Raw genomic sequence first — 71,916 nt, 5'->3', positions numbered from 1 at the left:
CCTTCTCTTTACTCCCCGGTGACGGCCTCCACTCCTGTGGCATTAAATTCTATCCACATGGTGACCACTCCCAAACTGTGTCACCAGCCCAGGCATCTCAAACTTAACAAGTCCCCAACTGACCTCTTGTCTCTCTCCCACAACAGCTTCCCCCCCAATTCCATTTGGTGATTAGATGTCATCACCTCAGAGAGGCCTTCCCTGATCACGTGTTCTAAAATAGATCGCCGATCACTGTGGCTCCTTACCTGGCTTTCCCTTTTCTACAGCACTTGTCATGAACTGATTTTATTTATTTACTTACTTACTTACTTACTTACTTGCTTGTTTATTGGCTATCTCCTCCATTAGAATGTGAACTCCACCCAGGCAAGAACTTGACCCATTGTATTTATTTCTGGATTCCCCAAATCAGAGAGTAATAATTGGCGCACAGCCCGCACTCATTAAAAATTTGTCGAGTGAGGTACCTGCGTGGCTCAGTCTGTTAATCATCTGCCTTTGGCTCGGGTCCTGGTCTCAGGGTCCTGGGATCGAGTCCCATATCAGGCTCCCTGCTCAGCAGGGAGTCTGCTTCTCCCTTGGCCCCTGCTCACTCTCTCTCTCTCTCTCAAATAAATAAATAAAATCTTTATTTAAAAAAATTGAATTGAATTAAATTTTAAAAAGTTTGTTCCGCGAGTGAATGATGTCTTGGTATCTGGTCCCTGGCCAGGTCTCAAGTAGAGGTGTGCTAAACTTGTCTCTTTTTTTTTTTTTTTAAAGATTTTATTTATTCATTTGAGAGAGAATGAGATAGAGAGAGCATGAGAGGGGGGAGGGTCAGAGGGAGAAGCAGACCCCCTGCTGAGCAGGGAGCCCGATGCGGGACTCGATCCCGGGACTCCAGGATCATGACCTGAGCCGAAGGCAGTCGCTTAACCAACTGAGCCACCCAGGCGCCCAAACTTGTCTCTTACCAGTGATGAGGCCGATTATCAGCATGGCTTTCCAACTTTGCACTCAGTGACATCACACCGGTAGCTTAAAGCCCGCTGCCCTGGGAATATTTATGCCACAGAAATCGGCAAACACTACAAATGAGGACTTTGGTTTTCTTTTTTGGAAGGCAGCTTACCAGCACACCACTTCTAATCTCGGAAGAAGCTCTTCCCTCAAGGGGCTTTGGGTCACCTGGGAGCCCAGGCCATGCGGCCTCTGGGCCCTGGTGACAAAATCTGACCCTAAGCTAGAAACAGGGCCATTCTGCTTGGAACAAAGCATGGCTGGGGCCCCGCAAGACCTGAAGGGAAGACACTTCCAGCTGGCCCTTGAGGGTTTGCAGCTTTGAGAGGGCCAGGCCTTAGCCCCAAGGGCGAGAGCCACGAGATCGAGATCGAGCTGGGTAGTTAATTTCCAGGCACTCCTTCACGCATCTTATAGGAAGCAATTATTAAGGAGGTGGTAGGAGAAAGGGATTCACGAGAGTCTGTCAGAAATACTTTGGAAGACTTTTTAAGAAGATCTGAAGTGTAATAGGTGGGGATGACTAGACAGAAACATCTATTATTCATACTCACCTGACCTGGTCTGTACCCTGCCACAGGCAGGACTAGAGCTAGTCACTTTGGAAAGGGATGGGTGCCCAGTGGCTGGCTCTTGTACCAGAACTTCCCTGCTCTGGATATCAAGACTGGCGCTGTGGTTCTCAAACTCAGAGTAGAAGAACCGCTCAGGGGCTTATTAAGAATACAGGCTCACCCCGAGCTTCCTCCAGCTGATTTACCAGGTGAAGGTAAAGCCCAATAATCTGCATTGTTAGCAAATGTTCCAGGTGGTCATTTTGAGAAGCACTGTACTTCAGTACCACCCCAACAGGAACAGGACTAGGTTTTACTCCCTCAAGATCCCCTATAGGGTCTACTGTCTTCCGGGACCCACTTTAAATACCGAGTTGAATGAGCTGATTCCTCTCTCCCTAAGCCCTGATGGGGTGGTTTCCAGGCGTGGCATACCTGCCATCTGCCTTTAACCCAGGATGGCTCCCGAGAAAGTAAGCCTCTCATCTGACCCAGAAGTCCAAGATTGTTGACCTCCCCACCCCTGCCTCCTGGAGGCAAAAGGGCAGTGTTGTAAGAAGCTCCAGGAGCCCATTTCCAGAAATCAAACAGCAGTTGTTTTCATGCTTTAGTTTAAATCACGCTAAGAGGTTTCAGTGTCCTCCTTTTGCAGGCTCACAATAATATTTGGCATTAGGTTTCTGCGTTTTCTGCCACCGCCTAGAGCTCGGATCGCCGGGCCCCGGGCGGGGCGCAGTGCGCACCCAGGTGCGCGGGTGCCCTGCGCAGCACGTGGGCGCCCTGGCGTCTCCAGCCCCGCGCAGCAGAGGACGAAGCCTCCTGGGGCCGCTCCTCGCCGCCCTGAGCCAGGCGTCCTTCCTCCGTACGTGCAGAGACTGGGAAACAGCTCTTTAGACACTGCAGTGACCGAGACCGCTCCACGCTCCTTTCCCTGAGCAGGTGCTCCGAATGGGACAAGTTTGGCGTTGAGGCGGACCCCGGCGCCACCTGCTGTTGCCCGCGCCTAAGCGACGGAGCGTAAAAGAACGAAGTTGCTTTGCAATTCAGCTTGCACTGCTCTGCCCTCTTCCTCTGAGCCCCGCATTGGGTGTTTCAGCTAGCCAGACATTCTGGAAATCTGAGTTAGGACAGAAAGACGTTTGAAGATGCGGCGCAGCTGACTTCGAAGATGAGAGAAGGGGAGCCGGAAGACATTGGCGGCCTTTGGAAGCTGGACAGGACAAGGAAACAGTCTCCTCTGGAGCTTCCAGAAGGAACTGCTGACACCTTGACTTTAACCCAGTGTAACTAATTTCAGACTCCCAGCCTCCAGAAATGCCACTAAGTTTGTAGTGATTTGTTACAGCAATAATAGGAAACTAACTCACATCTTAGCAGGCATCACGCCCTAAAAGCGATTAGAGACTCCATACTCACAGCCCTTTACAATGCTGAGGGTCTCTGTATGACTGCTCCTTCCCCTCTCCAGCAGGAGACAAGTCAAAGAGGCAGAAAGTGCAAGTAACACTGATTTACTGCACTTCTGCGCTGTGCGGGAGAGGTAAGCCTACATCCAAGTCCCTTTCCTGGAGAGCTTGCGGACTGGGGAGGAGGCTAAAGCCCGGGCTGCTTTTTTCTACCTGGTCTATACAGAGATGTGCCAGGGTCTCCACACGGTGGGAGGATAAATGTGGGGCATCTCCTGGAGCAGCAATTTTACTGGATGAGACAAGATGTAAAACATTTGTAATATAAAACTAGAATTAGGGGCGCCTGGGTGGCTTAGTCGGTTAAGCATCTGCCTTTGGCTCAGGTCATGATCCCAGGGTCCTGGGATCGAGCCCCGCACTGGGCTCCCTGCTCAGCGGGGAGTCTGCTTCTCCCTCTGCCTGCCACTCCCCCTGCTTGGGCTCTCTCTCTGTCTCTGTGTATCAAATAAATAAATAAAATCTAAAAAAAAAAACAACAAAAACAAAAACTAAAATTGTAAGATAGAATGAGACTTCAAAGACATTTTCCTCTCCCTTAAGCTACTTACAATTGTGCTTCTCAGGTATACATTCACCCTGCTGTTAGGGATATTTTGGTGGGAAAATCCAAAAAGCTCCAGATTAAGCGATGTTGAACAAAGGATGGAACGCGCAGTTGGATAAACCTTGACCACAGAGGCCTCCAGGCAGAGGCTGAGGCAGGAGCACCTGAGGAGGGGACCTGCAGCCCACCTCGAAGGATTTGAAAAGGCAAACAGAGGGGAGGGGAAGGCGTTCCTAGAGGGAGAGATGCCCAGAACACAACCTCGCTGGTTGGCTACTGTGTCATTAGAAAAATACACGCGCGGAGTGGCCTGGGTTCTGGAGGCCTCTGAAAGCACAGCAGGAAATATATTTTTTTCCATTGATCATCTATTGAGCGTGTAGAGACAGAGGCAACTGCATACAGAGCTAGGGGGGCAGAGGTGTGGGGTGGTGCAGATATTTTGGAGGGCAACTTGGCAATGTCTAAAACATTTTAAGTGAACATGCTTTCAGCAGAGCACGCATAGTCCTCTGACCCACAGACAGAGCCCTACAAGCGCACAAAGATGTACAGGGCGTTTACTGCAACATTGTCTGCGGTAGAGAAAAACTGAAGTGATAAACTGTCTATCCTCGTCTCCCCTCAGCTATGCGAGAAGGAAGTCGATCTTATTATGCCCTCCTGGTCCTAACTTTTTAAGATGCCATAACTGCTCAGGTGGTGTACTTTGTACTGGGTCCAGTTCATGACGATTTAAGCAAAACACTGAATGGGACATAATACTGAACCATAGAATGAGAAAGTACTCTCTTTTCAGCCTCTTTTACTTCTGATTACATCAAATTGAAAGTCTCACTTCGGTGCTCATAAATCCTTATCACCCCTCTCCCACTTGCCAGTCTCTCCCCCTCCACCCCTAATTTTTTTTAAAGTAAAGAGATAGCAGAGTTTTCGGCAGGCAACCTTAGAACTCCAATTTAATAATACTGTTTTGTTTTCTTTGTATTCAGTTTTACTGAAAACTTCTCTTTAGAGCAAACGTCACTAGTGTTTCAACTATGCAGATGACATAAAATTTTCCTTTTAAAACAAATTTTATTGAGTGATGAAATCATTTTTCAATTTACATAAATAATAGAGGACCTCAGAAATGGCAAAAATCATGATGGGATATGCTAATGACTGCAGTTTGGGAGATGGTAAGTACATTCTTCAATTACTGCTCTTAATTCTCAGGAACTAATGCCCATCAGACCTTGAGATATTATAGGCTATGGACAGAGTTCTGGTTTAGACTCAGATTGTAGCAGCCCCCATTCACCCCCACCCTGTCACTGTGTCACTGTAATGGAATGAGGAGAGTGAGCCAGGGAGGCCTGTGGTTTTGAAATTAAAGCTGAGCAGACAGAAGCTGGCTTCTGGTCCAAAGCTTTTTGAGCTGGCCCTGAAGGTAACGGGGAGCTGGGCTGTGACTCCATCACAGAAGTTCTCAGCAGGGGAAGGGATGGCAGTCAGCCAAATGGAACGCTTGGTCAATCTTGCTGCCTCCAAAATCCTACCTCCTCTTCCAGATGTGAAAGAATCTTCTAGAAAGAGGTCTTCATGAGTTGGGCGCACACTACTAGTGCCAGTTATCTTCCCAAGAGGATGCCACTGGCAGGATCAGTCTCCATGAGAGGTGAGGTCAAGATGACTCTGCAAGCACTCAAACTTTTTCTTGTCTTCCCTCCTATTCCAAGAACCCTCTGAGCAGTGATTACTAAGAAGCCCCCAAATGAATAGCATCTCTAAATCTAAGACCTAAAGGGCTGTTCATTTTAAGTTATAACAAAAACAACTGTCTGTGCTTTAGCCTTTAGAAAAATCTTCCTAGATAAGAGAAAACATTATGAGGGGTTCCCAATTCCTTCAGACTTATGCCTTGAAAGCCCTGGGATTTTTGAGTAGAAAGCTGGGTTCAGTAGCCGACCAGCTGTGTAGCTTCCTGGGGGCAAGGGGACTCTAGAAGGAATGCTAAAACATGCCTGGGATGAATTAGTATAAAAGCTAACTGGTCTCATTCCTGTTCCACAAGATGGTTCTTGGAGACTTAAAAAAAAAAAAAATCCACTCTTTGCTAACACAGACCTAACTCTGTACGTGTTTGGTCAGAGTCCACAAAATGTTGGTAATCACAGAATAGAGCATATTTCTTAAAGTTCTAGTTCTGCCTGTGTTTGGGAACCTTCTCATACAAATGCTTCTGCTCATTTTAAAAATAAAGTTAAAAAATAGGTCTTCAAACAGTGATTGTATTTTGGCTCAAAATATGTCACAAATCAAAATATAACTTTCGGCAACCCCCTAGCGGAACCCAGCTGAAAGAAAGCCCTCACTAAATGAACTCAGCTCCTAGGATAGAATAGTCCTATTTACAACTGTGGAAGAGATGGGTAGTTAGAAGCTGGCTCCAGTCTGAGGGCCAAGACGAGGAGTTCAGGCATGGGGGTCCTTGTCACATCCTTGTACTGCTCCTTTGTGTCATCATGGTCATCGGCACCATTCCTCACAACCAACCCGGTCCTCAGCTCTCCCAGACATGGGAGAGGGGAGATCCAAGATCTGAACACTGATCCAGCAGAAGCCACTAACTCTGGGTAAGAAAACTCCATCAAAAAAATAGCCCCTCCCCCCAAAAATGGACCCCAATCCCTCCGTATCTTCTGCCCTGAAGTCAGGAGACAGGAGATCGGAAGATAGACAGTTGATGCCATTTTTTGCTGTTCCTTTTTGTCCACACCAGAAAATAATGAATTTCTTTTCTTCCTAAGTGCCTGCTGGTAAACAGTGATTGATTCCCTTGAACCATGTGGGTGGGCTAGAACAAGAATATGCTGCAAATAATTGATGTTAGGCTCACAAAGTCAATGGGTACCTCGCTGTAGCTGAAATTCTGAAACCAAACAATGCATAGTGTGGGCCTGTTTCTGAGGAGTGGGGGCTTTGTTTCATTACCTTAAGTTTGCACACTTTAACCTGTGTCCCCAAAAGTTATCCAGTTCAGAACAACCACAAAAGAGACTGAAAGAGAGAATAAGTACGTGGAACAATGAGAGACGCTCTCCTGAATTGTTTTCTTGGAACATTAATTCCGCTTTACCAGTGCAAGGGGGCACTACTGGGTGATTTATCTGATTCTATGAATTTTTATTTAAAGAAAATCAGTTCTTCCTCATCCTCACTGAATAAAATCTACAGGGCAAAGTTTGACAATTTGCTTTTGGGGCAAATGTGGGCAAACAAGTATTTTCGTGCAGTATTCATGGGAATGGAAACAAAACTTCTTAAGAGAAGGTGCACATTACCCCCCTCACCCCAGCCAAGGAATTGCAAAAACTGATCGCCTACTTGATAAAAGGAGGAAGGGGAAAATATAGAGATCAAGCACATATTTCATATTTTGATGAATTGTCCTGCTCGTGTATATATATTATTAAGTCAGTGTATTAGTCAGCTCATGCTTCCATAACAAAATATCACAGAAAAATTTATTTTCTCACGGTTCTGGAGGCTCAAAGTTCAAGATCAAGACATCCGCACAGTTTCTACAAAGCCTCTCTCCTTGTCTTGCGGAGGGCTGCCTTTTCGCTGTGTCCTCACATGGCCTTTTCTCAGTGAGGATGCAACCCTTGTGTCTCTTCCTCTTCTTATTAAGGCCATCAGTCCTACTGGAGGGAGGCCACACCCTCACAATCTCATTTAAGCTTTATTACCTCCTTAGAGGTCCTATCTCCAAATACAGTCACACTGGGAGTTAGAGTTCGGCATATGAATTTGGGGAGGACATAATTCAGTCCATAACAGTGTATTGAAGTCTTCTGGAAGGATACAGAGCACACTGTTGTTAATGTCACTTCTGGGGAATGGCACTGGGATTCCAAGTTAGGCCGGTCCTCTACTGAATTTTTTAAATGGTGCTATTTTTTAAATTTTTTTTCATTTTAATTTTCTTAGGGAGAGAGAAAGAGAGAGGGGGAGCGTTGAGGGGAAGGGAGAGAGAATCTTAAGCAAGCTCCACGCCCGGCATGGAGCCCAATGTGGTGCTCAGTCTCACAATCCTGAGATCATGATCTGAGCCCAAATCCAGAGTTGGACGCTTAACCAACTGAGCCACCCAGGCTGCACTAAATGGTGTTATTTGAAAAGACAATGGTGATAAAGGGATATTAACTGGAAGGGGTGCCAAGTTTTAGCCTGCCCAGGACATCTACAGAGGCCCCACCAGCCCAGAGTGTGGAGAGCCACATGCCTCACTTCTAGGCCCCACGGAGAAGGAAGCCTGCTTTGGCAGCTTTAGCATCCCACTCAGCCCCAATGCCATCAGTGCAAAGGGAAGGAAAAGGACCCAGTGGGGAAACAGCACTGTCCTGTGACAAGTCTGTAGGCCAAGCGCATCTCTGGGAACCCCAACTGCATTTACGCATTGGCCCCTCCTAAGGCCCATGGGCTTCCGCATGCCCTGACTGCCCCCAGGCCCCCAGCTCTGGGAGCAGAAGGTACAGCACAGTGGCCACGGAGCAGGGCGGGGGTGGCGTTTGGTGTTGAAGGGTCTTTCTCAACCTTCCCACAACCTCTCCAATCGCTTCCCATGCCATGTTCTTCCCGTGAAGTCAGTACTGCTGGCCGAAACCATTCTCAGGGCTGATGCCAGAAACCTGAGGAATAGAGAGAAGTTGCCTTAGTCCCCGAATTTCTACAAACCACCTAATTGCCCCATGTCTGTGTTTGTTAGCCACTAATTATTAGGTGTTTTGTCTCTGTCGGCATTTTTCATCAAGTGAGACATGATAAGCATTAAGTCAAGGCTGACTTGGAGGCTTGTGTAGCAGAGCCACGGCGGGAGGGTAGGGTGGGCTGGTGAGGCTGCGCGTGGTTTGGAAGCTCAGAGCCAGTCTGGTGGAAAGCACACGGAACCGTGGGGCACTGAAACGGCAATGGTAACAACAGCTGTCTTTTTCTGTGCGCTTGAAATTGGGCCAGGCACTGCCTTGAGTCCTCTCAGCCTTGAACCCTCACCAAGCAACCTTGAATGGGGCTCTTCTAGAGGAGAGCTGGGAGAGGCTCCGACACCCAGCCAGAAAGAGGATTATGTCAGTGAGGGAGGAAGTTTGGCTGTACATAAAAGAACACAAGTAACAGAGGCTTGAATAGTCAGCAGATTTCATTTTTTCTCCCATGTGGGAAGTCTGGAGGTAGGCAGTCCAAGAATGGTGTGGCCGCCTCATACTGCTGGAAAAGACCCGTGTCCCTTCTAGTGTTTGCCTGCACCATCCTTCTAATGTGGCCATCATGTCCCTCTTTTACTCCCAAAGAGGAAAGGGACAAGGGCAAAGGCTGGTTCTGTTCCCCCTTTAAGGAGATTTCCAGAAAGTCCCATCTGTGTGCTTCTGCTGTGTCACATGGACGCTCTTTTCTGCAAGATGACTATTGTGAGTTTATCCTTCATAACAGCCCTGTAAGGAAGGTCTTTCCAACCCTTAGGTTCTAGTTTTTTTGTTTGTTTGTTTGTTTGTTTGTTTAAGTAGGTTCCACGGCCAATGTAGGGCTTGAACTCATGACCCTGAGATCAAACATTGCATGCTCTATGGACAGAGCAGCCAGGCGCCCTCACCCCGGGCTCTAGTTTAGTCCCTGCTAGTACATGCCTAAGTCATCCCAGATAAATCTCTTTCCCCCCCGGCCCTCAGTTTCCTCATCTGTTTATGAGGGATTGGACTAGAGTTAAGAGTTCTTACTTGAGGTCTACAGACCTCTATAGGGCCATGGGTAATATTCAGTGGGGAGGGGGAGGAATTTGAATGGGGAAAAATAGTACATTCTTATTTTCACTGACCTCTAGTTGAATTTTAGCATCTCCTTTTTTTTTTTTTTTAAGATTTTATTTATTTATTTGACAGAGACACAGCGAGAGAGGGAACACAGGCAGGGGGAGTGGGAGAGGGAGAAGCAGGCTTCCTGCCAAGCAGGGAGCCGGATGCGGGGCTCGATCCCAGGACCCCAGGATCATGACCTGAGCCGAAGGCAGACGCTTAACGACTGAGCCACCCAGGTGCCCCTAACATCTCCTTTTATTATGACTGTAGGCAACAGACCACAGTAATAGTAACAGAATCTGGGACTTCTTCACCAAAAGAAATCACAGACATTTTATAGCATATTACAGTTGTTTTAGATATGTTAAAATATTGTTTATGCTCGGGCGCCTGGGTGGCTCAGATGGTTAAGCGTCTGCCTTCAGCTCAGGTCATGATCCCGGGGTCCTGGGATCGAGCCCCGCATCGGGCTCCCTGCTCAGTGGGAAGCCTGCTTCTCCCTCTCCCACTCCCCCTGCTTGTGTTCCCTTTCTCGCTGTGTCTCTCTCTGTTAAATAAATAAATAAAATCTTTAAAAAAATAAATTAAAAAAAAATACTGTTTATGCTCATCACCACTGCAAAATTATGGTAGTTATTATACCTGCCATATTTAATGGGTTAATTATATACATATGTAACAAATATATATATCACAAAAGTGTATTTTTTAATATTTCAGTAACTGTATTTCAATATAATTTATTTTGTTCATAATCCTGTGTATTTTGTTTTATGCACTTAAAAACATTTTTCTGAAAGGGGCTCCATAGGATTCAGCAGGATGTCAAAAGAATCCATAGAACAAATGAGATGAAGAACCCCTGAACTATGATATTTCTGTGTCCTTCTGGCTGTAAATGAAACTCTGCCACTAGTTATCATGGCCACCCTGAACAAGTCCCCTCAGTTTTGTCTTCTGTAGAATGGGAATAATACATGCTTTGCCTAGCCCAGAGCTGCTAGGAGAACTGAAGTAATTACATTAGACAAACTCAAATACAAAGCTTATGCGTGTTCAAGACCCAGGGTCCCTTCTGAAATGCTAAGTAAATGCTAAGTGTTGTTAAATTATTCAACTTTAGAGCTATTTTCCAGAGATGCTGATGTTTTTCTATCACTTCTGGATAAGTGTCCTGCGCTAGCCATATATATTCTGGTGCCAGATTGGGATTGAACTAGTATAAAATTCAATAATAATGGGGGAAAGGCACCTTAAGTGCACTTGGTTGAAGCTACTGAAGACCACAAGGAGACAAAATGAGATTTCACCAATGGGTCATATAGCTGTAATTATCTTAGACTTTTTGAAAAATTTGAGCCACATACCATGGTTTAAAAACATCATGGATCAACCAGTCATTTCCTTTGTCATCTCTAAATATAGGGATAATTGGACAAATAACAGGGAAGTTGGGAAAGTTGGTTTCCTTCCTAATCTGTGCCATTAAAATATCTGTGAATACTTATTATGTATTTATTCATCCAAGAAGCCTTCCAAGGTGGCCATAATTAATGTTTTAAATAGCAAAGTAAAGCTCTACAAATATCTTATTTGTTAAATTATATCTTAGAAAGGACCTCAAATTATGTTTGGGGTAGTACTGAGGGCTTTCACAGTCTTGAACTCAAAAACACAGGGTACTGTGAGGTCGTCAGCTTGGCCAAGAAAGATGCTTCCTAAACAAGCTGGTATTTTGATCAATTTTCCCAAGGATGTATGGAAGTACATACTCTGGGATGTTTTTGTTGGGGAAAATATTTGGTTTGCACAAGGGAGGCTGCCTTTTCTTCTGGCTTTGAGAGAATTTTAGTCTGATGCTGGGGTCGGAGCTATGTAGAGAACCTAGCTAAAGGTTAGACTTGGGGAAAATTTTTATGCTACTAAAAAAGAAAAAGAAAAACCTACTTCCTATTTTTTAAAAAGATCAACAGAGTAAACCCTGTTTTTTCCCATCCTGAGGCTAATAGGAGATCATTCATTCATTCATTCACTTCTTGACAAGTGTTTCCTGGCTGCCTACTTTTTGGCCCTTGCCCCTGTGAAACATAAAGACTAATGTTGATAACATTGAACATTCTTAAAAGATAGGCTCTGTTCTAAGTACCTTACATAAGTTAATTTATGTATGCTTCCCAATCACCCTAGAAGGAAAATACTATTACTATCCCCATGTTACAGACAGAGAATCAGAACCTTATTGAGGTTAAGGAGCTTGTCCAAGTTTACAGGACTAGTCAGGGGCTGAGCTTGTTATTCAGTCTTGCCCAGTGTGATGCTACAATCTGTGTTCTAAAACACAGGTTGGCAAACTATAGCCCTCCAGCCAAGTCCAGCCTGATGTCTGCTTTTGTAAATAAAGTTTTATTGGAACACAGACATTCTCATTCATTTACATGGTGTCTATGGCTGCTTTCATGTAACAACAGCAGTCCAGCAGAGATTCTATGCCCCAGAGTCTAAAATATTTACTACTTGGTCATTTATAGAAAAAGTTTGCAAACTTCTGCTCTAAAACTCTGCTATACTTTCTCTCTAGAAAAAAAGAAAGAAAATACATAAGAGGTAAGTAAAATAATTGACAATAATTTTTTTAATGTGCCATGATTTGTGAAATGGAGTGCTGTCAGAGAGTCACTGGAGTGGTAAGGTAAGGTTAGAGGCGTCCTCTTTAGAGTGCGAGCCCCCAGAGCGGGGGCCTCCAAGCTAAAATCTGAATCCTGGGATTGAGCTTCTTGCTGAGGAATTTGTACTTTACTTAGCTTTCCAAATATCCACTGTCTTTGCCTTGATCTGAACAGAGGATGACAAAGGAACCGGTCTCCTATCCCCTTCAAAGGGAGCCTGGGAGGATCCAATGAGAGAAATGACAGATGAAAATGTTCAGCAAGTGCTTGACACTCAGTTGGCACTCAACAAACATCCCCTTCTTCCTTCTGACTCCTGTCCTTGCCACCTGCTGGACCAAAATTGGCCCTTTGGACTTGGAAAGATTTGTACATCATCAATACAATGCTTTATGTTTTAAGGTGGACATTGACATTTAATGTAGCAAAATGAGGTTGGAAGTATGGTTCCTAACTCAGAAAAAATTGTTTGATCCAGCTGATGAGTCCCAAGAGAAAAAATGTGTGAGGTCAGTCATTCCATTTGTGGTTGGGGCACAAATTCCCTCTCTCGGTCCAAACGACCAAGTTTGAGGGCAAAGGGGGGTTGGGCAGTCAGGCAAGTGGGTGCAGGATGCTTGCCTTGGCAGTTTTCTGGATGACTCACTCCAAGACAGTCAGTCTCCATTTTATATGGGACCTTCATCCATCCATCACAAGTACTAAAGGCCTCGTCTTTAACCAGGCTCAGAGCCATTTGCTTGACACTAAAACACTACTGAGTTTTCCTGCCAAGTATATATCCACATATATTTTTATAGAAATAAATCACCTTCAAAATCACTCCTTTTGCAGTTAAGTTTATTCTATCTGGCCACCCCTTTTGTTCTTTAGAAAAATACAGACTTTGTGGTTAGATCCAACTTTATGTTCTTGTTCTGTTGTATTAGCTGGGTGACCTTGGGGTAAACTTTTAACCTCTCTGAGCCTCAGTCTTATTTGTAATAATAATACCTACCAAATGTCATCCATTTATACAATATCTGATTGCCTATTGAGTGCCAGCCACTGTGCTAGGCTATAGGAATTACATAGCAAAAAAGACAGCCAAATCTCTTATAGTTCTGACGGTCTAGTAAAGGGAGTTATAATACTGGAGTAAATAAATACTCAAGGTTGTTACAGACATGATAAATAGTATAAAAGAGATATACAGGGTGATGTAATAGAGTGAGCTGCTTAAGTGATATTAAGGCAAGACCTGAAGAATGAAAATGAGCAAACCAGGGGAAGGGCTCTTAATGTCTTCAGGCGGAGGGAATATTGAGTATAAAGGTTTGGAGATGGGGCAAATACTGTTGTGTTTTAGGAGCAGAAAGTAGAATAGTATCCAAAAAGGGCAGTGGCACAAGATGAGGTCAGAGAGGTCGGTGGAGACCAGATTTCATGGGACTTAGAATCAAAATAAGGAATTTTGGATTTTATTCTAATCCAAAGTGGGAAGTCAATGCAAACAGTTAAGACTTGTACAGGATTCATGTTTGTTTGTTTGCTTGTTTTGAGAGAGAGAGAATCTCAAGCAGGCTCCACGCCCAGCACAGAGCAAGATGCCGGGCTGGATCTCATGACCCTCAGATCATGACCTGAGCCAAAATCAAGAGTTTGACTCTTAACTGATTGAGCCACCCAGGTGCCCCAGGATTCATGTTTTTGAAGATCAGTCTGGTTACTGCATGGTGAAGGGATTGTAAGAAACAACAGTGAAGGAGGCCAGAGTCATTGTAAGGATTACCTATAATTACAAATGTAAAATAATGAGCGCAGCCCCTGACACATATAAGTTCTCTCTGAATGTTAGTTAGCTAATGTTCTGGAAAGTCTGAGCCTAATACAGTAGACACTTGCTTCAAGTGGCTATTGAACATTTGAAATGTGGCTAGTGCAACCATGGACTTAAATTTCTCATTTTACTTAATTTTAATAAAATTTAAAGATTAATATTTGATTCAGTCATTGGGAATTATATTTGAAAAAACTTGGATTTGTGAATCTACATAACTGTAAATTTTATGAAATCTGAGTACAGATTCAAGCATTTTCAATGAAAGCCTAATGTCCAAATTGAGATGTGCTATGACAGTAAAATACTCACATGATCCCAAAGACTTAGTATGAAAAACAGAATATATTCTCTTATTTTTTATATTGACTACATCTTCAAATGAGAATATTTTAGACATATTGGGTTAAAGAAAATATTGTTTGAATTAATTTCCCTTCTTTTACTGTTTTTAATGCTGCTACTAGAAAATTGAAAGTTACATATGTGGCTCGCACTGTATTGCTATTAGACATGCTCATCTAAGGGAAAACAGGAACAAACCTAGGAATTTAAATGCACAGAACATTAGCTCTTGATTATGTCTCCTATAGGAAATGTCAATTTGAAGATTGGAACTGGGAAAAAATAAAAAGCAATAGCATCTTTTGGAAACATTATAGGAATACAGGATCTACATCTTAATTATGTATTTTATGTAATACCTCTCATCCTCCAGGAATTCTTTTGGCATCCCTGGCTATTCCTGGATGCTGGACCTTGCTTTGGCAAGTTCGTGCACCCCAACTCTGGGGGAACGTGGAGAATAGAATTCAGGACTCGGAGGATCCCAGAGCATAAAGCTTTATCTTTAAGCTAGGACTCAGTAAGCCCCATGGTATGAATATATCCACTTGGGGGACAGAAAAGACTGAGTCACTCTAGCATAGATTTAAATCTCTAGCTCCAGGGAGGGTAGATGCACAAAGCCTTCCAAAAGTTTAACACGGTATGTGTACATAAGTCACCAGGGGAGGCAGGAGTGATTTCCATCTCTGCCTCAGATTCCCCACAAAGCAATTTAGTTTATGTTAAAGTTCGTGCGAGGGTCTGTAGGAAGTGCTTTAGGTTCATTATTTCTTTAAGCATGAAACCAGGGCGCCTGGGTGGCTCAGTGGGTTAAGTGTCTGTCTTCAGCTCAGGTCATGATCTCGGGGTCCCCGGATTGAGCCCCGCTTTGGGCTCCCCGCTCAGCAGGGAGTCTGCTTCTCCCTCTCCCTCTGCCCCTCAGATCGTTCTCTCTCTCTCAAATAAGTAAATAAATAAACGCTTTAAAATAAAGAAAACAAGCTTCATGAAATCTTATGAGGTGGATATCAAGGTTCAGTGACTTGTCCAAGATCACACAGCTGCTAAGAGGCAGAGTAGGGATTCAGACCCAGGAAGTCTGACTCCAGAGCCTATACCCTTCACCACATACTGGACAGTAATCCTATTGTCGTGCCAGTCACCCAAAGGACAATCTTGAGTATAAGACTCCTTCTCTTGTATCATCCCATGCCACTAAGAAATCACCCAGCTGCTCCAGGAAGAAAAACAAAGAGAAAATGGTTCCTTTGCTATTCTCCTGATTCATTGCTGTACATACCACAGGGTCTTGTATGACGCCTAGCATTCATTCATTATTCATGCATTCATATGCAGCTTCCATTCTTTCAACATACTTAGGGGCTCAGTCCTCTGTCTGGGGGGTTTAAATGAAAACTTCACATGGGGATTAACATAAGAATAATAATAATTTTAAAAAACCAAAAAAAAAAAAACCATAAAAAAAAAGAAAAAGAAAACTTCACAAATATTATCACTATTAATATTGATTATCATGAGTAATGCTATTAATCAAATTATCTTTACTATTAGTAATTGATCATAATATTGGTAATACTGTGAGAACTTCATTAATAATAGTAATACAATGACCGCTAATGTTTACTGAGAACTTACCATCCATACTAAGCGCTGTTAATATTAAAGCATTTTTTTCTATCTTGAGCACTTCCCTTGTGTTTTAGATAAGACATGACACCATTTACTTCTTACAACAATCCTATAAGATGATTCCAGAAGTCTCGAAATCTTTTTATACAACTCATCAGAGCCCTGAGTTACCCAGTGTTTTGGCTATAAATTCCTGAAAGAGAATCATTCACCCATGTGATAACAGGATGTTCACTGACCCCTTACAACTGTAAACAAGACAGACATGGTCTCTGCCCTGGGAAAATAACAGAACAGCCCTCTAAATGAAAAACATTTCTTTTCCTTTTACATGGTGGCTATGAGCACTAAAGACAAAATTTCCAAGTTTCCAGGATCTGATGGGTGGACTTCCATTTGTAAAAATTTGTTTCTTGCTTTGTGCTCGGATACCTCGGCAACATCCAACTATGTATCGTTCCCAAAAATATTCCTGAGATTTTTATGATGTCCCTCAGCCTTCCCTGGTTTTTTCCTTCTTAATGAACTATTACTCTTTCCACGGCATAACTCAAATATCTTATTAGTGAAGACTTACCAAACTGAGCCAATTGACGTTGGCTCTTCATGGTTTAAAAAAAATAAAATAAAAGAGAGAGAATGAATTGCTTCTTCCTTCAGGCTCAGTAGAGCTTTTATCTTATCCCCAATCTTCCCCTCCCCCAATAGGCAGTGAGCTCCCCAGAATGTGGAGGGAAGGGGCAGTGCCTTATTAGGTTTCCTGTAACCAGCAACTGTCACAAGGTCTGTCACATATTATTATTGTCTCCAATATTCATTAAACACTATGTGTCAAGCCCTGTGCACCTTGTCTTCTAAATTATATCATTTCTTTCTCCCAAACTTTCCACCAAACTACCATTGTTACCCAACCCAATTTTTACATGTGGGGCAAATTTATATATCAAAGTTTAGAAGCATTAAGTTATTTACATCAAAGTCACACAGCTAGTCAAGTGGCAGAGCCAGAATGAGAATTCAAATAATCCACATAAAGCATTTTTCACAGCATGTGACACCTAATGAACACATAATCAATAAATGTTAGTTACTAGAATTATCATTCAAAGTTGGGCAGCTAGTAAAGTAAAAAAGCTGACGTTGTAACTCAAGTTTATTTACTTACTTACTAATTTTGCTCCAAAATTCATAGCCTTTCTATTGCACCAGAATTTAATTAACAGGACTTATTTTTTATTATTATTGAAGTACAGTTGACATACAATGTTATATTGTTTCAGGTGTACAATATAGTGATTCGACAATTCTGTACATTACTCAGTGCTCACCATGTAACTGTAGTCACTATGTCACCATACAAAATTATTACAATATTATTAGCTATATTCCCTATGCTGTACTTTTCATCTCTGTGACTTATTTATTTTATAACTGGAAGTTTGTATCTCTTAGCACCTAACCGGACTTCTTAAACGTCGTAAGAAGCCTAACTATTGAAAAATTTTTAAGTTCCTGCAGCATTTTAAAAATTTTAAATATTAAAAGTTTCCAAAATTCTGATACATATTTTTGTTTTTGTATATTAAAGCTTTTGACTTACACAAAAATGCAAGAGTGTGCATAACCTCATTTAGACATAAATTCAAAAAACAAGTTTGATATCCTTCCTGAAAAAAGCCCCTCCCAGCTATCTCTCCAATAGGTTCTGTGAATTACAGAAAACTATTCTGCTGTTATTGCTGATTACCTGTCAGGCTACCTTAACAGGTATTTCAGTTCTGTATTCCCAGCATGGGAATGTAATGGAGTCTAATAGAGATTCAATAAACATTTCTTGAATGAATGCGTTGGGCAACAGTTCGCTTTTGGTTCCAGGACCTCTTAACTCTCTTAATATTAGTGAAGACCACAAAAAGCTTTTGTTTATGTGGGTTATACTTATCAATATTAGAAGTTGTATTGTATTAGAAGTTAGAGCTGAAAAATATTTAATATTTATTAATTTAAGATAACAATACACCTATTATATGCCAACATATTCTTTTTATAAATCACTATATTTTCCAAAACAAAAAAATCCATGTAGTGAGCAGAGTAGCATTGTTTTACATTTATGCAAATATCTGGCTTAATAGAAGACAGCTGGATTCTCATAGTTCCTTCTACATTCAATCCATTGCGCGATCACATGACACAGCCTCTGGAAAACATTGTATTCATGAAAGGGGTGTGGAAAAGGCAAATAACAACTTAGTATTATTATGAAAACTGTTTTGATCTAGTAATGGGCCCCTGGAAAGGCACACTTTGAGAACCATTAGAGAGAAAACTATTTTGGACAAGGTTTATGCTTCAGGATTCCTCTATGCATTGCTAGCATAAGAGGCCAGAGTGAAGGAGTAAACGTTAACAGCATAGAGACAGCATCTTTTTCTCCTGTGCTGAGTAATGCGGAGTCTCGCCGTAACCCAAGATGGCAACCGTCACTTGCATTTCAGTCCGTACAAGGCGTCACACAACGCGACAGCGACGCGCTCTCTCCCCGAGACTTCCACTACATTTCCCAGGATGCTTTGCCAACGGCGTCGCCATTGGTTTGTGCCGAGGGAAGTGCACTTGACTGAGCGGAAATAGAAGATCCCGGAGACTGGGAAGGTGAAGACTAGAGGAGCTGGGGACCTGTGAGTAGTTACCTGGGACTGTCCGCTTTGGCTCTGAGGGACTCAGCTAGAGGACGAACTGCTGGGAAACGTAGGGTGGCCCCGCCTTAACCCTGGGTATTCAAACTCGCGTTCTTCCACTAGATCTGGGGGCAGGGAGAAACAAAACATTGCTGTGGAGGCGAAGTCTTAGTATTAAGATCTTGCTATTTGAAGTTTTCTTGGGACGAGCTGGGACGAATTCGGGCCCTTGTCGCGACACAAGGGGTCGTTGGCGTGATTTTGCTGAGACCAGAGGGGCGAGGGGGCGGGGCTGCTGACGGTCTGACTCAGCTTCTACAGCCATGGTTCTCAGTTGGCTGTACATTAAAATCACCTGGGATGCCTTTTTTAAAATACAGGTGTTCTGGGCCTAGGCCAGACCAATAAATCATAATCTGTGGAGAATAAGATCTGGGCAGCAGTACTTGCTAAAGCGTCCCAAGTATTATGTTGTCTAGCCAGGGTTGAGAATCACTCTTGTAGTGCCTGAGTCTGACCCCCACGGAGATCCTGTGCTAGGACCAGCTGCGCCAGGATTCCCCTTCCACTATAACCTGCGTTGGTTCTACAGCACACATTTGGGTGAAGCTGACGATCACTGTTTTGGCACCGATTGCGTTTTGAGCTCCATCGGAAACTTATCCTTGAGCTTCATACGGTGGTGCTGGAAAGGCAGGCCCGCATTTTTTTATTTACGAGCTGGCTATTAATTCTGAATAAAGATTAGGGCCGTTTCATTTTTCTTGCCATTGTTTTAGCTTATCCTGTTTTTTGCTACCCCGACAAAATTCGAGCAGTGGAAAGAGGAAGAGCCCCATTAAAACCATTCTCTTTTTGCTAATATGAAATTCTGAAAGGGGAGTCAGTAAAATGTTTGGCATTATTTATGGGCTTATATAACCAATTTTTTAATAATGGATTTCAGCAAAAGGAAGTTAGGGTATGTTTTTGGTTTTGATGCAGAAGTTTGTTTATGCATGATAGGTAGGATTTTTTTTTTTTTAATACAGGTTTCCCCTGCTATCCAAAAGTTGAGCATTCCTGTCAAGCCTTTCCTAAGCTGAAATGGCCTAAGGCAAAGATTATCCACACACACACACCCTTTCCAAAAGGTGGAATTATACTACTTTGCTTTTATGAAAGACCTACGTTAATATTTACCTGTTTTCACTAATTGAAAGAAATCTGAAGGGGATGTTCACTTTTATGAAAACTGTTACCATACTAACGTAGGTCTCTGTTAAAAGCTAAGTGGCATATGGTGGACTTTTGGAAAATGGTGGATATCTGTATAAGCACCATTACCTAACATGTTTTCTCTTTTCCCAGAGCTTTGGCTTCACCTCCCTCACTGATACAGCATGGGGGAGAAGTCAGAGAACTGTAGGGCTCCAGAGGATCTTTTCAATGGTTTGAAAGTTACAGATCCCCAGGAAGCAGAGTGTGCTACCCCTCCGGTTTCCAGTCCCAAAGATCACCATCTCCAGAGCAAGCTGCTCAAGGATGTTGCAGCTCATTCCCAGGAAGACCAGGTAGAAGAGGAGTGTTTTCATGACCTTAGTGCCTCATTTGAGAAGGAGGAGCCAGGAGCAGACAAGGCTGAGAACAAACCTGATGATGTGAATTCCTCTGAACTTGATGAAGAATACCTAATAGAACTGGAAAAAAACATGCCAGTTGAGGAGAAACAGGTAAATATTTATTGTACACAATCTGCCACATAAACTGCTTTTTAAATTGAATAAATGTGGCTGCTATGGTATCATAGATTGGGTCATCTGTGGTAAAGAGTAACGTGCCCTCTGTGTCCTTTTTGCTTCAGTAGTGATGGAGCTGAGATAAATCAGTAGCATGGCATGGAAGCATTCAGCCTCTGCTTAGCAAACAGATTTCCTTTTTGGTCAACTTTGAGTTCTTAAGTCTGTCTTATATAATTTTTTTCCTAGCCTATTTATACCTTTTAGCTTTTTTTAAAAAATGACCTATCAGGGTGCCTGGGTGGCTGAGTAGTTAAGTGTCCGACTCTTGATTTCGGCTCAGGTCATGATCTCAGGGTCGTGAGATCACGCCCTGCATCAGGCTCCAAACAGGGCATGGAGCCTGTTTAAGATTCTCTCTCCATCCCTCTCTGCACCCCCCGCCCCTTTAAAAAAAAAAAAAAAAGACCTTATTGATGGTGTTGGCTGCTGAAATTCCTGTAAGGGACATATTTTGGTCAGACTTTAGAATTATGGTATGCTGCCTATTTGTGTTAATTCTTTTTTTTTTTTTTAAGATTTATTTATTTATTTGAGACAGAGAGAGAATGAGAGAGAGTACACGAGAGGGGGGAGGGTCAGAGGGAGAAGCAGGCTCCCCGCCAAGCAGGGAGCCCGACGCGGGACTCGATCCCGGGACTCCAGGATCATGACCTGAGCCGAAGGCAGTTGCTTAACCAACTGAGCCACCCAGGCGCCCCTGTGTTAATTCTTTGATAGCAATAAATGACTACCTGAATATCCTAGGTAGTTTGGTTGCAGAGGGCAGTGACTGGGGCCTGTGTTATTTACGTAGCGTTCTTGAGGAACAGAATTGTGTGTGATAGTAGTTATTATTTGTTAAGCACCTATAGTGTGTCAGCCACTGAGCTTAAAAAATTATTTGTGTTTTCATGTAGTCTTCACAACATACCCATGAGACATACTGTTAGCATTCCCCACTAGAGAACAGAACTTCGTAACTGGCCCAAGATCACACATCTAATAAATGGCAGAACTGATTCTCAAACCCAGATCTGTTTGATTCTGAAGTATAATGTAAATTTAACAACAAAAATAGCTGTCTTTCTACAAAGCAGATACACTAATAAAATGTACACTTTTCTGCTGCTTTGCCCCTGGGCCACATTCTTAACTGGGAAGGCTTCACTTTTGGAGACAGAAGTATTGGTATCCCCCACATATCCTTCCTTCTCCTCTCATAAGCAAGGTCATCTGAAGAGTTACCATATCTGAGCTTGTCTGCAAAGAACTTGAATGAGATTTGTAGCTTAGGCTTCTGAAGAACTCACTCACTAAACAGGTTATGCTATTTGGGTAATGGGCCGGGATACTAATGTGCATTGTTACAGTGGGAGTGGGGAGGTAATGTGACATGGAGAGGAGCATCTTGTCTCTCCTTAGGCATTTTTCATTTTCAAGTCTACTAGTTTTAATATGCATGTATTAGCTTTTGTACTAATGTGTTCTACCAGAAGAGAAGAATAAAAGGCAAAAATGAGCCTATTTCATAAACTACCTCAGCATAAATGGCTCAGAAAATTAAATTGTATACTGTTCGATAATTAGGGAAATGATTTTCCAGAAAGTGAGTGTTTGGTTCAGCTTTCATTTCACTGGTGCAGACTTTTTAGAAATGTTGATTAAATATCTATGTTAAAATGTTAGCAATGCTTTTCTGATACTTAATACTTAATATATCTTATATATTTTTTTGCCCTGATACTGAATTTTCTACAGTGCCATTGGTTTGACAGTTGTGTGGTTTGGCTCTGTTTCCCATTCCCCAATTTAGTAAAACTTTGTGTTTCCTGGCCAGGAATCATATTTTAACTTCTATAAATATTTTAATTAATTTTATTACCTATAAGTTGAATATTCTAACTAGCACAATACCTTTTAAACTTTTTTCTCCCTTTTAAAAATTAAGATTTAAAAGGCGAAAGATTTATGTGATCTGAAGAGAAACCAGATGTAACTTACATATAGTGAAACTGTTTAAGTTCTGTATACAGTTCAGGGAGTCTTGACTGTATGCACCTGTGTAACATCCTTAACAGGATCCAGAACATCTCCATCATTCCAGAAACTCCCTTTGTGTGCTTCACCACTCCTTTCATCTTTCCACCCCTGCCAACCCAGGAACCCACTGTTCTGATTCCTGATAGGTTGGTTTTTTCTGTTCCAGACTTTTGTGTAACTATAATTACTTTTCAAATATAAACATTTTATATTTGTATATCAACCTATGTTTTCATAGCTTAATTTGAAAATTTATAAGAATAACAATATCTCATAGAAACAATGTGCTGTGGTGTTAGCCCCTGTTATATTAACTCCACTAAGGAAACATCATCTGAAGAGTACAGACTGCCTTTACCTAATTGTGGTACTACTCTCTTAGGTAGTTTTATGCTGTTTTGACAAATACCTTTATGAAATTATTAGGAAACCAAAACAGTTGAAGAAATGTCTCTTCACTGCACATACGTTTTGGTTTTATAGGTCATCTGAAACAGGATACCTTTGATTCTTTTAAAATAGACAAAGTTGAGATAATTCAGCAACAACAAAATAAACACAAATGACCAAAAATGTGAAGACTTTCAGCCTCACTAATAATTTTTTTTAAGACTTATTTATTTATTTTGCGGGGAGAGAGTGCGTGCACGTGTACACACACATGCAAGAACGGGGAGGGGCAGAGGGAGAGAGTCATCAAGCAGACTCCTCGCTGAGCATGGAGCCCTACGTGGGGCTCGATCTCACAACCCTGAGCTCGATCATGACCTGAGCTGAAACCAAGAGTCGGAGGCTTAACTGACTGAGCCACTCAGGCCCCCCTCACTAATAATCCTTAAATGCAAATTGAAACACTGTGTTTCATATTTATCTGATGTCAACAATGAGAGGACATAGGAGAGCATGTACTAATTTTGAGAGTTTAAAGTGCTACATCATTTCTGTGGGATACAGGTATCAAATTTTTATATGGATATTTCTTTAGACCAGGGCTATCAGTAGAACCTTCTGCAATGATGGGAATTTTCTATATCTACTCTCTTCAATACAGTGGCTACCACATTTTAATAGTCATCAGCTGGAGCATTTGAAATGTGACTAGTAGAGCTAAGGAACTGAATTTTAAAATTTTTTATTTCAGTTAATTTAAATAGTCACATGTGGCTAGTGCGTTCCATATTGGACAGCATAGCTAAACCTCTGATTCTCTTTAGTCATTTAAGGAAGTTACTAGAGATGTGTACAGATGTATGTATAAAGATGTGTTGCAGCATCATTCATAATTTTGAACATTAGAAATAATGTTCAACAGAGGGTATTACTTTAAACATTTTTGCCATTTTTATGCAGCAGCATATTATGCAGTCATTAAAAAGAAAGATAAATCTTAATATTGACATGGAAAAAAATGCCTGTAATGTTAAATGAATTAAACAGGTGTGATAATATGGCTTATAATAAGAGATATGTATTTGGTTTTTGTCCAGTTCCTGGCACAGAGGTCCTAAAACCCTTGGAATTGCCTAGTAAGAGATAAGAGTGTAGTTTGTTATTTATAACAAGTCCCTTTCAACCACACACGAGGTGATTTTTGGAAGGCCCCCAAGGATGAGGTCTGGTTGTCAAGAGTTGGGAGCTTTCAGCGCCACCCTACCCCACCCCCACCTCTGGGGAGGGGACGGGGGGGGGCTGGAGGTTGAGTTAATCACTTGGGGCCAGTGATTTGACCAATCGTGCTTATGTACTGAAACCTACATTCAAAACCCAAAAGAAGGGTTCAGAGAGCTTCCACATTGAGTGAACCTGTGGAGGTGCAAGGAGGGTGACACACCCAGAGGGCGTGGAAGCTCAGTGCCCCTTCCCACATACCTTGTCCTATGCATCTCTTCCAGCTGCCTATTCCCAGAGTTACAGTCTTTAGAATAAACTGGTAATCTAGTAAGTAAACTGTTTCCCTGAGTTTTGTGAGCCTTTTTAGCAATTTAATTGCACCTGAGGAAGAGGTCAAGGGAACTTCCAATTTATAGCCCATACGTCAGAAGCAGAGGTGACAGCCTGGACTTGCAGTTGGCATCTGAAGTAGGGGTGGGGTTGGGGCCAGTCTTGTGGCACCGAGCCTTTAATTTGTAGGATCTGACACTATATTCAGGTGGATCGTGTCCCAATTGCGTTAAGTTGCAGGACAGCAGCCGGTGTCTGCTGAAGAGTTGGAGTTGTTGGGTGTGAGGAAACTCCCACACGTCTGCTCACAGAAGTGTTCCGTGTGAGTTTTGGTTTGTTTTTTTTTTTTAAAGATTCTATTTATTTATTTGACAGAGACAGACACATCAAGAGAGGGAACACAAGCAGGGGGAGTGGGAGAGGGAGAAGCAGGCCTCCTGCGGAGCAGGGAGCCCGATGTGGGGCTCGATCCCAGGACCCTGAGATCATGACCTGAGCCGAAGGCAGACACTTAACGACTGAGCCACCCAGGCGCCCCCCGTGTGAGTTTTGACAGTAGAGACACACAAGAGGTGTTTTCCCTTTACAGCAGGTTATAGAGTGATGTTTCCTTTTAAGTTAAAAACCTATGTGAAAATATGTTCATACAGAAAAGTTTGGACTGATAAAGGATGCGATTATTGGGGAATTTTTATTTATATTTAATACACTTTTTGAAGTATAGTTGACATATGGTATTGTATTAGTTTCAGGTGTTCAATATAGTCATTTGACAATCCTATATATTACTCATTTCTTACCATGATAATGCTTACTGTCTGTCAGCATACAAAGTTAATATTATTGACTGTATTCCCTATGCCGTACTTTTCATCCCCATGACTTATTCTATAACTGGAAGTTTTACCTCTTAATCCCTTTCACCTATTTTTCTCATTCCCCACTTTTTTTTTATAGTAAGCACGCATTAAAACAACAACACAAGTTACTCCACTTTAAGAATATAAATAAATAAAAGTTGATTCTTTACCACCAGCATGGACTTTTACCAAACAGCATGTAAAGCTGACCTTGAGGATTTAGAAAGAAATGCTATTAAAGGATCAGTGTATTGGCAAATGTTTCTCTTCAGGCAGAATCAAGTATCAATAGCTAAAGCCTGTTATTCAAGCTGACTTGACTTGCCCTGTGCTGAGAAGATAATCCGGGCTCAAGAGGAGTTCCCGTTCTTAGCAGAACTCATAAATCAAGAGCAATGGAGAGGAGGAGGGGAGGGGGCAAAAACAAGAGTAATGGAGGAGGAAGGCAGTAAAGATTTTTAAAAACAGGCAAAATCTCTTAAGGAAAGCACTGTGTATATATGTATGTATATCTTAACCTTTTGTGGAAACTTAAATGTCGACATGACTACCCAGAGGAATGGGATTTCAGCAAATATTTGAGATGTACTAGATCTGCAAAGCAAATAGGTGATTCTCAAAGGCCTGGTTGAAGTAAAGGACAAATCTGGTAGCACATGAGAATTGTTGCTATAATATTAGGCACAAAGATGCTTTATAGTATGGAGACCTGTGGAACATACTGGATTGTGGTGCTATTGATCCTGTAGTAGAATCACCTTTTATGGGCTACTTGTCACAGTAGAGTTTAGTCCTTATGTGTATATTCCCTAGGTAATTTTTTTTAAGATTTTATTTATTTATTTGAGAGAGAGAGAGCATGATCGGAGTGAGGGGCAGACGGAGAAGCAGACTCCCCGCTGAGCAGGGAGCCCAGTGGTAGGGCTCGATCCACGGACTCCAGGATCATGACCTGAGCCAAAGGCAGATGCTTAACCAACTGAGCCACCCAGGCACCCCTCCCTCCCTAGGTAATTCTTACGTGCTCACTAAAGTGGAGGACCTCTCTCTTGGGGTCTTGCACATCATCTTCCTTCATCAGATAGCTGTTGAATAAATGGTATGATTATCTCTGCTGTGAGGGCCAGTAATTGGTCTTACAAGTTATAGACCGTTTATCTCATTCATTTATTTATACCAGAAATATTTGCATTTCTTCCACGTGTCAGGCATTGTTTGAGGCGCTTAAGAATACAGTGGTAAACAAGACAGGAGGATTTCTCTTCTCTCATAGCTGGGAGATACTTAAAAAAAATGAAAAATAATAAATATAAATAAACAAGTAAAATGATAAGATGAAGTGACAAGGCATGGGATTAGAAGGATGGGAAGGACTACTTTAGATTGGCTGGTCAGGAAAGGCCTCTCTGGAGAGGTTGTATATCAGCAAAGACTGGAAGGGAAAAAGGAGTTAAATATGTGAACAGTCTGAGAGGGAAATATTCCATGCAAGGGGAGAAAGTAGTATATGGCACGATTCCTTGGCTTCAGCTACTGTGGGGTGGATGGTGATACCGTTTATAAATATGGAGAAGACGGAGGGATTTTGAGTTCATTAGGGTTCTAGTGATTTAATTCTTGCTGTAAATGAAAAAGTTTATTTGTAAGCCATAATGCAGATTTAGTCATTTTAAAGATTATTTATTTATTTATTTATTTATTTATTTGACAGAGAGAGACACAGTGAGAGCAGGATCACAAGCAGGGGGAGAGTTAGAGGGAGAAACAGGCTTCCCGCAGAGCAGGGAGCCCGATGCGGGGCTCAATCCCAGGACCCCGGGATCACGACCCGAGCCAAAGGCAGATGCTTAACGACTGAGCCACCCAGGCGCCCCCAGATTTAGTCATTTTAATGGGTTTCCTGCCTCCTGCCATTTGATATACATGGTATTCATTTGCAAATAGGTACACATGTAGATCCATTTAAGTAAGGGATACAAAAGTCTGTTGCTTGGTGAACATGTACTCAGTGCAAGGTTCTGGGATTTTAAGACATTTTCCTTAGTCTCTGAAAACATAAAGGGTTGTTCTTTCCTTCAAGACTGTTTCTGTTTAACCAGGAACCGTTATTGAAGTATTGGTTTGGAGCAGAAGTTCTTTATCAGTTCTTTCCCTACTTCTCATTTTTCCTAACTCCCACAGTACTTAATCTTTTTGATTTCCACGTTTTTTGCGTTATTTTCATAATTGTTTCCAAGGTTGTTGTAGCAGTGAGCATGTTTGCAGGGAGCGTTCTCTTGGTTGCTTCCAGAGAGTTTTCAATGATTTTTCTGTAGTGGCCTGCATATTCTGTTAACTTTATGAGAAAACTCTTTCTGATTTGTTTCCCTTTTATTTCATTTTTAATGGGCATCCTTTTGAACTAAGGTTGCCATATTTATTAATTTCTTAGCGTTTACTAGTTTTGGGTTTAATGAACACTATTGACAAGTGATCGAATAAAATCCTAGAACTTAAGAATTGGAAGGGACCTTAGATTTCTGATCCAAGTTTAAGTCAGGGGAAATAATATTTCCAAAATGTTTACTCCAAAACATTTGGAAGTTAGTGGGTTGGTTTTTTTTTTTTTTTAAGATTTTATTTATTTGTTTGTTTGTTTATTATAGAGAGTGGGGAGGGGAGGCATAGAGGGCAAGGGACAAGTGGCTCTGCTGAGCGCAGAGCCCGATGTGGGTCTCAATCTCACGACCCTGAGATCATGACCTGAGCCGAAATCAAGAGTCAGACACTCAACTGACTGAGCCACCCAGGCATCCCTTAGTGGGATGATTTAGACTGTTTGCTGATGAAAAAGTTAAAGTGACATTCGGTGTTCCTTAAGGAAGGAACTTTATGTAGAACTGTAGGTATGTGTTTATTAAGGAAGATCACTTTATGTAGATCAGTGGTTCTCAAACTTTATTGTACCTAAGAGTCACAGGAAATATATTAATCATGCAAAGTCCTGAGAAGTGTCTTGATAGCACAGACTTGTGAGGTGGCAGCCAGGAATCTGCTTTGTTAATGAACATCCCCAGGTCATTTTGGTATAGGTGAAACTGTGGCCACCCTTTGAGAGACAGAAAGCCAGACTGACACACCACCAAGCTTTCAAAACACAAGTGTAACTGGTATACTGACTGCATCTAACATCAGAAGAGTTTATCAATGGGATATTTTTCTTTTACCCTCATCTGTGCTTGGGGTCTAAAACAGACTTGTTGGGCAGAATTTAAACAGTGCTAAAGTAAGGAAATTTAGTTCTATTAAATTGAGTTTTGGGAAGTAGAATTTTCTGAGCTAAGAAGGAAATATTTCTAAGGTTAGTTTCTATAGAGCAGTCATCTTTCCTGAAAAATATAGGACTTAATGAAAGGTCAGGTTCTAACTACAGCTTAAATCCAAAGATCCTCCCTCCAGACTCCCTAGAGGGTTTCTAAAAGTGACTTGTGGAGAGAACAAATGTGTCTGTATGTGTAAAGCATCCACCTTCTATTTCAAAGAAAAGAAAACTGAAGCTTTTGTTTCCTTTTTAATGATAAAAGGACTGCTGTCCCCAGCCTTTCAGTGTGTAGCTTTTTCATCTCACCTGGATAAGAGCATAGCGGAAAAGTTTTGTTTCGTGTGCCTCCATTTTCCAGCCCTTTAGCAAGTATGTAGCTTTTTTTTTTTTTTTTAAACACTCATTTTTGACCCTTATGTGGTTGATCTCTGGCCACAGTGCTTGACTTGTTTTATTTTGTAGCAATTACTTTACAAAACTGCAGGGGGAAGCAGAGAGCTGCTGACAGATTTATGATACGGAAATTAACTTGCTGATGTGAACTTCTTGGTTTTCTCCCTGTTGTCTATTATTAAACACATGATCACTGCAGGATCATTAAGAGAATTTTTTTAAATGTATTCAGTGCAAGTTTTTGTCATTTAATGATAGAAGGGTTATACACTTCTAAGCTCTAAGTTATTTCTGTTCTATTCACTGATCTTAAGTATAGGGAATATTCCTAGCTGGCATTGTGAAGGTGGTTGTTTCGTGATTAATAAGGGAATGGAGGAGCACCTTCTGTCTGACATTTTTGCCAGTTACACCAAGATTAAAGTTCTATCAATTTAAATTCTCTAGGATTTTGAGTCACAGAAAGCCATTCCTCACACTGAGATTGAAGAGCAAATCACCTATATTTTCTTCCAGTACTTGTATGGTTTCACTTTATACATTTAGATCTCCAGTCTACGTGGAATTTACTCTTGTGTAAAGTGTATAAATATATTCTAATTTTATCTTTTTCCAAATGACTACCAAGTTGTCCTAGCACCATTTTTAAAAGTCCATCTTGGGCACCTGGGTGGGTCAGTTGGTTAAGTGACTGCCTTCGGCTCAGGTCATGATCCTGGAGTCCCTGGATCGAGTCCCGCATCGGGCTCCCTGCTCGGCGGGGAGTCTGCTTCTCCCTCTGACCCTCCCCCTTCTCATGTGCTCTCTCTCATTCTCTCTCTCTCAAATAAATAAATAAAAAATCTTTAAAAAAATAAATAAATAAAAAATAAAAGTCCATCTTTGCCTCAATGATTTAAATTTAAATTTTAATATCAACTCAGACTAAGTTTGTATCCTTTTCCAAATGCTTACCTTCTACCTGCTTTGTCAGATTATCAGTTAAAGCCTAACTTAATTTACAGTAGTATCATTAATCAAAACAACCACATTTAGGGGCACTGGGGTGGCATAGTAGGTTAAGTGTCCAACTTGATCTCACCTCAGGTCTTGATCTTAGGGTCATGAGTTCAAGCCCCATATTGGGCTCCATGCTGGGCATGGAGCCTACTTCAAAACAAAAACAAAAAAACATTTACAGATCAGGTTGGATCACCATTGGAAGGTCGCAGTGGCAATGAAATTTAAAAATAACTGGAGAATTGATTAGAAACACAGAAATGTGTTGTGATGGTGTTTTGCAATTTAATATTTCAAAGTTCTTTTATCTTTAAGAAAGTACAGTTCTCCATATCGTGTGAAATTCTTTTGCCCTGTGATCCAAGAAAATCATTCCCTGGAAAACAGAGTAAAATTAAAGATCCTGAACATACCTGTATTTGTGAAGGAAAAGAATAGATTTTAAACATTTGTGAATCGAATTTGTCCATCTACGGGGTGCCTGGGTGGCTCAGTCATTAAGCGTCTGCCTTCGGCTCAGGTCCTGATCCCAGAGTCCTGGGATCGAGCCCTGCATCGGGCTCCCTGCTCCCTGCTCCGCAGGAAGCCTGCTTCTCCCTCTCCCACTCCCCCTGCTTGTGTTCCCTCTCTCGCTGTGTCTCTCTCTGTCAAATAAATAAATAAAAACTTAAAAAAAAAAAAAAAGAATTTGTCTATCTGCAAAAAACCATTTTACTAATTCAGTGGAAAATGGCCTTGTATTAACTATAGAAGAACAACTGAAGATCTGTGGTGTATGTGCCTGATTCAGGGAGGTAGAGGTTTATTTTTTTTATTTTAATTTTTTATTTTTATTTAAATTCAATCAACATATAATGTATTATTAGTTTCTAGGTAGAGTTCAGTGATTCATCAGTCTTATATAATACCCAGTGCTCATTATATCCCATGCCCTCCTTAATGTCCATCACCCAGTTACCCCTTCCCCCCACCACCCTCACCTCTAGTAACCCTCAGTTTGTGTCCTATGCTTAAGAATCTCTTATGGTTTGTCTCCCTCTCTGATTTCGTCTTGTTTTATTTTTCCCTCTCTTCCCCTATGATCCTGTTTTGTTTCTTAAATTCCACGTAGGAGTAAGTATGATAATTATCTTTCTCTGATTGACTTATTTTGCTTAGCATAATACCCTCTAGTCCATCCATGCCATTGCAAATGGCAAGATTTCAGTTTTTTGATAGCTGAGTAGTATTCCATTGTATTTATATACCACACCTTCTTTATCCATTCATCTGTTGATGAACATCAGGGCTCTTTCCATAGTTTGGCTATTGTGGACGTTGCTGCTATAAAGGTAGAGGTTTATTTTATTTATTTTTTTTAAAGATTTTATTTATTTGACAGGGAGACACAGCAAGAGAGGGAACACAAGCAGGGGGAATGTGAGAGGGAGAAACAGGCTTCCTGCGGAGCAGGGAGCCTGATGCGGGGCTCGATCCCAGGACCCTGGGATCATGACCTGAGCTGAAGGCAGATGCTTAACGACTGAGCCACCCAGGCGCCCCGGTAGAGGTTTATTTTAACATAGGTCTCAAAATGACTAAAGATGAGATCTGTGGGACCAGATGACATGTTCTAGAGCAGTGTCATCTTAGTTGACAAGTGCCTTAGTTCTTGATAGCAAGGGAATTAAAAATATCTTATAATTTAAATGTAATTTTTAAAAATTTAGTGCTTTCTGGGATGCCTGGGTGGCTCAGTCAGTTAAGCGGCTGCCTTTGGCTCAGGTCATGATCCCGGGGTCCTGGGATCGAGTCCCACATCAGGCTCCTTGCTCAGTGGGGAGCCTATTTCTCCCTCTGCCTGCCACTCCCCCTGATTGTACTCTCGCTCACTCTCTCTGTGCACTCTCTCTCTCTAGCAAATAAATAAATAAAATCTTCTAAAAAAATCTAGTGTTTCCTGTTATATTAATTTTTTAGTGTACCGGTTTAATATTTCTCATTTTTAAACTGTTTCTTCGCTAAAATTTTTTAGTGGTTGCTATATGGATTATGTTGTGCATCTTATTATAGTCTAGTTTAATACTACATAATTGCAGTAATGTATAGAAATTTTGCTTCAGTGTAACTCCCATTTCCTCCCCTTCATTTGTGCCACTATTGTCACATACAGTATATCAATATATGTTATAAACCCAACCATATAGTATCATAGTTATTATATAATCTGTCTTTTAAGGAAATTAAGAGAGAAAAGAAGGGGTGCCTGGGCGGTACAGTTGGTTTAGTGTCCAGCTCTCTTGTGGAGTCGGCTTGAGATTCTCTCTCCTGCTTCCTCAGCCCTTCCCATTCGTGCATGCGTGCTCACTCTCAAATAAATTTAAAAAAAAAATAATGTATTTATAGAGCCTTTTATGTATTTACCATTTCTAATGCTCTTCATTTCTCTTTGTAGATTTGAATTACCATCGAGTGTCAGTTCCTCTCAGTCCAAAGGATTTCCTTTAGTATATCTTGTTTTGTGGGGTTTTTTGGTTTTTTTTTATTTGACAGACCCAGCGAGAGTGGGAACACAAGCAGGGGGGAGTGGGAGAGGGAGAAGCAGGCCTCCCGCGGAGCAGGGAGCCCAGTGAGGGGCTCGATCCCACGACCCTGGGATCATGACCTGAGCTGAAGGCAGACGCTTAACGACTGAGCCACCCAGGCGCCCCCCCTTTAGTATGTCTTGTAAGGAAGGTTTGGTGGAAGCACATTCTGTGTTTATCTGTGAATGTCTTTACTTTGCCTTCCTTCTGAGGTATGGTTTTGCCGCATATCTAGTTCTTGGTTGACAATTTTTTTTCTTTCAACATTCTGAGTATGTCATCACACTGCCTCTGGCCTCAGTTGTTCCTGGTGAGAATCGGGTAACAATACTAGTTTTGCTGTTCCCCTATACCTGGTAAGTTTCCCTGCTGTTGCTTTCAGATTTTCTCTTTGTGTTTGTCTTTCAGCAGTTTGACTCTGGTGTCTCTAGATATGGATCTATGTACTTGGGGTTCATTGAGCTTCTTGGATCTTTAGGTTAACATTTTTCATCAAAATTTTGACCTTTTCAGCCATTATGGCTTCAGATATTTGTTCTGTCCCTTTTTCTCTTCTCTTCTGGGACTCCCATCACATGTGTTGTGAGGGCTCTGTTTTTTCCCATCCTTTTTCTGCCCTCGGTTCTTCAAATTGGATGTCTGTTGCTCTCACTTCAAGTTTACTTATTTTTCATGCCAATTCAAATCTCCTTTTTATCAATTTTTCATTTCAGTTTTTGGACTTTTCAACTTTTTCTTCATTTTAAATAATTTTTGTCCCTTTATCATGGTTCTCTTTTTTTAATCATTGTCATTATGCTCTCATTTAAGTCTTTAAACACAATTTCCTTTAGTTCTTTGAACATATTTATTTATGGGTGCTTTCACATCTTTGCTAGATCTAAAATCTGTGGATGTTCAGGTGTTTCTTTTGACTTTTCTTCTGATTATAGGTCAAACTTTCTGTCTCTTTGTATGTCTTATAGTTTTTTATTAAAACTGGATGTTTTAAGTTAATACTGTAGCAACTCTGGATTCTGGCCCCTTCCCACCACCACCACCCCCCACTTGCATTATTTTTGTTGTTGCTTTTTTGTCAACTTGTTTGTTTAGTAATTTACCTGGACTTAAATTGTATAATCTATTTCCCCTGGGGTATGTAGCCACTGACAGCTGTGCTCAGGTGGGTTTTGTTTTTGTCTGTGTTTTTATTTATTTTTTTATTTTTTTAGATTTTATTTATTTATTTGAGAGAGAGACTGAGAGAGAGAGAGCATGAGAGGGGGGAGGGTCGGGAGGGTCAGAGGGAGAAGCAGACTCCCTGCCGAGCAGGGAGCCCAGTGCGGGACTCGATCCAGGGACTCCAGGATCATGACCTGAGCCGAAGGCAGTTGCTTAACCAACTGAGCCACCCAGGCGCCCGTCCGTGTTTTTATTTTTAAGTCTGGCCTTCGTGGGGTTGCTTCTGTTTTTGCACAGCTTAGTGGTCAGCCAATAACTGGTCAGAGATTATGTTCAAACACCTCAAGCCAATAAGGCTTCCACCTACTGATTTGTCTGTGGATTTAGAAATGTATGACAATTTTAGGGAATTTTCAAGTCTGCCCTAGCTGGACTCTGTTGTGTCTCCTCACCACATGTACACAGGCTCCTGATAGGGCAAGGGTGTGTGAATAGCTTTGGCCCTCTTCATTCTTCCTAAGCATGCACACCATGTCCAGTCCATCAGGGGTATTTGAAGAGCTTATCAAGTATCTCTGTGACTGCCTCTTCTATCTACTGGTTATATTTCTGTCTGGTCCATGGGTCCCTTGTTTGCCCAGCCAGGGCTGCAACCACAGAGTAGTAGAACCTCTGACCTTCCCTGTTTGCTTGCCACTCAGATTGCTACTTATTACTGAAACCACCACTGGGCATGGATTATTTCACCTTCTGCTTTTAATCAGTTCAATCTCCTCAAACAGTGGAACTGCTGGTTATTCATGGCCTACCTTGCTGTATTCCAACCACGATCCGTGATGTCACATGATCGGAGGAAGAAGGGGAGCAGTCCCTTGCAAATAAGCCACAGATCTCATGGTTGTTTCCTAAAATTCAATAATTTTCATGTGTTACTTTGTTGTAAGCTTTTAGTCAATTTTTAGAACACTGAAATAGTTTTGATCATTTTGTACAATTTGTAGTTGCTTTTTAGGTTATAGGATTTGGTAACCTCCTCACTTTGCCATATCAGAAGTCGCACCCAGTATTGAGTTTTGATCTGTGTAAGTATTTTACACATTAAAGTATTAAAATTAAACCAGAAAGGATGAGGGAAAAATTAAGCCTTAAAATGGATTACACATTGAAACAAATTAATATAACTATATCATATTGATTACATAGAGAAGACAATTCCAATAACTTTGGACACAGTACTCTGGCTGTTCACCCTTAGTAGGATATATTCTAAAGTTAGAACTGCAATGAAATCTTGAACTTTAGGGGCGCCTAGGTGGTTCAGTCGTTAAGCGTCTGCCTTCGGCTCAGGTCATGATCCCAGGGTCCTGGGATCGAGCCCCACATCGGGCTCCCTGCTCTGCGGGAAGCCTGCTTCTCCCTCTCACACTCCGCCTGCTTGTGTTCCTTCTCTCACTGCCTCTCTCCGTCAAATAAATAAATAAAATCTTAAAAAAAAAAAATCTTGAACTTTACATAATAGGTTAGTTGTATGTACTGATATTCTTATAGTAATTTCAGAACTTTTTTGTTGATTTTAGGATAGAGCAAATGAGTAAATATATTGCTATTACTGGGAACCAGGGTTCTCAGTGTGGGAAAAGTGAGGAAGAATCCGGTGGTGTTCACTTGTATGACTACATACAAGATTTCATGTGTATGTATTCTTTTGACTCGTGGGATTTTTGTTTTTTTCTTTTTTAAAGATGTATTTCCTGCATTTCTTTTTTTTTTTTTTTTAAGATTTTATTTCTTTTTCAACAGAGAGAGACAGCGAGAGAGGGAACACAAGCAAGGGGAGTGGGAGAGGGAGAAGCAGGCCTCCCGCCGAGCTGGGAGGCCAATGTGGAACTCGATCCCAGGATCCTGGCTGGGATCATGACCTGAGCCGAAGGCAGATGCTTAACGACTGAGCCCCCCAGGCACCCTATTTCCTGCATTTCTTATGGAGAGGGCCTAAAAGTAGTGACTTGCTAGTAACAGGGAACATACTAGCATCCAGATCTTGGTTTCTAAATACCATTCCCCACCAAAAGGATGCAGGACTCCTTGGAGAAATAGCTGATTCCAAGGCTGGAGCAGGCATAATACAAAGTACTGCACCTGGAACACAATATATACTTGCAACAAAGTCCACGCTTAGAAGGACAGACCCAGGCAAAGGCTCATGCACCTCCTGGAAGTGAGCTAGGGAGACTCAGGCAGGAAACCCTGGAGCATGGTCTAAAAGGGCTCCATGGGAGGAAATGTGCAGTTAGTCGAGGGCCTGGCCAGGGGCCCCTCTTGCCTAGGTCTAAGGGCTGCACAGTGTTTTATACCCATGAAACCATTTAAGCATTAAGTAATATTCCAAACATTCTGCAATGTTTTTATTATATATATGTAGACACACATTTTTAAAAAATATATATATAATGTGAGACAATTGAATCCCCAAATTAGAGGTACTAATGTATAGTGTGTTCAAAGAAAGATTGTGCAAGGAAGGAAGTGAAAGGTGTCTCTGAGGAGGAGATATGCTTTGTGCTGAACTTTGAAAACAGGAAAATTTGGTTTGGGCAGTTGGAAAGAAGTTACAGAAGAAAAACAAAGGCATTCCAAGGTGGGGATGCATTAATAAAGGAATGGAATGAAGGATAAGGTGGTGGGTGTTGAGAGACCATAAAGAGATCAAACTGTCTAGAGGAGGGACTTGTGTTGGGTGGTAATGAGAGATGAGTAGATTGGAATAGAATTTGGTGTAGTGTAAAAAAAAAAAAAAAAAGGAAAAAGGAAACCAAGAGATTTCTGAATCGTGATTTTCTTACTGTAAAATGGGTAAGATTTGATGCTTACATCTCAGAATTGCCTTGCAAAAGCAAATGAGCTAGTATATGTGATTACAGATTTTAAGAAGTAGAATGCTGTAGTAATACCAGTTATATAATTTTGAACTCCAGGCTGAAAAGTTTGCAGTTGTGGTAGTAACTGTTAAAATAAACTCTATTCATCAAGAGCATTGTCTCTGGGGTTTTCCTTGACAGCTCTTGTAATGATTTATAATGCAGAATAATACCACTATTTCTGCCTGAGTTTTCAGTGATGGGGAGGCGTACTAAGTAAAGAGCCCTTTAAATTTTCTTTGGTTTCCATTGTTATGGAAATATGATTCTAGAGCAGATGTTTCTCTGTGAGGCCTCTGGAATGTGTTAAAAGACATTGTTGGAGGGGCGCCTGGCTGGCTCAGTAGTCAGTAGACCATGCGACTCTTGATCTCTGGGGTTGTGAGTGCAAGCCCCATGTTGGGCACAGAGATTACTTAAAACAAAACATTGTGGAGACCCGAGAGGGCTCCTAACCACATTAGACCAGAACCTGGAACAATTTGAACCTGATAATGCTGCTGAATGTCAGCACTACCAGCTCATTTATGTGTGTATGCTCTTGGCATTTAACATGCTAAGTAACACTTATTCCCTACAAAATCTGTCTTTGGATTCCAGTAATGCTACACAGTATGCATGCCATCTTTTGGAGAAAGAGACTGTTCCAGCAGCAGCATAAACCCTAGTCTTTGTACTGGGATCAAGTTAGTCTCTTGGCACAGCTGGGAGATAGTGCAGCTTTCTCCTAAAAGTGCTATTTTTAGCTGTTTCCAAGGAGATGTTCAGCATGATATTGATAATTGCATTAATCCTCAATTTACACAATCTGTGGAAGCAGCAGCTCTTTTACAGTGTTTACTGCTTAATGGGTCACTGAGTTGTGATTTGTCAGCTGAAAAAATAAAATGCCTTCCTTCAAATAATTGGCTTGAGAAATATGTTCCGGATCTCTTCCCTTTGCCAGTTCAACTTTTAGTCCTAGTTGTAAAGACACTGAGCATAGCATAACATTTAAACTTGTCAAATCACTACTTCATACACCTGAAACTAATGTAACATTGTATGTCAACTACACTTAAATAAAAAAATTTAAAAACAGGAAAAAAAAAAAGACACTGAGCTTTTCCCAGGCTGCCTGCTCAGGCTGGCCATTATTGGTAATTCCTTCTGGGTATACCGTGGATCTAAGCTTTGCCTACTGGTATCTTATTGTTCTAAATTTACCAAAGAATGATTAAACTCTTTACACACACACAAACACACACACACACATATATACACACACGAGTCTGATCTGGCAGTCTGAGTGCTTCATCTGTGTTCATAAAACATTCCTGATGAATTTGCTATGGAGAACAGATTATAGATCAGAAAGTAGCTTCAAAGAGTTAAAATAGAGGAGACTGAAAGTTCTTAAAGGATAGATATTAAACCCCAGTAACTTGATTAGTGGTTCTTCTTTAAAGAATTTTTGTTTTTGAAATAACCTTTCTAAAATATTTTAAAGACCTTTAGGACCTGTGTTGCATTTATTCATATGATCATGTAATTTTCTCCTTTAACTTATTAATATGGTACCTGGCATTAATATATCTTCTAACGTCAAACTAACTTTTCATTTCACTGTTAGAACATTATTGGTCAATTATGCATGATGTGTGTGTGTGAATTTAAAATTGGCAATGAGGGCGCCTGGGTGGCTCAGTCGTTAAGCGGCTGCCTTCGGCTCAGGTCATGATCCCAGAGTCCTGGGATCGAGTCCCACATTGGGCTCCCTGCTCAGCAGGAAGCCTGCTTCTCCCTCTCCCACTCCCCCTGCTTGTGTTCCTGCTCTCGCTGTCTCTGTCTCTGTCAAATAAATAAATAAAATCTTAAAATAAAATAAAATAAAATTGGCAATGAATTTGCTATTACAGAGTTTTAAATTTACCTTAATTGAAATTGTTTTATAATTTTGAAATATTATTTTTTTCATACCCCTTTCACCCATGTCTCCCACTCCCTAACCCTGCCTCTGGCAATGGTCAGTCTGTTCTCTGTATCTATGAGCGTGGGACTTTTTGTGTGTTTTGTTGTTTAGAATCCACATATCAAAGAAATCATAAGATATTTGTCTTTCTTTTATTGACTTACTTCACTTAGGGTAATGCCCTCTAGATCCATCCATGTTATTGCAAATGGCAGGATTTCATCTTTTTATGGCTGAATAGTACTCTGTGTGTGTGTGTATACAGCACAATTTTTTTTAACTAGGCAAAGGACTTTATTAACCTTGTTTCAAAGTTTATTCCCAGGCTGCTTCACCTTAATTAGCTGCAAAAAATGAATTGTATAGAAGCAAAAACTGAAAAGAGCTGCAGTGTCCAAGGGGCTTGGGCTTAAAAATATTAGAGATCCTGGGGCGCCTGGGTGGCTCAGTCGTTAAGCGTCTGCCTTCAGCTCAGGTCATGATCCCAGGGTCCTGGGATCGAGCCCCGCATCGGGCTCCCTGCTCCATGGGAAGCCTGCTCCTCCCTCTCCCACTCCCCTGCTTGTGTTCCTGCTCTCGCTAACTCTCTCTCTGTGTCAAATAAATAAATAAAATCTTTAAAAAAAAAAAATTAGAGATCTAGATTTATCAGATCCATGAACAAAATTTTTAAAAAGCAGTCATAATATAAAATAGCAGCTCCCAGGGCGCCTGGGTGGCTCAGTCGTTAAGCGTCTGCCTTCGGCTCAGGTCGTGATCCCAGGGTCCTGGGATCCAGCCCCGCATCGGGCTCCCTGCTCAGTGTGGAGCCTGCTTCTCCCTCTCCCTCTGCTGCTCCCCCGTTTATGTGCTCTTTCTCTCTCTCAAATAAATAAAATCTTTTAAAAAAATAAAATAGCGGCTCCCAATAACTTCTTTAAGTTTTATCTTCAGAAGTTGACTCAGGGGGCACCTGGGTGGCTCAGTCGTTAAGCATCTGCATTCGGCTCAGGTCACAATCCCAGGGTCCTGGGATCAAGCCCCACATCGGGCTCCCTACTCTGCAGGAAGCCTGCTTCTCCTTCTCCCACTCCCCCTGCTTGTGTTCCCTCTCTCGCTGCGTCTCTCTCTCTCAAATAAATAAAATCTTAAAAAAAAAAAAAAAAAAGTTGACTCAGTTCAGTTTGCTTCATTCTTGGCAGCTTCATTAGAATTCTCCACAAGATCTGGAACTTCATCACTCTCATCCTCTCCAATGGAAAAGTGGTGCTTTTCCATCTGTAGATTGTTTGAGCAGAACTTCAGCCAGTCTTCTTAAACTAGTCAGACTGTCTTCACCAAATTGGTGTAAGACAGTAGCATTTCTGTCAGCTCCTGTCTCAGCAGGGCCTGGAACGGTGAAAGTGTTCACTTCCCGGGTTGCCTGAACTTTTGGGTTGTTAAAGTGGATCAGTGTTCCATGGTTTGTGAACATACTCATTTCTTCAATACCAGAGATATTGTTTACTCCTAACTTCTTTAAGGAGAACTGAAGTTATTTATCATCTGCTGTAGCTGTTTTCTGAGCTGCCTTCTTTCATCGAGCTGTTCCTTTCCCACCACTGCACACTTGCGCTTACAGTTTGGTGAGTTTCTCTTGGTTCATGATAGTTTCTTTCATCCTGTTGGACTGGAAATGGGAGCGAGCAGGGGACTAGGGTTGGTAGGGCTGGCGTTCAGGGGGTCTCAGGCAGACCAGCTGAAATTAGCTGCATGGGCGGCAGCTAGAGGGAGGCTGGATGTGATGGCTGCACCACCATTTCTTTATCCCTTCATCCATGGACAGATGCTTAGGTTGTTTCCATATCTTGGCTGTTGTAAATAATGCTGCAGTGAGCTAAGGGTGCATATATCTTTTCAAATTAGTATTTTCATTTTCTTCAGCTAAATACCCAGAAGCTGGGTCATATGGTAGTTCCTTTTTTAATTTTTTTTTTTTAAGTAGGCTCCATGCCCAGCATGAAGTCTAATGTGGGCTTGAACCCAACGACCCTAAGAATAAGACATGAACTGAGATCAAGAATCGGATGTTTAACCAACTGAGCCACCCAGGCACCCCTATTTAATTTTTTAAGGAACCTCCAAACAGTTTTCCATAGTGACTGTGCCAATTTACGTTCCCACCAACAGTGCACAGGGTTTCCCTTTTTTCCACATCCTCACCAACACTTGTTATTTCTAGTCTTTTTTATAATAACCATTCTAACAAGTGTGAGGTGGTATTTCATCATGGTTTTGATTTGCACTTCCCTGATGATTAATGATATTGAACATCTTTTCATGTAACTGTTGGCCATCTGTATGTCTTCTTTGGAAAAATGTCTATTCACACCCTCTGCCCATTTTTTAATCAGATTGGTTTTTTTGCTGTTAAGTTGTATGAGTTCTTTATATATACCCCTTATCAGGTATATGATTTGCAAATATTTTCTCCTAGTCAGTAGGTTGCCTTTTCATTTTGTTGATGGTTTCCTTTGCTGTGCAGAAGATTTCAGTTTGATGTGGCTCCATGTGTTTATTTTTGCTTTTGTTGCCTTTGCTTTTGGTGTCAGGTTCAGAAAATCATCAAGACCGGTCAAGGAGCTTACTGCCTATGTGTTCTTCTAGAATTTTTTATGGTTTCAGCTCTTATGTTAAAGTCTTTAATCCATTTTGAGTTAATTTTTGTGTACAGTATGAGACAGTGGTCCAGTTGCTTTTACAGTGTGGCTGTCCAATTTTCCCAGCACCATCTATTGAAGAGACTATTCTTTCCCCGTTGTATATTCTTGGCTCTTTTATCATAAATTAATTGATGGCACATGCATGGGTTTATTTCTGGCCTCTCTATTCTGTTCCATTGATCTATGCATCAGTTTTTATGCTAATATCACACTATTTTAATTACTATAGCTTTGTAATGTAGTTTGAAATCAGGCACCTTGGGGCCTCCAGCTTTGTTCTTCTTTGTCAGGGTTGCTTTGGCTATTTGGGGTTAAAATCACTTTTTTTATTTGAGTCTAGTTGACATACTATGTTGCATTAGTTTCAGGTGTACAACATAGTGATGCAACATGGTTATATGTTATGCTATGTTCACCGCAAGCGTAGCTCCCATCTGTCTCCATATATCACTATTATACTGTCATTGACTGTATTCCTTATGCTGTGCCTTTTATTCCCATGACTTACGCATTCTGTAACTGAAAGCCTATATTTCCCTCTCCCCTTCACTCATTTTGCCCAACCCCCAGCCCCCTACCTGCTGGCAGCTGTCAATTTGTTCTCTGTATTTATAGGTCTGATTCTGCTTTTTGTTTGTTTATTCATTTGTTTTTGTTTGTTTAGGTTCCACTTATGAGTGAAATCATATGGTATTAGTCTTTCTCAGTCTGACACCCAGGCGCCTTCATTGGATGCTTGTAACCAAGACTTTGAATCTTGACTGGGGCAAAGAAAAGGAAATAGTTAGAATTTATTTGCTACTATTACAGTCCTGTATTGGCCAGATTCTTCCACTAAAAGATAATTAATGCTTTCTTGCTTCTTGACTTAACAGAGTTGCCTTGAGTCCTGCCCTTTTTCTTAGCCTGTGTTTTAGGCCTCCCAGTGATTCTGTGAGCCCCAATATCTTTCCAGTGAGTCAATCCTCTAATTTTTTTTTTTTTACCTAAAATAGTCTTTTTGCTTGCATCCAGAAATCCTGATAGCATAGAACATTATGATCCAAGCACCTCTGTCCTAAATAGTACTAAGTAAATGTGACTACATTCTTATATTTTGATTCCCATCACCACCACCCATGTTATTTTTTGTATTCCCTTAGAATAGCCCATTATCTAAAAAATAAAAATGAAAAAGTAAATAAAAATGAATTACTGTATCTGCTGTACATCTGGCACATAGTAGATACCATAAAAATGAGATTCATTTTATACCTACCTTTTAGTTTCTTCACTGAGATTCATCATCTAGAGTATGGTAATGAGGCACTTGGGAAACACCCTTGTCTCGCCAGCATATTTACAAATCTACGGAGACATAGTATTTTTACTTTGGTTCCTAATCTTAAGAGTACCAATTATTTAGGCTCCAGGCTTCTCCTGTGCATGAAATTCCCTGCTAACTATATTTCCTTCCTTTGAAGTTTTCATTTAGCCAGAAGCTTCAAGAATGAAGGTAGAGATTTTTGGATTCTCTCTCTCTCTCCCTCTCTTTTTTTGAAGCTCTTTCAAAAGGAGGCAGGCAGTCACTTGTGCCAGTTCTGCTCATGCCGACCATATTGCTAAGACGTTCAGGGCTGAGAGCACACAGGGACTCGGCATGTGCCATCTTGGCTCTGCAGAATAACATTCATTCTGCCTGCCTTTGAGTATGATGGGTGTTTGGCCATCTGTGTGAATGTCTGAGTTGTTAGAAGCAGCTCAGAAACGAGAGACGTATCTGGCTTTCTTCAAACCTCCCAGGAGTAGCCTGCCCTGACCCTGCAGGTGAAGTTTGCTCCCTGTGGTGCGCTCTGTCAGCGCCCTCGCCAGCTTCTGCATCACAGAAACCACTTCTTTTTTTTTTTTTTTTTTTTTTTACAGAAAAGTAATAGCTCATTTCTTGAGCCCTTATTTACCAGGCACTGTATTAGGAGCTCTACGTATATTATCACATTAGTCCATAAAACTATAAAACCTCGTATTTTAGATAAAAGTAACCAAGGCTTAGAAAGATCTGCAACTTGTCCAAGATCATTCATTTATTTTTTGAAAGATTTTATTTATTTATTTGGCAGAGAGAGAGATAGCAAGAGAGGGAGCACAAGCAGGGGGAGTGGGAGAGGGAGAAGCAGGCTTCCCGTGGAGCAGGGAGCCCGATGTGGGGCTCGATCCTGGGACCCTGGGATCATGACCTGAGCTGAAGGCAGATGCTTAACGACTGAGCCACCCAGGCACCCCAAGATCATTCATTAAATAAGTAGCAGATTCAGAATTTGAATTTATGGTGGCATACATGCCATTGGGCATGGTGTTTAGTTTCATTTTGAGTAAACAGAAATTAAGTGATACCTGAATTGCTATTCCTTGCAAAAGATATAAACATAGGGAACCTAGGTTTTGTGTTTTAAATCTCAGGCATGTGATTAGCCAGATGGCCATGTGTTTCTCTATATCTGTTTGAGATTTAGATAAAACTGACCCAGTTCTCAAAGGTCAAGTTGAAAAAAACAAAAGTCAAGTTGCTGCATGTTAAGTAGCCTAATGAAAGTTAACCTTTTTATTCACTTATACTGTGGGAAATGATGTAATTGTCGGATCTCTTGCAGAAGAGAAGAGAAGAGAGCACTAGACTAAAGGAGGAGGGAAATGTGCAGTTTAAGAGAGGAGGTAAGGCACCTGTCTCAGCACTGATGTCTGGTCATCCTGATTCCTCCTGCTGTCTTGGAGTGTGAAGAAACACCAGAAACATTTGGAAACAACTAGCAAACCTAAACTGCTAACAGTACATTGTTGCTTCCCAACACCTTGGAATTTGATTTTCCACCAGGTCCAGATCATTCTCACCTGACGGTGACCAATTACCATGTCTCTTCGCAGAGGCATACTTTTTCTTTTCTCTAATCCACTATAGAACCAGAAGGTAGGAGGGCAGACTTCTCAGCTGATGCTTTGGAAAACTAACCTGGAATGTTAAAAGGCTGTTTACCTCATTGATGTAAAAGCAGGGTCCCACTTACTTACTTGCAGCAATGCTGTAAAAACTGGCCCAGTGGTTCCAACATGGCCTAGGAAAGTATTTTGCCTGTACTTTGGTCTTTCATGTACCTTTTTCTTCGGCTGCCTTAAGTAGAGAGATGTTCTCCATTTCCTTCTGTGTTTCTTAACATTTGCTTAGGAATAATTTGAGTTCATTCAGTTGATTTGGGGGAACTGTTTGATCTTATAATAGCCTTCTATCACATGTAAAGTGTATATGCTTTAGAAACATACCAAAATTGGGACGCCTGGGTGGCTCAGTCGGTTAAGCCTCTGCCTTCAGCTCAGGTCATGATCCTGGGGTCCTGGGATCGAGTCCCACATCAGGCTCCTAGCTCAGTGGGGACCCTGCTTCTCCCTCTGCCTGCCCCCCTCCCCGCTTGTGCTCTCTCTCTCTGACAAATAAATAAAATCTTAAAAAAAAAAAAAAAGAAATATATCGAAATGTATATGCTTTAGAAAACTAGAAGTAGTAACATTTTCCCCTAGTTATTTTTTAGATTTAAAATTTTTTTCTTATATCTTGTTTAGCAATCATCACTTTTTTTTTCCTACGTACTAATGGTTCTGATTTTGAAAGCGTATCTCTTGTATTTTATTGTTAAATATTTCAAACCTGAGAAAGGAGTGAACAGGCAATTTTATTTTTTTTATTTTTTTAAAGATTTTATTTATTTGAGAGAGAGAGAATGAGAGAGAGCACATGAGAGGGGGGAGGGTCAGAGGGAGGAGCAGACTCCCTGCCGAGCAGGGAGCCCAGTGCGGGACTCGATCCAGGGACTCCAGGATCATGACCTGAGCCGAAGGCAGTTGCTTAACCAACTGAGCCATCCAGGCACCCCAGGCAATTTTCTTTTAGTGCCCTGACCATAATTCTTTGTGTGGCAATGAGTAAATAAATTTATCACCATTTCCTCTTTTAAGGTGTTTAGTCAACCACTGATTTTTACATTGTTGCTCTTAGCTCCATAAAATGTCTCTCCAGACATTTCAGGGAAGCAGTTTTGGCCAGGTTAACTCCATGAAAGCATAATATCCTTAATGAAAATACATACGTAGAATTTTTGTCTTTATCCTAAGCCATTAATCCTAGACTTTAGTTTCTTTCATCTGTCCAGTTCTCTAATCCTCTTTCATTATTCCTTACTAAATTGATAAGCCAAATGAAAGTTAAACATACAGAACATTCTGCTTGAGACCTTTGTTCTGTGAATGGAAAGCTGTGCATTCTGAGATACTATGGAATACATAAATACAGGGAATAAAATCATAATGACCTTTCATCTTTTACCTTATCCTCAGATTATATAGAAGCTGAGAGTTCTTATAGTCAAGCCCTTCAGATGTGCCCATCCTGCTTCCAGAAAGACAGGTCTATTCTGTTTTCAAATAGAGCTGCTGCAAGGATGAAACAGGTATGTATCTTTGAGCTTTTCTTTTTAAGAAGCACATGAACTTGCAGTGTTTTCATAGGGTAGCTTCTGTTTCAAACTAGCAGAGGGGCTGCGACTCTTGATCTTGGGGTTGTGAGTTTGAGCCCCATTTTGAGTATAGAGATTCATTAAAAATAAAATCTTTTTAAAAAAGAGAAGAAAAGGGGCTTAAAGTTGCTGCCTCCCTTTTCCTGCGCATGTATTTCCCTGATGTAAAGGGCATAGGAAAGATAGAAAAGTATTTTGAAAAACCTGAGTCAGGGGGCGCCTGGGTGGCTCAGTCGTTAAGCATCTGCCTTCGGCTCAGGTCATGATCCCAGGGTCCTGGGATCGAGTCCCGCATCGAGCTCCCTGCTCCACGGGAAGGCTGCTTCTCCTTCTCCAACTACCCCCCTGCTTGTGTTCCCTCTCTCGCTGTCTCTCTCTCTGTCAAATAAATAAATAAAATCTTCAAAAAAAAAAAAAATCTGAGTCAGATTACTGCGAACATTCCTTATTAGAGTCTCTGATTGAACATTTTCATTGGAGGAAGGCTGACAAAGTCTCCACCAAACTAAGGCAGGTTAATGAAGCAAAAAGCCAAGTAGTACATGTTCTAGAATAGCTGCAGCTGCTTATTTTAAGTCTCTGGAATTCTCGATAAAGATTCAAAGGGAGAGGGAAACACCGATTAAAACTCTGGACTTGAAATGCTTATTGCTAGGATTCTGATTCTCTGTCGAAAGTGTGGACACAGGGAGAAATGTCCAACAGTTGGGATGAGAGGTGCCCCTAAATGTAAAATAGGTGTCAGGGAAAGTTCAAGAGCATTTTGTATTTCCAAAGGATTGAGAACCGAGTATAACAGAGTTAATGGAGGCTAATGTGCGTTGTATTGGTTTTGTACCATGTTGGTACTAAAAGTTAGGTTTGGGGGCACCTGGGTGGCTCAGTTGGTTAAGTGTCTGCCTTGGGCTTAGGTCATGATCTCAGGGTCCTGGTGTTAGAGGATCGCAGGGTTCTTGTCTCATGGAGTCAAAGAATGAATCTCGCGGACACAAAAGGGTGAAGTGAAGTGAAAGTTTATTAAGTGAAGGTGAGAGCAGAAAGCAAAGAAGAAGCTCTCTAGAGGGAGAGGGGTCCTGACAGGGTTGCTACAGGGCTTTTAGTGCAGTCTTTTATTGAGAACTGACCAGGAAGCTTGTGGCCTTGAGCTTCTTGTGCCATCTTGGTTTGAGCATGGACTATTGATAGCGTCCTTAATGACTTAATTCTTTGAGGTTTGGCCATTTTCTATGATGCAGTGTAGCCACCAAAGAAAAGTACTCCCTAACATCGGAGGCCAGGTGGTCAGGTTTCCTTATTCCTTGTTCACTCTGGCTTAGCACTTCTTCCTGCCGGGAATAGTTTCAGAGCCCAGCCAGGGGCCCCCTACTTCTCCCTGCCTATACCTTAACCTTATTTACTGGGAGTGAGCACCACATTGGGCTCCCAGCTCAGTGGGGAGCCTGCTTCTCCCTCTGCCATGCCCACCCTCACCCCTTCCTGTGCTTGCCCATGGGCGCCCTGTCTTTCTCTCTCTCTCTCTCAAAATATTTTTTTGAAATAAATAAAAATAAAAGTTTGTTGTTGATTTGTCTACTTAGTCAACATAGTCCTATTTAGTCAACATAGTCAATTTTAATGGATTGAAATTATGTGAAAGTTTTGGGGGGAAAAAATACCGCTTGTTTAAATATGGCTATTTATATCCAAAGGACAAAGAGTAGTTTATTTAGCATACCTTTAAGCAGCCACAAAGCAAGGTCAGGGGCACCTGGGTGGCTCAGTCGTTAAGCGTCTGCCTTCGGCTGAGGTCATGATCCCTGGGTCATGGGATCGAGCCTGGGATCGGGTCCTGGGATCAAGCCCCGCATCGGGCTCCCTGCTCCACAGGAAACCTGCTTCTCCCTCTCCCTCTCCCACTCCCCCTGCTTGTGTTCCCTCTCTGGCTGTGTCTCTCTGTCAAATAAATAAATAAAAATCTTAAAAAAAAAAAAAAAAGCAAGGTCAAGATTGGTTAAGTGGGTTTTTTGTTTGTTTATATCAGGTATTTATATCACTTTCTCTAGTTGCCTGAAATTCTCTAGTGCCTCTACCAAAGTCACTTTTGATGACTAGGTTTTTTTTTTAAAGGGGTGGGATGGGGAATACTTGAATAATTGGACATGAGGAAAGGGTTTGTTTTGTTTGTATGTCTAAACTTGTATGTTTTATTATTGGATACAGTTTCTAAGGTGAAGTATTTTTAGAGTGATTCATATGGAATGCGAGAAGAAATAATTCTAGAATATACAAACACATTTTGTGTTAGAATAAAATAGGGGCGCCTGGGTGGCTTAGTCGGTTAAGCATCTTCCTTCAGCTCGGGTCATGATGCCAGGGTCCTGGGATCAATCCCCACTCAGAGGGGAGCCTGCTCCTCCCTCTCCCTCTGCCATTTCCCTGCTTGTGCTCTCTGGCTCGCTCGCTCTGTCAAATAAATATAATCTTTAAAAAAAAAACAATTGTTTTAAGTTTACATAGAACAATATTCATTAACATATTCTACCACTTATCTGAATTCACACTTAGTTGGAAAAAATCTTACCTTTTGCTTTTGCTTCTTGGAGACATCTTGTCACATTCTCAAACTGGAAACTGACATTATGAAATGAGATCAAGGATATCTTCAATTTCAGGAAAAGGCCCATTTGGCTCCTGGGATTTGGAATTCTTTGTTTCCACAGTTGACAAGTTACTGATTGGGTTGAGCTAGCGTAATCGACCAGTTCTTAAATTAGGAAAATGTATATGGTCTTGCTGGTCTTTTGTCTGTCACATCTGAGGAGAACTCAGAAGAGAATTGTTCTGTGACTGTTTCCTATACGAAGGATAGGTTTGTTGGTGCATGTTTTGTTTTGTTTTATTCTTTTAAGTTGTACTCTTAATATTTTAAGAAAACTCTATAGTTAGAGACATAAAAACTTCCAGGATTAAAGCACTGAAGTGATTTAAGGAGCATATTCTGAGTTTTTCAAGAAGTGGTGGGTTAACTGCTTTAAGAAAAATTTCTGAAAGGCACATGCAGGCTCAGCAGCCCTGCCTGACTGAGTGACCCTGACCAAACTTTACATTTCACATCTGGGGAGAAAAGGCAAACTGGAGTTACGGCAGAGTTTCTGCTCTAAGCTTGGCTGTACAAGAGCAGACAAAGCCCTAAAAGTATAGACCCTAAGTTTTTAAACTTGTCCTTATATCTTATATACATTGTGGTGTGTGTATCTTATGTAAGTTATGAAAGGATGGTAAATAGGTTCTGATTTTTTTTATACATGGCACTTTGGAGACTAACACTCTTAGCAGCAGATAATACCTGAGGGGTTAGTAGACTACGACCTCAAACAAAGGATTCCACAGTAAAATACCGTAATTCCTTGATCTGCAGAGGCTGATTATTGATAAGATGCACTGCAACTTAGTGCTCTCTTAGGGGCACAAAGAATACCACCACAAGTGTACACATAAGTTATAAAGATTTACTCCTATTTCAGAAACTTTAAAATATGAAATTGTGTGTCTTAGATTTATAGAAATATGGTAAATTGGGAAAATACTGACTTACCCAAAGTTATACAGATTTCTTTACTACAGGACTTCATAGAGCTTTTAATATGTGAATTGGTAATGATCAACATTGGAAGAGGTATGATATAGTTAGTGCCTCCCAGATGACTCTGGAACCTTTTTTGTTTGTTATGGGTAAAATGCAAATAACCTAAAATTTACCATTTTAACTGTTTTAAACGATACAATTCAGTACCATTAAATATGTTCACAATATTTTGCAGCCATCACCACTATCTGGTTCTAGAACTTTTTCATGACCCCAAAAGGAAATCCTGTACTCATGATAGTCACTCCCCATCCTGAAATTTTGACTGAATTCTGAAACTCAGTTTGATAGACATTGCTCTAAAATACTGTTCAAAATATTTAGTATTTTCTACAGTAGCCATTATGGGAAGTATTGAACATTTATTCTTTTTCTTTTTCTTTTTTTTTAAGATTTATTTATTTATGGGGCGCCTGGGTGGCTCAGTCGTCAAGCGTCTTCCTTCAGCTCAGGGCATGATCCCGGGGTCCTGGGATCGAGCCCTGCATTGGGCTCCCTGCTCGGCAGGAAGCCTGCTTCTCCCTCTCCCACTCCCCCTGCTTGTGTTCCCTCTTTCACTATCTCTCTCTCTGTCAAATAAATAAATAAAATCTTTAAAAAAAAAATGTATTTATTAGCGTATGTGCACGCATGTGAGGGGTGGGGCAGAGCAAAAAACAATACCCCTTGTTTAAATATGGCTATTTATATCCAAAGCACAAAGAGTAGATCTCCTGCTGAGCATGAAGCCCAATGCAGGGCTCAATCTCACAACCCTGAGATTATGACCTGAGCCAAAGTCAGTAGTTGGATGCTCAACTGACTAAGGCACCCAGACACCCCTGTTGAACATTTATTTGAATTAACATTTCTGTATATTGTAGAAAACTTCTAATTTGGGGAAAATAGACATTTTAGAGCTTCAGGGGCCAAATAGCAAATTAGTGTCAGAGCTGGAATTACAATCTAGTTCTTTAGACATCCAGTGTTCTTCTCCCTGTGCCGTGCTTCTAGATTGAGCAAGGTAAATTAGATATCTTATTTCATGGATTGTTTTCTATTTTTGTTTTATCAATGGATAAATTAAGATTTATAACCAAGGGGCGCCTAGGTGTTTCAGTCAGTTAAGTGTCCATCTCTTGGTTTCAGCTCAGGTCATAATTTCAGGGTCCTGGGATTGAGCCCTGCCTTGGGCTCAGAGCTGAGCTCAGAGTCTGTTGGAGATTATCTCCCTCTTCCTCTGCTCCTGCCCCTGCTTGCTCTCTCTCTTTCTCTGTCAAATAAATAAATAAAATCTTAAAAAAAAAAAAAGATTTGTAACAGAAACTAATGACAAACCACACTGTGTCTATGATGGACCATCTGTATACTTTCTAGAAGATACCACTTTGGGTGTGATAATATAACAGCTAGCCAAGGAGAAGAGTTATGAACAGTTACTCATATTCAGTCATTTGCCCTGCTTATTGATCATAATGGGTCTCAGTATCAGCGTTCTTTTTTTTCTTTTCGAAGAGTTTATTTATTTGACAGAGAGATAGAGCAGGAACACAGCAGGGGGGAGTGGGAGAGGGAGAAGCAGGCTTCCCACCAAGTAGGGAGCCCGATGCGGGGCTCAATCCCAGGACCCTGGGATCATGACCTGAGCGTTTAACGACTGAGCCACCCAGGCGCCCCTCAGTATCAGCATTCTAATGGTGAAGTGCCTTGGAAATGTAATAGGTCAATTGCAATAGTCTTTAAAGATGTTAGGAAGAAACTCCTTGAATAATTTGTTTCTAGGAGGCTTTCACATCAGAGCTGTCACCATACTTTGAATTTTAGCTTGGAAGTAACATGCATGTTTTCATGTGATTTCTTTAAAGAGCAATTGTGCATCTCCATAAGCAGTTATTAATGATCAACTTATGTCATTGAGCCTTCGGGCCATTAAGATTGAACTAGGGTGACACATACTAATGTTATGTTTCATTTTAGGACAAGAAAGAGATGGCCATCAGTGATTGCAACAAAGGTACAACTTTTTAGTCTTGTTATATGTTAACATACAAGAGCATTACCTCAGCTGGACAAATAGATGTATGTAGTTGACCCTTGAACAACATGGGTTTGAACTGCATGGATCTACTTATACATGGATTTTTTTTTTTTTTTTCTGAATAAATACAACAAAGAACCCTAAATGTGTGGGGATACAGTGGGGATATTTTAAGAAAATCTTATGATTTTCTTAATAACATTTTCTTTTCTCTAGTTTCCATTACTGTAAGAATACAGTATATAATACACAGAACATACATAGTACGTGTTAACTCTCCGTTACTGGTAAGGCTTCAGGTCAACAGTAGGCTATTAGTAATCAAGTTTTGGGGGAGTCAAAAGGTATATGTGGATTTTTGGCTGCGTGGGGGTTGGGGGTCAGCACCCCTAACACCCCCTCCCCCTCGCATTGTTCAAGGGTCAGCCATATTTGTATATGTGTATACCCTTACTCTGGGACTTTTAAAGAAGAAGTTTTATAGTTCAGCCTTCTTAGAGGTGCTGTGTAGTAGTCATCTTCACATAAACATGCGTTTGAATGGATAGTTCTCTCAGTTTATCCTGTATTAGTAAATATGTGAAGAAAAATTCAAAGCTGCCTTGGCAACAGAAACTCGTGGAACAGAATTTGCTTCCTGTAGTGTCTAAATTACTTTCCTTGGGGATTGAAATTGAAGATCTTAGGTGCTGCTAGGGCGTCTGGATCTGTGTGTTCGGGGCGGGGGCTGTAGCCGCGGGGAGGGGCAGCTTCTGTTAGGGAATTGGTACTCTCTTCACGTGCAGAAATTCTTCCAGACCCATTTGTCATCATTTTAATTACCTTTTCAGGTTCCACACAATGAACCGAGACTTTGCTCTCTGATACCTGAGTTCCATTACAGTCTTTTCATCCCACCAACTTAGAGAGACGCTCCCAGCCATAGGATCTCTTTTGGGGCTTTGGTTGGTTGCTTGCTTGGTTTGGTTTTTATCCAGAGATTTCCTGATGGCCAGATCCTTGTCTTGCCTTTCTGCCCAGCTTGGTTTTGGAGAACACACATAATCACTTTTCCTTGCATCCTGCTACTCTTCCATCTTTGGATAATATTTTCTCAGAATTGAAGAGTTAGAAAGAACCTTGTATGTATCTGGTCCTACTCCTGCTCAGCATGAATTCCTCTCCTTTTTTTTTTTCTTTACATTAATTAATCACCTCTGTTGGCTTTCTTTCTTTATAGTTGGTATTTCTTGGTATCTGAATGAAACTGTTAGTACCTTTGAATCTAGCGAAGTACTTTTGATCTATTATATGTTGGGCTGGAACTAATTCTGAATGTGCTATTTTGTTTGGAGGAAGGTGTTTAACCTTAATTTATGTGAGACGTGTGGCTCAAGTTTAAATTAGGCTCGAGTTTAAATTAGGAACAAGTTACTGATGTTCAGACCTCTTTTTCTGTAACCAAATCATGAGAAAATGCCTTGTAAGCCTGATTACCAAGGCATACACTAGGAAACATAGTTCATTTCTAGCTGTACCCCCAAGTGTAGGAGCCTTGCCCAGAAAATGAGAGGAAGTGGAGGAAAGTGTTTTCGAGGTTGGTTTTGGGATTTGCTTAAACTAATACTCATGTGCTTATACATAGTCATTATGGGCTGCGTACCTTGTACCCACAGGCAAAATCATTGACAGTAGTATGGTTTATTTGTATTAAGGTCCCTTCCCCCCCTCACTCCAGTACTCCAGACACAGTTCACAAACCTTCAGAGGACTTAACAGCATCTTCCTGAGGTCATATTGGAGCTCGTTAGCACTAGTCACATGGAATAATATTTAATACCACTCACCTTAGACTCTTCAGCTTTGGCATAAAGTTAAAGTTCATTCTCTTCATATGGATTGGGAAAGAAAATCACATGTTTAGGATGCTATGTTGATTTTAGAGGTTTTTATAAAGTGATCTTGGAACAAGTTCTTTCTCTTCAATATATATTTGCATTGTTAGAAATTATCCACTAGTTGAAAAGGAGGCAGTATCTGGGTGAAAATGTAAATTAGGGGTTGACTTTTTTAAAAGATATAATAGAAGTCACTGGAGAACTTTTCCTGTGGATATTATGATATTGCAGTTGGGGATATTTTAAGAGAATATGATGTACCAGACTAAGGGGAGGTTGACTGCATGTAAAGTTGAAATGTTAGGGATTTGGGTTCCTTCAGAAAACCTTCTCCTGAACCAGTATCCCGCCCGCCCCCCCAAACTACTGTACCATTTCTCTGATCCTCTTCATCACAACAGTAATCTATACTTGCTGTGTCTACTTTGTCTTCTCCCATTCTCTCCTCATTCCATATCCACTAGGCTTCTGTTCCATGCCACTGGAAACTCATCTTGTAAACATCACCCACCACTTCATCTTGCTCAACTCAATAGTGGCTTCTCTATCCTCTCTTTACTCATCTCCCCAAAGCATTTAATACAGTGTATCATTCCTCATTTTTTTTTCTTGTTTCATTGGCTATTCCTTACTCTGTTTTGCTGGCTTCTATGTCAGCCTTGACATTTTTAAAGTCGCTAGATCTTAGTCCCACATAGAGCCCTCTTCTTTTTTTTCCCTCTATAAATTTTCCTTGTATGATCTCATCCAGTTCTGAAATGTTAAATGCCATCTACAGTTTATATCTTCAGCTCTTTCCTGTTGTCTGGACCCCCTGTATCCCATTGCAAACTTGACATCTCAATATTCTTGGATGTCTGGTAAGCATTGAAGATTTAAGGTGCCCAGAACAGACTGGGGCCTCCCCAGTCCCCTCACCCACATACCCACAAACAACTTGCAGTTCGGTTTTTTCATTCTTATAAATGGCATTACCATCCATTCACTTGCTTATTTTCTTTCTTTCATTCCACATAATTAATTAGCAAGTCCTCTGGGCTCTAGTTCAAAGACATATATTTAATGTGGCCTTTTCTCTCCCTCTCCACAACAACCAGCTTAGCCAGCAGTCTCTGTCATCCGGACCACTGCAGTAGGCTGCCAGCCACCTCACTGCTTTCATTCTTGCCCTCCACACTGCAGCCCAAGGAGTCCTTTAAAGCTCTAAATCAGATGATGTCTTTAGTCTGCTGGCAGCCATTCCTGTGCCTTCTCGTCACACTTAGGAAAAAGTGTACGCTCCTTTCCCTGGCCAGCAAGGCCTCCACGCTCTGGTCCTTGCCCATATCTTCAGCCTTACCCGTTCCCCAGCCCTGAGCCTAGTCACTAATATGCCAAGGTTGTTATTGTTTTGGAGCCTTTACTCTTGTTGGTCCCTCTTCCTGGTACACTTCTCCTTTCAAATGGCTGGCCTCCCTCAGATATTCCCTTTTCATAGTCTTCGACTGCTATCTGAAGTTACCTTATTTCCCCTTTCACTTGCATTTACTTACCTTGTTTCATTTTTTCTATATAGCGCTGTGACTGTCTGAAATTATATGCCTGTATGCTGTCTCCTCTAGCCTACTAGAATAGCTTAAAGCTTTGTGAGAAGGAGGACTTTGTCTGTCTTGTTTACCACTATACTCCAGAGATATACTGCATGAGGTACAGATATTAGGTACTAAAGAAACAGTTACTGAAAACATGAATGAATAAAAATTGAGTATATTACTTGAAGAAAAAAAGTTATGGAGCCATGACCTTGCTTTCTAACAGAAAAAAAAACAACTCAAAAGAATAGGAGAAATGCAGTACAGTTGATCCAAAACATGGGCAAAGGATGTTTAGAAGGGCAGTCATTGCTGGATAAAGGAAAGGATATTATGCATCGGTGACCTAAAGGTGTTGGAACGAAGTCTGAAGGAACAGTGAGGGTTTAGCTAAAAATGTAACCTCAGTAGTCAAGGCATAACCTCGGGTGTTGAGGCCTAGAAAAAAGAGAATGATAGCAGAGTCTGCCACCAAACTATTTTCCCTCAATTCTTTAATTTGTACCTTCAGATTCTCTCACTTTTGCACTGTGCATGAGGGCTCTGTGTTCTGGCCTGTTCCAAACTAGACAAAGGGCAAGTATGTGAAAACAGAACTTTCGTATACTACAGCCACCAAGCCAAACTCAACCTGCCACCTGCTTGTGTACAGCCCCCGAGCTGAGAATGGTTTTACATTTTTAAATGGTTGGAAATCAAAAAAGAAATATGGGGCGCCTGGGTGGCTCAGTCGTTAAGCGTCTGCCTTCGGCTCAGGTCATGATCCCAGGGTCCTGGGATCGAGCCCCGCATCGGGCTCCCTGCTTTGCGGGAAGACTGCTTCTCCCTCTCCCGCTTTCCCTGCTTGTGTTCCCTCTCTCACTGTGTCTCTCTCTGTCCTATAAATAAATAAATAAAATCTTTAAAAAAAAAAAATATTTTGTGACATAGGAAAATTATATGAAATTCAAAGTTCAGTGTCCATAAACAAAGGTTTCTTGGAGGACAGCCATCTTTATTTTCTTCTAAATGGTTTGTGGTTTCTTTTGTGCTACAGTAGCAGGGATGAGTAGTTGTGACAGAATGGTCTGTCCTGCAAAGCGGAAATTATGTGTTGCCTTGCCCTTTACGGAGAAAGTATGTCAGTGCCAGGTGTAGTCTTTGACAAATGACTCTTCCTTTTAGACCCTTGGCGGGTGGTTAATAAAGAAACACAATACAGCTGGGCACAGGCAGGCCCTTTTTCTTCATAGTAACAATGATTTCTTCTCTTTTTACAGCAATTCAGTTAAACCCCTGCTATATCAGGGCAATACTGAGAAGAGCGGAGTTGTACGAGAAAACGGACAAGCTAGATGAAGCCCTGGAGGACTATAAATCCATTTTAGAAAAAGATCCATCCATACATCAAGCAAGAGAAGCTTGCATGGTAAACCTAATTTTTAAAAAAATATTTTTTGTTCTGTTCCCTGTGTTGCTACTCATTGAATCTTAGATAATCCTCTGGGACCCGACTACCTTCCATTGGTATATTTTTAAGGGCTTATCAAAATATATGCGAGATCTAACTTTGAAGTGGTGGTCACAGACCCTCTGTGACCATGTACCATTTAATCTCCATTCTTTAAGTGTTAACTGTGTAAACCTTTAATCTGTAGGATTAATGAGAACTCAGTTTCATTATTAGACTAAGGAAATCTTGTACAGTTTAGTCCAAAATGAGTCTGAGTAATATATTAGAGGTAATAAACTTCTGGTTTTCTGCCCATCCTTTTCAGTCACCAAGTTTCTATTTACTATCATATGGCCAGCATACTTCCAATTAAATATATTCCAGATTAGCCTTCTTATCTTTCTTAAAATTACTCTTACTCTTGTCCATGGCACTACAGATCCTCTTGGTTCTAATAAACATAATATTTTTGTGTCAGTTGTCAATTAGCAAAATGTTACTGGTTTTTTTTCCCCTTAAAAATAACTCCAGGGGCGCTTGGATGGTGCAGTTAGTTGAGCATCCGACTCTTGGTTTCAGTTGGGGTCATGATCTCAGGGTCTCGAGATCAGGCCCCGCGTTGGGTTCCTCAGGGAGTCTGCTTAAGATTCTCTCTCTGGCCTGGGTGGCTCAGTCGGTTAAGCAGCTGCTTTAGGCCCAGGTCATGACCTTGGGGTCCTGGGATCGAGCCCCATGTCAGGCTCCCTGCTCAGCGGGGAGCCTGCTTCTGCCCCTCCCCCCTGCTCATGCTTGCTCTCAGTCTCTCTCTCTCTCTCTCTCTCTTTTTCTCTCTGTCTTAAATAAATAAATAAAATCTTAAAAAGAAAAAAAAGATTCTCTCTCCGTCTCTGCCCCTCCCGCTTGTACTCTCTTCCTTCAATAATAACTGATCTTTTATTTATCCAGAAGGGGAATAATGGGAGATAGACTGGTTTGGATCATTAAAAGACATTAGCAGTTTGAAATTGGTTTTAATCCTTTATCTGACTTTTAACATCTCTGATGGTGGTAGGATTGACTTAAATTTGACACAAGGAAGGGGAATAGAGTTCTTAAAATCTTAGCCAAACTCTTGGTAGCCTTTATTCTTGTCACATTGGTTCTAAACCTTCTGTAAAAGGGAGCCTTTTATGTCAGTTGTTATATGCATAACGAATTTGTTTTATTTTGAATTATTATAACTGGGTTGTTACTAAAATTGCAGAGTACTTAGGGCCAATTACAGAGCTAAAAGCAGCTATACAATAAAGACTCTAATCTAGATCATTGGTTTTCAAGTGGGATGATTTGGTTTCCAGGGACATTTGGCAGTGTCTGGAGACACTTTGATTGGCATGACTGGAATGGTACTCTTGGCATCTAGTGGCCAAGAATGCTCTAAACCTCCTACAATGCATAAGACAGCCCTCACAACAAAGAATTACCTAGTCCAGAATATCAGTAGTGCCAAGACTGAAAAACCCTGAGTAGGTGATTCATTTAGGGACATCCAATATTGATCTGACCCCTTCTCAACAACTTAGATTATACTAAGAAAGGACTTCAAGTTAAAAAATACAAGTCAGCCAAAAAATTAAAAATATATAACCCATAATCCCACCACCTAAATATACCAATGTAAACATCTGGAATGTATTCTTTCAGAAATTTTTTTGTCTATGTATTTACCAAATTTTTATTGAGGTCCTCCCTGGGCCACTGTGCCAAGAACTGGGAATAGAGCAGTGAACCAAACAAAACCCCTGTTTGTGTAGCTCACCCACAAATACTTGTTTTTTTCTGTATTTAATAGGATCTTATATATGTACATCATCCGATCTGACTCACGTTAAGCTTGTTTCTCAAATTCAAAATAAAGCCAAAAGATTTTTCACCAGCCCTTGCTTCTCTTTTCCCCTCAGAGATTACCTAAACAGATTGAAGAACGTAATGAAAGGCTAAAGGCAGAGATGTTAGGTAAGTTTGCTTCCCTTACTTTCCCATGACCCTAGTAGCTAGGAGGCAGGGGTGAGGGACAGCAAGATTTGGGATTTGCTGGAGGAGAACACAACAGTTAGAAATAGCTTTGGGGCCCATCGTTTGTTGTATGAGCCATAACAAGGTCTGAGCTGTCTTTGACTCCAGAAGGGTTAGAGTGGCTTCTCAAGAGAGGATGTCAGCTTTTGAAAAACTAAACTTCTATTTTGTTTTTCCTGAGAAATTTTCCTGCCTTCAAGAATGCAAACATGATTCAACCTGGGATCCCACTAACCTCTATTTCAGATCATGTATTACATGAAAACAGTTGAGTTTCTTCATTGAATAAACAACTTAAGTTTTTAATTTCATTAGAATACAGCTACTGCAAGTCAAAACCATGTCAGAACCAAGGGAATGTTTGTTTTGAAAATGGCCTTGAGAGTCCCATTAGTGTTTGAGAAGACACAAGAGGGCAGCAATTAGGAGTAAATAGTGAGGGGACAGAAGACTGAGTGGAGCTCGGGGAGGATGGACTAATGGTTTAGTTCTCGTACCTGCCAAAGCATGTTATAGTTGGAATCAGAGAAGCCCCCCATGAATAGTCTGCTTGACTAAGGGGAGTAAAGGTTCTTGGACAGACACCTGCCCAGTATATTGTGCTCATAACCTGATACTTCCCTGCTCAAGATCTGTTTTGTATTCTTCCTTAATGAGTATTTTCTAAATCCACCATGTGAACTGAATTTAATATATTGCAATCACATGGGCCTAAAGGAAAAAATCTTAAAATAAATTGAGCTTGGCCATTTGAACATATTTTCCAAAGGATCACTCTGCTCGCAGAGCTGACTGAGAAGAAGCCGTCTCCATGGGGCGCCTGGGTGGCTCAGTCGTTAAGTGTCTGCCTTCGGCTCAGGTCATGATTCCAGGGTCCTGGGATCGAGCCCCGCATCGGGCTCCCTGCTCCGTGGGAAGCCTGTTTCTCCCTCTCCCACTCCCCCTGCTTGTGTTCCCTCTCTCGCTGTGTCTCTCTCTGTCAAACAAATAAATCTTTAAATCTTTAAAAAAAAAAAATGTAAACAGTCCACAACCCTCTGGCCCCTGCTGAGAACTGTTTTTAGAGTTGGGGAGACTTCTGGAGCCTTCCCCAGTTTTTCCAAAAGACACTCTTTCCCTAATTTACATATTTAAATTTGACACTATGTTTGAGCAGAAAAATTATTTTGGAGGTGCTCTTTCTTCAAAGAAGAGGGAAAAGAGCATTTTCCACCTATTCTAACAATGACTTTTGTTTTAGAAAAAAGATAGTATGTGTACTTAGCTGAGCTGTATTTCATGCTGAAAGAGATGATGTCGGGCTGGCCATGGTGGACTTGGAGAAGACCCTTAGGCGTTGTGCTCTGGGTCCATTTTTTTGAGCCAATATGAAACCCTAAAGGGATGGATATAAACTGAATCTTGCAGCCATTGTCAATTCCAGATGGAATTAAAACTTCATTTCTCCTTGCCTGGCTGCCTCAGTCACTCTAACTTCTCATGAGCTGAAGTTTCTGTCTCCAGGGCTTTGGGTTTTACTTATATTGGCCTCTTCGTTTGAAATACTCAAGTTGAATTTGTTCTCGGTTGCTTCTGTAATGAATTCTCCTCTCATCAGACTTAAACAGTTTAAGTTGTTTGGTAAATATTATGTCAGTTTGTTGTTACACAGAAACAGTATGAATGGCTAGACTCCTTTATCTTCTTCCTAAGTATAAAGATCACGAGTAAGATATTGCTTCTAGGTGTTCCCCACCATCAGAGAGCCTAAAAGGGAGAAACCACTCTCTATATGAAATCTCAGCCCCACAAAAGCTTTCTGGAGTTCTTCCCTCCCTGTTACAGATGACATAACTGTGCTTCATGTGCTGTGAGATCCTTGGAGGCTACTCACTCTGCAAAACAATGCCACCCCTTAAATGTTCTGAGCAAGCTTTTTGCAGCGGACTGCACGATTTTTAGTGCTGGTTTCCCTGGAAATGCTTGGCTTCTACTGAAATACCAGCAGTTAAAGATTTGAAAAACTGTTCAACACCATTTGTCATTGGCATTTACGAAGTTAGGTAATTATTTAACAAGGTGAGCTTTTATTTAGGTTTGTTCAACAATCTTTGACTTGCTTTTTCAAGTCAAGTAAGTTGACTTCCTTTTTGTTAGAGGAGCCCTGTAGTTGCCTCCATGGAAAAAAAAATCCCAACTGGAATAATGAAGGGGGTAGAACATACTAAACATACTTGCTCCTCCCTTTCTAGCCTATCATTTAGAAATATCATTAGAACAAGCGTGGAGACCCAGAGTGGCCATCAGTCATAGTGCTGCAGTCCTTGCTAATCACAGAGAACAAGCATGTTGGCTTCAGATTTGAGGAAATTGGTGAGCAACTGGTGTGTTTCCTTTTGTCCTTTTCTCTGGGAAGCTTAGCCTCATGGCCGTAATAATCCAGGAAATTTAAGGTTTAAAAGGACTTAGGGGGGGCGCCTGGGTGGCTCAGTTGGTTAAGCGACTGCCTTCGGCTCAGGTCATGATCCTGGAGTCCCTGGATCGAGTCCCGCATCGGGCTCCCTGCTCAGCGGGGGGTCTGCTTCTCCCTCTGACCCTCCCCCCTCTCATGTGCTCTCTCTCATTCTCTCTCTCTCTCAAATAAATAAATAAATAAAATCTTTAAAAAAATAAAAAATAAAAAAATAAATAAAAGGACTTAGGGTATGGTCATTGGTGCTGGACAGAGCACCCCAGGAGGCTGAGAGCTTTTTTAAGGGACTGGTAGTACTAGTTAGTGACCAATGCCCTATTTATTTGGCTTTGCTCAAATCTAGTGATTTTTCACTTTTTTTTTTAATAGGAGAACTTTTTATTTTTTTATTTTTTAAGATTTTATTTATTTATTGGAGAGAGAGAGAGACAGATAGCAAGAGAGGGCAGGAGCAGGAAGGAGAGGGAGAAGCAGGCTCCCCACTGAGCAGGGAGCCCGATGGCGGGGCTCGATCCCAGGGCCCCGGGATCACGACCCAGGCTGAAAGCAGGCGCTTAACCAAATGAGCCACCCAAGCGCCCCAGAGAACTTTTTAAAAAAATCTTACGTGATTACACCAAATTAGAACAGCTAGTAAAAAAGGCAAGAAAAAAAATTTTACATGAAACCACAACAGAGAAAACAAGGAGTGGTATTTTATTTGTATCAGTTCAAATATATAGCATTTATTATAATCAGAATAACCAGGCAAGTTTGAGGAACATAAAAATTTGAAATCGGATTTAGATGGTAGGCACAGCCTTATGAGTATCTGTATCTAATTTATTTCTGGTTTTGATTTCATTAAATTTTTGTCCACATAGGTAAACAGTAAAAACAGTTTCAAAGGTAAAACTGATGAGACATTTTCAGAATCCCTGAAGCTCCTCTGCTCAGCTGGAGGACACTGAGGGCAGATGTTTAGTGTATTGCTCTGCATTCAGGAGCATCTTGGGCAGCATGGCTGTTTAACCTTAAAGGGGAGACGGACGAGTGCCTTCCTGGGGTAGGTTCTATACACTGTGCGCGATGAGGTGAGCCTCATCCTGGCACTGAGATGAGCGCGAGGGCTGTGTACTTAGAGGCCAGATGATGATACTAATAGATCTCTGAATAAGCCTTGGTTGCAAATAGAAAAGAATGGGATGAAGACTTTTGTCATCATCGTTTGTAAATTGTGTTGTCCTATATCCTAGCCCAGCCATGAAATCTCAAACAAGTAGAATTGCTAAGAATCTGTACATGTGTGTTTGTAGTTCTTCCTTGATCTCTTGTCATCTTGTTGAATTGAACTGTGAGGTGGAAGATAAAGTTGTTTGCTTTCTCCAAAAAGTAACGTGGGCTATTTTCACATCACGTAAGAGAGACACTCCGCCCGGGGCAGCCTGTCCCGCCAATCACTAGAGACAGGTGTCCACAATTAGTTTTCAATATCAGGCTCCTGATCAAGATTCCACTGGCCAGCTACAAAAGCAAATTATCTTTTGGGGCTGGTTCGCAGAATGCATTGCTCAGACCAGCTTCACATGAGAACTCGTTCAGAATGCACGTTTTCAGGCTCCATGCCCATCCTACTAAATCAGAGGTCGGGGTGGAGCGCAGTGCTCTGAGTTCCGACAACCCCTCTAGATGTTTCTGGTGCACACTCGCGTTTATCCAGCGCTGTGTGGGTGTGTGACTGATGCGTGGGGGCCATGTGGAGGCAGCTCAGGAGAGGACCTAGAAGGGGGGATGGAGGGTGCATTGCAGGGATACGGCAAGGAGTGGTCAGCCACTCTGCTCTGAGAAGTTCCTCCTGAGCAGAAGCAGCATGTCACTGAGTTTTGCCTTTCCGTCCTTGTGCTGTAGCTGCAGCAGAGAAAAAAGAAAAAGACATTTCAGAATGCACGAGACTTGAGATCTCAGACAGCTCCCTATGGCCAGCCATTCCTTGCTATGTTCCATTTCTGGTGTTTATTTGGACAAGCTGTCACTGGAGAAATCGAGTCAGCTCACTGTAGGTTGTCACCATTTACCAAGTGGGTAGGGGCTACCACCCAGGTCCTCGGGTGGGGTTATATCCCAGTCGCTGGTGGAGCTTGTGTTCTAACCGTTCCATGAGATGCTGCTCTTCTTACCTTAACCAAGAGCTGCCAGGTTCCTGTCCTGACCTGGAAAACCTAGAGCCACCCCTTGAAACTCTCGGACTCCCTAAAAGGAACCAGAGACCGGGGGGACTGGGCATAGCCCAGTAATCCTTTCCTCTCCCGGACACCTGCACTGCTTCCTGCCTGGCTGCTCCAGCACACACCTGGGCCTTGTTCACCATCCGGCCCAGGTCTTCCCCTCATACCATCACCTCCTTACACCTTCTTGGAACATACTTCTGCTCTCCTGATTCCTGAAGTTTCTCCAGTGTTCATTCCTGACCACTAGCAACCTCATGAGCGCACATTTGTGAACTGATTTAAGAAAACCATCTTGTCTGATGCCATGATCAAGAACTACAGAAGGGAGCTTAGGAATAATTCATTCATTATCTTGGCAAAGATTGAACATATTCTTTTGCCTCTCCCTGTGCATTACATGCTTCTCTGCTCTGCATAGTACAGGGTTCTAGAATCAGCTCCCTTACCCAAGGTCACAAGAAAGTCGTGACATTGTCACTGACTCTTAAAACTGCTGAAGCCATACATGTGGATACCCTGGAAATCCAGGGTGGTTTTTTTTTTTTTCATATTTCTCTTCATGCGACGACCCTGCCTAATACTCATTAGAGACTATACATGCAGTGTTTTGTACTCCGGCCACATGAGTGCCTCTGAACCACTTCCTTGCTGCAGTTATTCCCTCAGGGAGTATCAGTGTGTAGATTCTCACTGCCCTACTCTATGCGTCCTTTCCTGGTTGTCACTCCTTCAGCTCCTCTCCGGAGAATCACTCCCGCTTCTTTGACAGTTCTTGGTAAGGCTTAGCTCGGCCTCCGCTCACCCAAGAGCTCATATAGGCATTTGATTTGGCTGTGAATTTTATCTTCCATATTCTGTGCTGTCTCTTGATAAGCCTTTTCCTCAGAGGAAAGCAAGAGGCCGCTTCTGTGGCTTAGCGCCTGCCTCATAAGAGGGAATGCCGTGTCAGGATTCCCTTGCATCCCACTGGGCCCAAACCCCAGGGATCTTAAGGACGTGAAAACAAATGGCATTCCTGGCTCCCCTCGGGGTAAATGGACACAATTAGTAGCTCCAAAGAGAAGTTACACATAATGAGTCCATTGGGTTGCTGTGATACAGTGTTGCTTGGAGGCATAGAAACTAGTATTTATCAGTTCTGGATCCAGTGACAAGGGTTGTTCTCTCGTCCAATAAACATTCTTGTCTGAGCACAAGCAGTTTTGGACTCTTCTCTTTGCCTGCAGTCTAGGCTAACAGAGGAGATCCTAAGTTAGGGACATGCTGACACATTCCGGCTGAGCGATGGTGCCGGATCTGCTGCAGGTGGAAATAAGGCAACCTAACTGAGTGCTGCCCAGATAGGGAAGGTGTAGAATTTGGCAGCCAGTGGAAAAGGTGGCAGATAGGCTAATTTGGCAAATGATTCTGTCTTAGGGACCAGGAGGCTGCATTAGTCTGTGCGCGTCCAACCCGACTCTAAACAGCAGCAGGAAAACTCAGTGTGATTGTGTACATATTTATGAGCATGACCTCTACTGAAGATGCTTCTCTGCTGTTATCATAACAAAAGATGAGTTTTCAGAAACCAAAAATTTGTTGGTTATACCGTAATGTTTTGCTCTGTTCCCTTATGTTCTCACTGGCCTTAGTCTGATTTCAGAGCTTTTTTTTTCTTTTTAAGGTCTTATTTTTTTATTAGTAGTACTTTTTTTAGGAGGTGGAGAGGGGCAGAGGGAGAGGGACAGAGAGAATCTTAAGCAGGCTCCACACCGAGGGCGGAGCCTGACGTGGGGCTCAATCTCATGACCCTGAGATCATGACCTGAGCCGAAATCAAGAGTCGGACGCTTAACGGACTGACTGAACCATCCGGGCGTCCCTTAAGATTTCATTTTTAAGTAATCTCTACACCCAGCATGGGGCTCGGACTGAGAACCCTGAGATCCAGTGGCGTGCTCTGCCGACTGAGCCAGCCAGGCGCCCCTCAGCGCTGCTCTACCCAGCATTAGACATTCAGATGTTTGTTCGGGGAATAAATGGCTTCTTTCCCATGACGTTGCACTCACTCCAGGGTCTCCTCTTCTGATTCATTCTTCCCTGTGGCACAGGAACCACAGACCTCTGGCCTGGCTCATAAGAACCCACCGGGATGTGCCCTTCCACCTGCCTTTGAGCCCACTGAACACACTGCCTGCCCTTGCCTGCCCTTGCCCGCCCTTCTTATGCATTTATTCACACCGTGTCTGCCTGCACGCCCACTCCCTCTGCCTCAGGTGGCTGCAGTCCTATCTGTCCTTGCCTGGTGATCCCAGTGCACACGCTTCCCCGAGAAGCTCTGCCGGATCTCCCGTCCTCCCTGCCCCCGGGCACGGAGTCCTCCTACGACCTCTCCTGGCACACTGTGTCTCCGCTTACCTCTGCACCTCTGGCTTCCGTGTGTAGGGCTGGTCTTCCCCATTGCATCGCAGCTTCTTCTGGGGCGGTGGCCGTCTCCGGTCCCTGCGTCCCCACCACACACAGCAAGATGCCACACACGAGAACTTAGGACCGTTGGTAACCTCAGGTCTTCCCTGGCACAGAGACTTTTTCACTGTGTGTCTTTAGTACGTGTCTCGGGCACTTCGGTCCGTTGTGTCATTGAGCAAGCAGAACTTCCTGTGTTCTGTTCTGTTCTGTTCTGTTCTGGAGATAAGAGAGTGAAACTATTGTGGAATGGTAAAAAGGCTGAGAACGGAAGGACAAAGACCCATAGCCTCGTGTGTAGGTTGGGTCGTCAGGGAAACCGAAGCCAGGATGGGATTCGAAGTACAAGAGACTGACTGGGGAAGCACCTGCAGGGGCGCCTGGGGCGGAGAGCCATCAGCTGCCTGTGGAGGAGAGACGGAAGTCTCACACAGCACCGCAGTGCTAAGAAAGTTCCAGCAAAGCCACTGAGGAGCCACCGTTGGCTGTCACAGTACCTGGTCTGCCCCTCCCGAGCTGGGTCACGGACGGGGACGCGCCGCCCGCAGTGAGAGAAGCACGTTTTCCTGAGTGCCATCCACAGAGTCAGTGCAGCGAAGAGTGGCGGGCAGGGTCTGCAGCCAGTCAGGTAGAGGGAAAAGCTGCCAAAGGCCCTCCCTGTCCCTCTCCGTCTGTGCCCCTGCGGCGCCCCGTCAGCCCCGGTCCCTCGAGCGCTGCGGCGTGCAGGCTGTCCTGGGACGCCTCCCTCAGCCGCTAGACTGAGCGCGTCGCAAAGGCCGAGAGCCAGCTTTACTCGGTAGCTCCCACTGTGCCCCAGAGTAGGGGCCGCCTCCGTGCACGGGGCGCCCCAGCCTCGGCCGCCACTCCCAGCGGCCCCTCGAACAGAGGCCCCTCGAACAGAGGCTCATGCGGGCGGCGCTGCTCCCTCCGGCAGCGCAAGGTGAAGACCGCTTGAGATGCAGTCTCACTTGGCTCACTCCGAAGAGCCAAGGCTTGTGCCATCAGTGACATTTTATTCGGCTTCCCGCCCTCCTTCGTCACCCCCAGGATAGACTGCCAGGGCTCTGGGGCACTCCCGCTTGCCCGAGGACGCCGCCTCCTCTCTGTGCTTGGTGTGGCCCCTCCCTGGGCGGCCGCCACCCGTGTGCAGGGATGGACTGCGCCCCGCACCTGTGTTCAGCTTAGGGTTGGGAAGCCTGCCTGCAGAATGGTCAGCCTGGGTTCTGGGAGCTCCCTCAGAATATGGTGAGCTTCTGGGAGCTAAATCTTAGACTGAGACCAAAAGTTCTTTCCATGAATTATGAGAAAATGCCTTGACATGTAAAGGTTATGTGTCTATAAGTTCTTTACCTGGGCTTTTCTTCAAGGTAGGAGGCCTCAGAGGGATAAAGCTGCTACACGTGGGAGGGCGGGAAGGAACCTGTAGCTCCGACGATTAGGGATTTCTTTCCCTTTGACCCTCATTCTCCTCTCCATTGGAAACAGACCTGCAAGAAAACAGTTCAGGAAGGGTCAAAACTGTGTATTCACCTATCCCAGCCAACATTTTCCAAAACACTCTTCGTTTCAAATATTCTAGCCCTTTGCCCCATAAGTCCCTGTAAATCTCTCAGAAGTCCTGAAAACTCCAGCTTGAGACATACAAACTCTGTGGCACTCATATGTATAGAATCGGCATAAAAATCCTTGGTTATACCATGTGTCTCAGTTTTGGCTAATGGACATGAACTCACCTGTGATTAATGCGTAAAGCCTGGATCCTAGGGAAAAGAGACTGGACTGTTGTGGTGGGCAGTGCTGTCAAATGAATAAGAGTCCCCCGTCTCCCGAGAAATGATGATTTTGGTGTAGAAGCTCAGGCTTTCCTTGAGTCTGAACCCAGGCTTGGTAGCAGTCTGTCGAGTGGGATCAGATTCAGCAGGAGGCTGCAGCTTTCCACCAAGAACAGACTCAGAGGGTCCCCTGCCCTCGGCGTCAGGCCCTGGGGCCTGGCAGGGTACTTTCACCCCCCGGGAGCAGCAGTCCGGCCATCACTCATCCCAGGGCTTGTGTCCTTGGTTGGCTCTGGCCAGTCTGGACAGGAAGCTTTGCTTTCCCAGAGGGCACCAGCAGGGCTCCCTCACAGTCGTCTCCAAAAGCACAGGCGTGGGGATGGGTAGCCCTGAAGTGACCACATTGCCGAGGGGACTAAAGGTTTCACAGTTTTAAAAGCAGGAGTTTCTTTAACTGCAGAGAGATGCTCTTTATGTTTTCTAGTCAGATAGTAAGGCAGGATCGGTTGGGTCTTCCTGCTTCTGTTTATTCCCCATATTTATCTGAATTTTCCCTTTTACATTGCAGGTAAACTAAAAGATCTTGGGAACTTGGTTCTTCGACCTTTTGGACTCTCTACCGAAAATTTCCAGATCAAACAGGATTCCTCTACTGGTTCCTACTCCATCAATTTTGTTCAAAATCCAAATAATAACAGATAACAAAGTTAACAGTAGCTTGTAAAGCTGGCTTGGAGATTGTGTGCTGCTTGCTATTAACAAGGGGGAAGGCCCTGCCAATATATAAATTAAAAGCATTTTATCTCAAAGACAGGCTGTCCACTGGGGCCCAGTTTTCCCTTTTCCCTCTTGTTTTCTGATCAGGGTGAAATGCACTTCTGATGTCATAAGCCTAATTTGATTCCCATTTTAAGGTGGTGTCTGCAGCTGTTGCCCTTGGTTCTGGCTGTCCTTGGCTTTGTCCGGGACGAAGCCTGCTTGTCAAAGCTGACCTCCCTGAGCTATACACGCGAGCCCAGCCAGAGCGTCCCCCGGCCCGAGCAGACCTGCCAGTCGGAGACTGCCCGAACATGATTCCTGGGGTTCCCGCCTGCTGTCCCCTGTCCCTGATGACTCACACCGCCCAGGCTGCCGGGCATGGGCTCCGGCGTCTCCTGGTTTCTTCTGTGGTAAATAAACGCTTTCTGTGACGGTCTGAGCTGGCTTGTGAATTTTGTCCCCATAATGACAGCTAAAGCAGAAGGCTTCTCTGGCTTCGGGAGCAGTATTGCTGAGTGTTACCGGAGTCCACAAGTCTGCCCAAAGTCTTAGTTGCCACCTCGAAGATGATCTTGAAGAAGTGACTGTTCTACCACGTGCTAGAACGCAGAAACTCCACCTCACAAACTGTCTTGGGCTTCTTCAGGTTTGTGCAGATCATTATAAAATGAGTGTTTTTGCCCAAGCATCAGTCTTAACAGTTTCAACCTAAAATAGCTTCCGTCAGGTATGGTGGTATGTAAATCCTGGAACAAACCGTCATCGTTTAGGCTACCTGAACCCAGAGGTTTCAAAGGTAGGTTTAGCATTTTTTTCCTAGTCATTGATGATTACTGGTGAAAAGCTTCCGGTTGCTCTGGTTGGAGTGTCAAAGGCAGTGACGTGCAGGTTTCACCTTTTTAGAAAGGAAGCGCAGGTCTCATCGTGTGAGTCACGTTGCGGTGGTCTCCTCCCAGCAGGAAGGGTGCGCCGCCGCTGTGATCCGTTCCTCGAAGCCCCTTCAAGAGTGTCGGTAGGTAGCGGAAGCATGTGCAGTCCTGACTCTGGTACGCTGAGCCTGTCTTCCAGATGGTGAAATGAAATTCTTCATGGAATTAACAAGGGGAAAGGAGAGGGAGAAGGAGTGTGGTTACTTTGGCTTTGCTATCTTGATGGTAAATCTGGCATCTGATACTCCAGAAAAAGAGTGTGTGTGCGCAATCACGGAAGGTGTACAGAGCCTCGGCGGTAAGCGCGTCCCGCGCGGAGGGCGGTGCCGGGGCGGCCCCTCCCAGCTCTTCCCCGCTCGGGACCCCTTCACGCTCAAGGGAGGCTTGAGAGTGTTTTGGTTTATGTGGATTATATCCACTGATGTTGACCAGATGAGAAATTAAAACAGGATTCTCTTAAAAATTTAGGTAACGTCTTTAAAAATAACAAATACATTTCCTATTAGTATAAATAATATTTTTAGAAAAACACCTCCCAAAACAAGAACATTTCAGAAAGAATGACATCATTCTACATTTTTGCAAATCCCTTTCATGTGTGGCTTGATAGAGTATAGCAAGATTCTTAGATCTGCTCCTGCACTCAGGTCGTCACAGTATCATGTCGTGGAGTCTGGCACATCCTGCACCGCGCCTACCCGTGACAGCAGGACAGTGTGAAAAGCAGATGCCTCCTTAGTATTGTCGCGAAAATAGCTTTGACCCCGTGGAGACCTGAAAGGGTCTCAAGAACTGCTGAGAAGCCTCAGACTACTTGTTTTCTTAATGTAAGCTCTACACCCAACCTGGGGCTTGAACTCTTGACCTCAAGAGCAAGAGTCACATGCTCTACAGACTGAGCCAGCCAGGCGCCCCTCAGACCACATTTTGAGAGCTACTTTGTCAGATTAAGACTTCCAGCTGAAAGTTTTTTGACTTTTTAATAGCTGAAACTCGGACAACGTTGGGGCGCTGACCCTCCCCAGGGAGTGGGGAAATAGCCGGGTTTGCCTCCATGCAGCCTGCCTTAAGACGCTACCCTTGCTGCGGGCTCTAGAGGTTTTGCTTCTCACGCCTTCCCCCTTGTCCTCTCCCTTCTCCTCCTCGACCTCCTCCACCACGACCTCCATTTCCACCACACTGAAATCTCACAGTGGGCCAAGTAATGCATCTGGAAAGGAAAGGAAGGGAATCTAACTAGATGTCAATTTTCTTAAGGCAAAGAGTGTTGTTTTGGGTATTTTTTTAATCAGCCACAGTTATTTCTCTACTTACAAATCTGGAAGAAAAAATAGATTCAAACCTTTTGAAAATGTTTGAGAATAGAATAGAAATGTTTGATATTGCATATGTTCTTATTCCAATAATATTGCAATGGATCAAAATAATTGTGGATCTCCTTCTAGAATTTCCTTGAAGACTGTAAGACACATTTTATTTAATTACTATGATCTACTATCCCCTATCTGCCTCCATGAGCTCCTAGAAGGTAAGGGCCATATTTATTTTCTTAATAGCACCAACACCTACTCCTCTACTTGAAACCTAATTGGCATTCTACAAGAAGTGTTCTCAGTGTGAATAATCATCACTATCCCGAAGTCTCCAGATTCTGTACCCTTTGGTCAGTCCCTGGTTTTTAAAATGTCTCCTTTGCTAACCATTATCTGTTATCTCAAGATAACTAGAAACTAGTCATTTTCCTCAAAATTTTAAGACCCAGCAAGTGATTGAAATGTCAGCTTAGGAGGTTTATGTGCTACTTTTCACCTTCCAAAGAATGTGGTAGGAGGCAGTGAAAGACAACAGCTTGGTTTCACCTAGCAAGGACCAGTGTATTGATCTGGACTTCCCTGTGTATTGCCCAGAACAGCCTCAGCACCCTGCAGTTTATGGTCCCAGTTAAATTTCTACAGTAGTGTTTTTATTTGAGTAGATGTGAGGTTCTGGCTAATTTAGAGGGTTCAGCTAGGATTTCTCAACAGTGAATCCAGTACTTGTACACATAAAGCCTAGACACTTTGTAAAAAGAATCACTTTAAACCAGTCGAGCCCATCATGTGCCGCCATGTAGAATGCCCTCAGAGGTTGAGCATTCAACCTGGCTAGTAAGCCTGTGTCTCCTGGTCTTTAAATTTTCGTTTTTGCATCTTAGATATATGCAAGGATTTGTCCTGAGACTTTCAGAAATCCCCACCTTGTCCTCTTGTTTCAGCCTCTCCACCTTCTTCCCAGATCACATTTCCGCTGAATCTTGTGTTCTCTGTATCTCCACACTGTGTCTTAAGCACCCCTCCAACTTTCACTTGAGCGACTTCTGTTCACCGGAGCCTCCTGCAGAGGGGTTCACCTGGGAAACTGGGACTATTTCTGCAACAAAGTCCTGCTCGTCTCGTGCTTTTTCTATGGGGAGTACACTGTGGATTAGTTCCTTTTCCTCACATCATGGATCTGAATTATGGTTAAATTCTATTCTTAAGATCCCCTTCTTTTTCTAAGAAATACTTTCCATACAGGTTTGCCTTGCATCACAAGCACTGCCCCTGGGTTCTTCCCCCGTATCCTTTTGCTCCTTGTCCCACCCCCCAGAATGCCATATCTTATTACAAGTTATTGTGCTTGTAGGAATAGAGACTATTACACCATGCTGAGATGTGGAGGCTGGGGAGTGGCCGAGCCTACTAGCTAATGACCTGAACATTGCCGCACGGGGCCTACATTTGAGCTTCAGTAAAATGTCAAGACCTCACACATTGGACCTTCAGAGTTGCTCAGGTATAATCAAAGGCATGAATGTTCGTTTAGTCTATAAATGACGAAAGTCCTATTTCCTGCAACATTTTGTGTCGTTGAAGGTAGGGACCTGCTTTTGGAAATACTGGGCTTGGTGATTATTTCTGGTGCTCCGTGGGTCCCTGAGCTGGCCTCTAAGACTGTTGCTGAATTACGTTTCACACGGCTCTCATGCTGGAATTCAGACTGATTCAGAAAGATCAGACAGGAACTTTGTGGAGGCATTTTACTCTCTGACTAGACTACTGCGGGATGGGAAACTGGCAGTAGGTATTAAATGCAAACCTG

The 71,916-nt window shown here is 42.3% G+C and overlaps 1 protein-coding gene across 1 annotated transcript; it reads left to right on the top strand.

Annotated features, from left to right (window-relative positions):
• The first annotated feature begins 18,486 nt into the window (after nt 1-18,486).
• TTC1 (tetratricopeptide repeat domain 1) lies at nt 18,487-68,298 on the top strand. Its single transcript, XM_021697881.1, has 8 exons — nt 18,487-18,549; nt 19,900-20,261; nt 43,746-43,806; nt 45,478-45,590; nt 51,238-51,274; nt 56,006-56,154; nt 58,119-58,173; nt 67,677-68,298. Exons 2-8 carry the CDS (start codon nt 19,932-19,934, stop codon nt 67,808-67,810), a joined length of 879 nt encoding a protein of 292 aa, XP_021553556.1. The 5' UTR covers nt 18,487-18,549; nt 19,900-19,931; the 3' UTR covers nt 67,811-68,298.
• Nucleotides 68,299-71,916: the final 3,618 nt, after the last annotated feature.

Source organism: Neomonachus schauinslandi, chromosome 7, assembly GCF_002201575.2.
Source record: "Neomonachus schauinslandi chromosome 7, ASM220157v2, whole genome shotgun sequence".
Taxonomy (NCBI): Eukaryota; Metazoa; Chordata; class Mammalia; order Carnivora; family Phocidae; genus Neomonachus; species Neomonachus schauinslandi.
Note: the sequence above shows the minus strand (reverse complement) of the source record. Positions and strands in the feature narration are given on the sequence as shown.

What these genes read in the sequence shown, in the direction of transcription:
- TTC1 (XM_021697881.1), top strand. Translation starts at nt 19,932, where the DNA reads ATGGGGGAGAAGTCAGAGAACTGTAGGGCTCCAGAGGATCTTTTCAAT. An exon ending in TGCCAGTTGAGGAGAAACAG is followed by an intron (nt 20,262 to 43,745) that starts GTAAATATTTAT and finishes GATCTCTTGCAG; the next exon opens with AAGAGAAGAGAAGAGAGCAC. An exon ending in TGTGCAGTTTAAGAGAGGAG is followed by an intron (nt 43,807 to 45,477) that starts GTAAGGCACCTG and finishes CCTTATCCTCAG; the next exon opens with ATTATATAGAAGCTGAGAGT.